The following is a 72,089-nucleotide window of genomic DNA, read 5'->3' as shown; positions in this document are numbered from 1 at the left end:
AGGAGTAGACCTGTGTGTTCTGGAGAACAGTCTGTGGTGCCAGAGAGACTCCTCTCTCCCTTGCTGAATTGAAGATTAGTTTGTTTTTGAGTGGTGATTGTTTGATCTAAAACCCAAAGGTTGGTCTGTGAAGAGTGATGTGTGGGGAGGTAGAAACTGGGAGAAGAAATGTTCTAAGAAGTTTTTATTTCTGTCTCTGTGTGTGTTTAAGAGTATTTCTGTCCCTGTTCTTATGTAATGTAATAAAGTTTTGGTGGGTTTTTTTGTTTTCAAGATTTAAGCCTGCTCTGCTCTGTTCCTGATCACATCCCACAGGAGTTGTTAGAGAAAAAACATATTCATGGGTGCATTAACATCTGGCCAGTGCCAACCCATGACAGATGTATATGTCTTTTCAGAAATTCTTAGTCATAACAAAACCATAAAATGCAGTGCTTGAGTAGAAAAGGATTGTCAGAGAAGTCTCTTTCCATTTAGAGCAGCAAAATTACTTTTGAGAAGAGAAGCAATTTATTCATAGCACTAACAGCACTATAAAATAAAAAGACTCTAAAACATTTTCATAGTGACGTAGATAATTTCAGAAGTATACCCAAAAAGTAGAAAACCATGACAATTTCTGAGAAGTGAATTTTCTTCCTCTGCCCAGCTTGTAATGACATCTGTCTTTCTCATCTTCAGTTCACTCTTCCAGCTTGGTCACAGATTAAAAAACATGCTTTCTGGCACTTCCTATCCATAGTGACACACTCTACCTCTTGACTGATTTTGTTGTTGTTTTTGGAACACATACACCTTATTTTCTTTAGCAATTATCTCTCTATATGTAGCATGCCAGAGCTTCTATTCTTAAAAAGTCCTGGACCACCTCTTCTTTTCAAGCATCTTTGCTATTTTTTTCTACATGCTGTCTGTCTTGGGTTATGTAACCAAAAAAAAGTGTATTCTATTTCATCTGTTGAAACCAGTTGGGGGATGGTTTATTTTTTCTTTATCTCTTGTAACTCCAGGGGGGAGGAGGGTGGATGCCTTCTGATAATAGACCATCTGTTAAAACCAGGTGGAGCAGTGTTTCTTATCTCTTTCACCACTGTCCACCCTCTGGGGGGGATATCTTCTGTTAATGGGCCATTAAGGCTCACCAGTGACATGACACATTACATCATTCCATTGTGAGATGCTCCACCCAGTGAGGGGAGAGCCAACTATTTCTACCAAGATAAAAACTGAGATATAGGAACACAAAGCAGCCTGTTTTCCACTGGATTCTCGGAGGGAGACCGGACCCATCTCGTCAGCACTGGACCCTTTTTCTACAGGATCATCTCTACTCCACAGAACATCTGTTACTCCAGGAAGACTTATCTGGACTGCTTCCAACACCCTGAATACAGGGTGTCAGGTCATATCTCTGACTCTGTCAGGGTTTTCTAGGACTTTTGTTTGTTTGCTTGTTGGTTTCTTTTGTCTTACTGCATTTGTATTTTTAATATTCCTAGTAAAGAACTGTTATTCCTATTCCCATATTTTAGCTTGAAAGCCCCTAATTTCAAAATTGTAATAATTTGAAGGGAGGGGCTTTACACTCTCCATTCCAAGGAGAGCTCCAACTTTCCCTGACAGATACCTGTCTTGCCAAACCAACACAGAATTTGACACCCAATATGGGGCACGAGGGCACTGAGAGAAAGGAATAACAGTTCTCAGTTGACTTAGGTTCTTGTGTACTAGATATAGAGGCCCCATAGGACACACTGTAATCATGTGGTCTAGCTTACCTTGGTTTGGGCGGCATGTGGTTGTGGCTGTGTTTCTGCCATTTGCAGGCCCTTATCTAAACATGGGCCCTATAACTAAGGCTACTGTGGCTGTTATCCAGTTTATTTTATGGGTTAATAAGGTGAGAATTCAGGGATTTTAAACTTCCTCTGGAAGGCAGGGACATGGATTCAGAGCTATCACACCCTAACTGTGTGTTTTTGGGATTACTTTAACAATGGTACCTACTGTGAAGAAATGACACTGGGGGAAATTTTTTCCCAACCCCTCACCCAGCTCTTTTGGTCTACCCCACCAGTTTTTGAAGGGTTTAAATCTTCTCTGAATGCTAATGATATCAAACAGTGGCTGGTATTGCTGGTATGCCTGTTCTGTTTAGCATTCAGAGATAAGGGGAGATTGACCTGGATAACCACCCTGATGCCTACCCTAGAGAATAAGGATACTGCCCCAGGGCCTGACCCTGCCCCACAGCCTGCCTCAGAAATAAACCACCCAGACTGAGTGAAGGAGATACGTGAGATGGGCCAGGTGCTGAGGGAGTACATTCTCCCTGTGGTAGCCTCATTAGCTCCAGCTGATGGGAAACCCTCCCCCTTCCCTGACAAAGGAGAGTCTGATGGTGCAGCAGTGGAACCCACAGACCTTACAACCATCCAGGTTCCAGCTGAACCACAGGGGCAGTCACAGCCAGCAGCAGTTGCCCCTGTGGAAACAAAGAAATGTAAGATGAAATCGGTGAACCCAGGTAATAAGGATAAGAAAAGAGGGCCCTCAGAACCTGCAGGGGAGCCACAGGTTGAGATCATCACTGAGTCCCTGTTGTATGAAAGTCTCTGTAATCTGCAAAAAGGTATTGTACAACAGGGATGTGAGGCTTATACAGCCTGGTTACTTTGGGTCTGTGTTGGAGTCCATGTTTCCATGGTCTCCTCCGTAGAGAGTGAGAAGTGCAGGAATTGAATTAAAACCTTTAGAAAAATTATAGTATATAAAGCCACATACACACAAAGCAGAAATTTAAGCCTCAGCTTTAAGCTTCACATGCCCTTAGTGCCTAGTTGTTAGTGTAAAAGTTCAGAGCTTCAGGCCTAGTGATATAGTTTAGACATAACAAAAATATAGTAGAGTACTGCTTATAATTTTTGGTATGAATTTTGCACAAATAAGATAAAATTTTTTACGTATGCTAAGATAGAGTTTTTATGCACAATAAGATAGAATTTTTACGCTAGCAAGATAGAGTTTTTTTGCACTAACAGATATGCTACATGTGTAGGTTTTTGATACTGCTTTTCGTAGTTTTTCGTAGTTTTAAGAACTTAGAGAATTGCACCTAGATTGGGTAGTGTGTAGATAAAGATATGAATATGCATTTGTAACTTATGGATAAAAAGCCTCTGGGTTGGAAGTTGAGAGATCCATTGATCAATCCAATCCATCGATCCAACCTCCACCTTCTGCAGCTTGAGGAAGGAGCCCTGCCAGGGAGCCGAAAGGGGATTCTAAAGGTACTATCTATTGTAGTCTTTGTTGCATGGGATCAGGGCCCTGGGGTCCCCTTTGTCTTTCCCCCTTGCAGTGCTTGCCCTGGAACTCTGTTTGGGGCTGCCAGGGACTCTGAGTGGGTTCGGGACCCCGGGACCCCTTCTTACCACTGCGATCCCTGCGGCCGGGAACCCTGTTGGGGATTCGTGATCTCAGGACCCCTTCCTGCCTCTGCGACCCTGTGGCCAGGAGCCCTTCTTGGGATTCGTGATCTCAAGACCCTTTCCTGTCACTGCGACCCCGCGGCCGGGAGCCCTGCTTGGGATTCGGGATCTCGGGACCCCCTTCCTGCCATGGTGACCCCGCAGCCAGGAACCCTGCTTGGGGTCAGGAGTTGGAGGTTGTTTTATACTAAGGCTGGAATGTTATGCTAAATTCCATGTTAAGACTACTGTTTATTCTGGTATTTTATTTCTAAGACTATACTCGTAACTGATTGTAAGATTGTAAGACCACTCATTTAGGACTCTCGCACTTTCAGATATACGCTTTCATGTAATAAACAACTTCGTATAAGACTTTAAAATGTTCTTGGACCTTTAAGACCTATTAACCTGTAGAAATGGCCTCGGCTGGTCTGGGACCTTATAGGTACAGGTGGGCAACTAGACAGAGGTAAGGCAAAGAATTTGTGACTCTTGACCCAGGACTCAGCTTGGAATCAGGTATTTGTAAGGGAGCCAGGGCCCCTTTCCCTTTGGGAGCGGCTTTTGATGAGTGTAAGGGAGAGGTTTGTCCACAGAGACAGAATGCAGGAACACCACCATAGAATGCGCTGGAAGACCCTTGAGGAATAGATCCAACAGCTGAGGGAAGCAGCAGTATTAGAAGTACTTTTTGAGAGGAGCAGACAGCATGATAATGACCCCAACAAGGCTAAGTGCACAGAGCAAATGTAGAATCTGGCAACTCTAAGACCATCTGAATACACCACATTCATTGCAACAATTAATGCTGAGGACAACCGAGAGACAGTGGGTTCTGTAGCCAACAAGCTTAGAAATTATGAGAGTATGATCAGTGGTCCAATGCAGGCTCATTTCTCTGCTGTGGTGTCCTGGTTTAGGGCAAATTTGGGAGGAAACCTCTGAATAGGGTTCCTCTCTCAGGGTTGCTGTTCCCTGAGATTCTCCTCGGGGTTGCTGTTCCCCAAGGTAATAAGGTTTTTGAGCTTTTCTTGCCCTAAAGGTTCCACACTGGAGCCAGAGAAGACAAGCGGAGTCTGCCAGTCTGTGTTTCCAAGGTTGTTTATTCTTTCATTATCTCTCAGTTCTTTCTCAGCTCTGCAAGGCATCCCTAGCAGAGCAGGACATGCGGCGGACTGACTGGATCAGAGGGTCCCGGACTTTATGTACGGTCCCCTTGACCCAACCACCATCCAAAACGTACTTTTTATTTACAAAATTTTGCCAATACTTGCTACCTATGTTAACATGTCATTTCTACTCTAAACCAGTCCTTGAAATCCAACTCAGCAAAAGATGGGGGACGAGAACAAGAACAAGGAGGATAGGGCCACTCCCCAATTCCTCCATCTTGCCTCTTCAAACCCATATACTAAAAATCCTAGATTCTACATTTACATTCTGTGATAAACTAACTACTACTTATTTTGAATTCTTTCAGCTTGTGATTCTTCATACAATGTGGGTATTCACTCCCATGGACAGGAATCAGAGGCAATGTCCTCCTGGGCTCTGTGTGAGGCTGGCTGACCCCCTTGTACAGATCCCAAATCCTCCTGTCCAGTCTCCAAACCCTCCAGGGGGGCCAGAGGGATGTCCTGGACTCTAACATCCCTCTGGAAAGCAAACCCAAAAGGCCTCTCCCCCCAGCCGGTTCGGGAAAAGAACTTCCTCGGAGAAAAGTGGAAAAAAAATATTTATTTAACAAAAAAATTGCCCACAAGCATAAAGAATGAATAATATGAAACAATAAAACCTCTCGCTGCTCTGAAGAGAGGTGGCAAACTTGAAAAAAGCCTTGCCGTGGGTGACTCAGCTTACTCAGTTTTTTATCAGTCCCGGTCCCTCTGGAGGTCCAGGCCTGGTGGGCTGCAGGTGCAAGCCCTCGGTGCTCCTCTGGGGTTTTCAGTCCAGAGCAGATTTAAAGAGTCCCAAGAAAAAGGAAAAAAAACCAGTCCAGGGAACTTTTCTGCCCTAGCTAGGTAAACTAACTAAAAAGCAAAAAAAGATCTCTGTCGCAGCTGCTGGTCTGTGCTTAAGATGAACACAGTCTGGAGAGGAATATGCAGGAGTGAGAGCTCTTTTCAAAACAAACTTGGTGCTTCTTCTTTCCCTGTTTTGCTCTCAGAGCCAGTCTGAAAGGCACAGAACTCAAGATACAGCACAGACAGAACAGACGATTGGGGATACAAGCATCATAAAGTCACCCTAGGATATGTGGTTAAGGAACTTTAAGAAGAGGTGAAGGAGATGAGGGAGGAGATGAAGAAGAACAGTTCCCATATGGCACCGGTGTGAGTTACAGGCCCCAAAGTCAGATCCCAACGTCCCCCAGCTAGAGAGAGAGAGTGCACCCCACGAGCTGACCTGTAGTTTTTTCTGCGTGACCATGGGGAAGACATGGGAGTGTGGCATGAGAAACCCACTTGTGTCCTGGCAGCATGGGTGCGTGAGCTCAAAGAGAGAAACACTCACCAAGGGAGTTCCACTAAAATGAAGGTAGCCTCAGCCTCCCATGACCAAGCTTCCAGGTATTACAGAAGTGAAGATACTGTTTCAGATCCCCTTGACGGAATCTCTGCTATGTAGGCACAGGAAGAGAATGAAAACCTGTGCTACAGGGACCCTGCCTCTGAAACCAGGGTCCCTATATGGAAGCTGGAACAGAGCAATGTACGATACAACCAATATGGTTACAACATACATTCTTCTCGTTATTCCCGAAATGGCTGGTTTTATACAGTGCAAAATAATTTACAGTTGCAGGTGCATTCTTATTGGCATTCAGCGTGAACAAGTATGTAAACTATCTCAGTTTAAGGCAGCTACCGTGTCTTCACTCTAATTGTCCTATACAGTCTATGCACACACCTTAACCTAATTTCTAACTGCGCCACAATACTTATCTACTTCTACATGGGCCCAAATCTGAGGCCTAGCAGGCCCAAATCTGAAGCCCAGTTTGGGATAGCTCAAATCTCATTCCACAGCACATCATGCCCACGATCTCTAAGAAATTCGGTTACATACCTCTAGCCAGGAAGAGGCACGGGAAAACAGAGTCTTTTGGACTGTGTGGGTTCTATGGCCTGGCACATCAGAGCCACAGAAATATAAAGTTTTGGTTGATACTGGTTCTCAGTGTACCCTAATGCCATCGGAACATGTGGGAACAGAACCTATTTTCATTGCCGGTGTGACGGGGGGATCACAAGAATTGACTCTGTTGGAAGCCGAGGTGAGCCTGACTAAGAAAGAGTGGCAGAAACATCCGATTGTGACTGGCCCAGAGGCTCCGAGTATTCTGGGCATAGACTATCTCAGGAATGGCTACTGCAAAGACCCTAAGGGACTCAGGTGGGCTTTTGGAATAGCTGCTGTGGAGGCAGAGGGCATTAAGAAATTGAACACCTTGCCTGGATTATCAGAGAACCCATCTGCAGTAGGACTCCTGAAGGTACAAGAGCAACGAGTACCTGTTGCCACCTCCATGGTGCATCGCCAGCAGTATTGGACAAATCGAGATGCTCTGATCCCCATCCACAAGATGATCCAAGAGCTGGAGAGCCAAGGGGTGGTCAGCAAAACCCACTCACCCTTCAACAGCCCTATTTGGCCTGTGTGCAAGTCAGATGGAGAATGGAGACTGACTGTAGACTATCGTGGCTTGAATGAAGTGACTCCACCACTGAGCGCTGCTGTGCCGGACATGCTGGAATTCCACTGCAGTGTCTCCCCTGACCAGCAAGAAGGAAACGCAAGCTTTCCTAAGTACCATAGGCTTTTGGAGAATGCACATTCCTGAGTACAGCCAGATTGTGAGCCCTCTCTACCTGGTTACCTGCAAGAAGAACAATTTCCACTGGTGCCCTGAACAGCAGCAAGCCTTTGCCCAGATCAAGCAGGAGATCGCTCATGCAGTAGCCCGTGGCCCAGTCAGGACAGGATCAGAGGTGAAGAACGTGCTTTACTCTGCAGCCGGGAACCACGGTCTGTCCTGGAGCCTTTGGCAGAAAGTGCCTGGTGAGACTCGAGGCCGACCACTGGGATTCTGGAGCCGAAGTTACAGAAGGTCTGAAGCCAACTACACTCCCACAGAGAAGGAAATCTTGGCTGCCTATGAAGGAGTTCAAGCCACCTCAGAGGTTATTAGCACAGAAGCAGAACTCCTCCTGGCACCCCGACTACCGGTGCTGGGGTGGATGTTCAAAAGAAAGGTTCCCTTCTACCCACCACACCACCGATGCCGCATGGAGCAAATGGACTGCCCTCATCACTCAGCGCACCCGTATTGAAAACCCAAATCGCCCTGAGATTTTGGAAGTAATTACTAACTGGCCAGAAGGTGAAAACTTTGATCTCACTGATGAACATCCAGTATAAACTTTGAAGCCAAATGGACTGTATTAAGTGATAGCATTTACACTTAGTATATTAAAGAGAAATATTTTCAACACGGGAAATGATAATATATAGGGTTAAAATGATTTTTACCTAAAATTGCAAGCGGGTAGCTGGGATGGTGGTGGATAGGGAGGTGTGCCTGGACCTGCTGGCCAGCCAGGCCCTGGGAACAGAATGTTAGCTCATAGTAACCAGCTTCATGCTATTGTTTTAACTGAATCAGGTGTGACTTAGGCTTGGGTAGAATTGTATTAATCAAATCAAATATAACTTGGGAGTAATCAATCAAAAGGGGGGAGAACAAGTGTGATTTTGTGGTAGTAACCAGACTGGTAGTTAAGAGGAGGTGTTATGTATAACGAGAAGATATAAAAACCACAAGAAACTTTGTAATCTTGGGCACAAGACCTGGGCTTTTGTGACCCCTGTGCCCCTGTGAGATAATAATAAAAAGCACTGACATATAATCTGCCTTGTGTGGTTATATGTTTTCCAAACGCTAACAGGAACACCAAGCATCCTGTTTTCACAGAATCACAGAATAATGAGGTTGGAAGAGACCTCTAAGATCATCAAGTCCAACCTATGCCTTAACACCTCAACTAGACTATAGCACTAAGTGCCATGTCCAGTCTTTTTTTAAACACATCCAGAGATGGTGACTCCACCACCTCCCTGGGAAGACAATTCCAGTGCTTTATTACTCTTTCAGTGAAAATTTTTTTCCTAATATCTAACCTGTACCTTCCCTGACGTAGCTTGAGACTGTGTCCCCTTGTTCTGTCAGTTGCTGCCCGGTGGAAGAGACCAACCCCCACCTGTATACAATCTCCCTTCAGGAAGTTGTAGAGAGCAATAAGGTCACCTCTAAGCCTCCTCTCCTCCAGGCTAAACAACCCCAGCTCCTTCAAACGTTCCTCATAGGGCTTGTGTTCCAAGCCCCTCACCAGCCTTGTTGCCCTCCTCTGGACACGCTCAAGCATCTCAATATCCTTCCTAAACTGAGGGGCCCAGAACTGGACACAGTACTCAAGATGTGGTCTCACCAGCGCCGAGTACAGGGGAAGAATGACCTCCCTGCTCCTGCTGGTCACACAATTTCTAATGCAGGCCAGGATGCCATTGGCCTTCTTGGCCACCAAGGCACATTGCTGGCTCATATCCAACTGGCTGTCGACCAGCACCCCCAGGTCCCTTTCCGCCTGAACACTGTCCAGCCACACTGTCCCCAGCCTGTAGTGCTGTAGGGGATTTTTGTGGCCGAAATGTAGAACTCGACACTTAGGCTTATTAAACTTCATGCTGTTGGACTCTGCCCATCCATCCAACTGATCTAAGTCTCTCTGCAGAGCCCTCCTCCCTTCCAATAGATCAACACAAGCTCCCAGCTTAGTGTCGTCTGCAAATTTACTAATGAAGGACTCAATGCCCTCATCCATTCTCAGGGTTGTTGATTCCCTGAGATTCTCCTTGGAGTTGCTGTTCCCCAAGGTACTAAGGGTTCCCCCAAGGTTGCTGTTCCCTGGGAGTTTCCTCTGGGTTGCTGTTCCCAGAGGTAATAAGGTTTTCAGTCTTCTCTTTGCCCTAAGTGTTTCACACCAGAGGTAGAGACGACAAGCTGAGTCCGCCAGTGCATATTTCCAAGGTTGTTTATTCTTCATTATCTCAGTTCTTTTTCAGCTCTGCCAGGCCTCCCTGGCAGGGTACCTTATCTTAGTTCTTTCTCAGCTCTGTGAGGCATCCCCAGCAGAGCAGGACACACGGCGGACTGGGGTGGATCAGAGAGCCCCGCACCTTATGTACAGTACCCCTGACCCAACCACCGTCCAAAACGTACTTTTATTTACAAAATTTTGCCAATACCTACTACCTATGCTAATATGTCATTTCTACTCTAAACCAATCCTTGAGATCCAACTCAGCAGAAAATGGGGGACGAGAGCAAGAACAAGGAGCACAGGGGCCACTCCCCAATTCCTCCATCTTGCCTCTTCAACCCCATATACTGAGAATCCTAGATTCTACATTTACATTCTATGATAAACTAACTACTACTTATTTTGAATTCTCTCAGCTTGTGATTCTTCATACAATGTGGGCATTCACTCCCATGGACAGGGATCAGAGGCAATGTCCTCCTGGGCTCTGTGTGAGGCTGGTTGACCCCCTTGTACAGATCCCAGACCCCCCTGTCTGGTCTCCAAACCCTCCAGGGGGGCCAGAGGGATGTCCTGGACTCCGACAATCCATGTCATCTATAAAAATATTAAATAGAACTTGTCCCAGTACAGACCCCTGAAGGACACCACTGGTGACTGGTCGCCAGCTGGATGCTGCACCATTCACCATCACTCTCTGGGCCCGGCCATGCAGCCAGTTCCTAATCCAGCAAAGAGTGCTCCTGTCCAAGCCGTGGGCTGCCAGCTTATCTAGGAGTATGCTATGGGAGAAAGTATCAAAGGCCTTGCTGAAGTCTAAATAGACAACATCCACAGCCTTTCCTGCATCTACCAGATGAGTTACCTGGTCATAGAAGGAGACCAGGTTGGTCAGACATGACCTACCCTTTGTAAACCCATGATGACTGGGTCTGATACCCTGGCCATCTTTTAAGTGCTGTGTGATAGCACTCAGTATGAACTGCTCCATTATCTTACCTGGTACTGAGGTCAGGCTAATTTGCCTGTAATTACCAGGATCCTCCTTCCTACCTTTTTTGTAAACAGGTGTCACATTGGCCAGTTTCCAATCACCTGGAACCTCACCAGTGAGCCACGACTCCTGATAAATGATGGAGAACGGCTTCGCAAGCTCATCTGCCAGCTCCTTCATCACCCTAGGGTGGATCCCATCTGGTCCCATCGATTTATAAATATCCAAGTGTCCCAGCAGCTCTCTGACTGCCTCCTCTTGGATAACAAGAGGACCATTCTGATCCCTGGCACCACCTACCAACCCCTGAGGACAGTTATCTTGAGGATAAGCTGTCCTACCAATAAAGACTGAGGCAAAGAAGGCATTAAGCATTTCCGCTTTTTCCTCATCTTTAGTTACTAAGTTGCCTGCCTCATCCAATAAGGAACCGAGGCTGGTTATACCCTTCCTTTTATCATTGATATATTTGTAAAAACTTTTTTTATTGTTTTTAACAGAAGTTGCCAAGTTAAGTTCAAACTGAGCTTTGGCCTCCCTGATTTTTTTTCTACATGCCCTAGCAGCTCCCTTATACTTCTTGAGAAATCAGACCCTCCTTAAAAAGATGATACATCTTTTTTTTATTTCTAAGTTCCTTCAAAACCTCATTGCTCATCCAGACTGGACGTTTGCCTCATCGACTCTTCTTTCGGCACACAGGGACAGTCTGTTCTTGTGCCCTCAAGATTTCTGTTTTGAAATACACCCATCTCTCCTGGACTCCTTTGTTTTCAAGGACTGTTTCCCAAGGAACTCTCTGAATAAGTCTCTTAAATAGGCCAAAGTCTGCCCTCCGGAAGTCCAGTGTAGAGATCTTATTGATATTTCTCCTTATTTCACCAATTATCGAGAATTCTATAATTTCATGATCACTGTACCCCAAGCGGCCTCCAACCTCCACATCACCCACCAGTCCATCTCTATTTGTGAACAATAGGTCTAACATAGTCCCTCCCCTGGTGGGCTTCCCCACCAGTTGTGACAAAAAGTTATCCTCCACACACTCTAAAAACTTTCTAGATTGCTGTTTTTCTGCTGTATTAAGTTCCCAGCAGATGTCTGGTAGGCTGAAGTCACCTACAAGAACAAGGGCTGATGATCCTGAAACATTGTTCAGTTGCTTATAGAATAAGTTGTCCACCTCTTCATCCTGGTTGGGTGGACGATAGCAGACTCCCAGGAGGATGTCAGCCTTGTTGGCCTTCCCCTTAATTTTTACCCATAGGGACTCTATTTCATCATCATTAGTTTCAATACCTATGACATCCAAAACTCCCCTAATATAAAGGGCCACCCCTCCACCTCTTCTCCCTTTTCTGTCTCTTCTGAAGAGCTTGTAGCCATCCAGTGCAGTGCTCCAACTATGTGAGTCATCCCACCACGTCTCTGTGATGGCAACAATATCATAGTTCTGCTGATGCACCATGGCCTCTAGCTCTGCCTGTTTGTTACCCATGCTGCGTGCATTGGTGTACATGCACCTCAGCTGGGCTACTGATTTCTCCCCTAACACAGTCTTATCATCCTTGGGCCTGCTTCCAGACAGCCCAGATGCATCCCCTTCCCCCTTCAAACCTAGTTTAAAGCCCTCTCAATAAAGTCTGCCAGTTCATGAGCTAAAAACCTCCTGCCCTTAACAGAGAGATGTATCCCATCTGATTCCAGTAGAGCAGGTGCCATAAAGGTTGCTCCATGATCAAAGAATCCAAAATTTTGCTGATAACACCAACCCTTGAGCCATTTGTTAAAGATGCGGGTTCTCCTATTCCTTTCATCATTTTTCTCTGCCACCAAAGGAACTGAGCAGAACACTACCTGTACACCTGTTCTAGCAACCACTTGACCCAGTGCCCTAAACTCCCTTTTAATCGCCTTGACACTCCTTTTTTCAATCTGATCACTGCCAGCCTGGAGTATCAGCAGTGGGTAATAATCAGAGGACCGAATCAGCCTAGGAAGTCTCTCAGTAATGTTTCGTACCTGGGCTCCAGGGAGGCAGCAGACCTCCCTGTGAGATGGGTCAGGTCAACATATGGGGCCTTCTGTCCCCCTCAGAAGGGAATCACCCACTATAATCACCCTTCTTTTTTTCTTGATGTTAGAGGTGATAATCCATTCTTTTGATAAGTCATAATTGGAAGTCTCGCTGGGCAGATAATTTTCTTCTAAATTATCTGTCTGGCTCTCTAGATCCAGGGCCTCATACTGATTCTGAAGTGGCACCTGGCTAGGGGATGCAGGGCAGGAGGGATTATTGTTATTCCCATCCTGAGCAGGGACCCATTCCCATTCCCCTTCATCTACCAGGTGCCCCTCTATTGCCTGAGAGTGAGAGGCATATGAGTCCTCTGACTCCTGGTGGGCCTCCTTTAAGGATGTAAGGGCTGAACTCCACCAGTCTATTTCCCTTTCACTATCCCTGATACTCCTTAATCTTTCAACTTCCTCCTTAAGCTCAGCCACTAGCGAAAGAAGGTCATTTACTTGTTCACACCGTAGGCAGGCCTTCTCCACAACACCCCCTGAAGCCACTGATAAGCTCAAACACTCCGGGCAGGAATGGGTCTGTACAGACACATCCTTTTTGGAGGGCTCTACTTGGTCACATACACCTGTACCAACCACAGATTTTGACCGGGTTAAGACCATTGTTTAGGAGAAGGCCCAAGATTAATCAACCAATATAAACACTACACCAAACTAGCAAGAACCTGCAGCCCTGCCTGCTTGCCCTGCCTGCGTGAACTGCTGCGCGAACTGCTGTGACCCTGTTTGCCTGCTCCTGTTTGCCTGCTCCGGGTCGCCGCGCTCCGGGTCGCCGCGCTCCGGGTCGCCGCGCTCCCTGGTGATCTCTTATATGAGTCAGACAGGAACAAAGGAGGCTCCAGCCCCCTGCTCCTGAATGGCTCGCTGTAAGAGTTGGTCTGAAAATCCCTCATCTGCCTCACGACTGTCAGAGGCTGAGACCCCCATGGACCCTGGGCTACAGCACAGGAGTTCTGGCCTGATTGAGGAGAGATCCAAGCTTCTCCCTGCAGCTGCACCTACTGGACCAAGACGCCCTCCTCAGAGATCTGTGCAGGAACAATGGACACTGTCACGGTTCCTGGCCGTGTTTGCAGAGGCCGTGTTTGCTTTGACTGACTGTGCTGTACCTGCTGCAGAGCCCAGACCTGCTTGCCCCAAACCTGCCTGATCTGAATGGTTGCACCTGATTCTCAGAGCAACAGGCCTCCTCACAGTGACTCTTGGGTGCTCCCCCCACGCTGGCCAGGTGCCCCCCACTTCTGCCTGCATTGGCCGGGTTCCCCCTGCTTCTGAAATTACTATAAAAGCTTCTCCCTGCAACTCACACTTTGAGGCCCTCCCCGGCGGATGACAGATCTATTGATGCGTGCCACGAGGACTGCGAAGGTGGTCTATTGGTACCAGCGTGACGAGGACTCACGTCTGTCAGTCGGTAGCTATACCATCCTTTACCCCCTTTTCTCTCGCTCTCTCTCTCTCTTTCTCTCTCTCCCCTTCTCTACTATCGCATAATTGTGTGTATCAATAAAGATACAATTGATTTCACTTGAATTAAGTTATCACTGCCTCTTTTTGCACTCTGAAATCAAAACGAACCATCACGACCATCCTTTGGCTTGTGACACTCGCAATGCAAGCCCCTCACCTGTTCAACGTTTTTATAACAAGTCAGACAGGAACAAAGGAGGCTCCACCCCCCTGCTCCTGAATGGCTCGCAACTTCCACTGTATTCTCGGAGGGAGACCGGACCCATCTCGTCAGCACTGGACCCTTTTTCTACAGGATCATCTCTACTCCACAGAACATCTGTTACTCCAGGAAGACTTATCTGGACTGCTTCCAACACCCTGAATACAGGGTGTCAGGTCATATCTCTGACTCTGTCAGGGTTTTCTAGGACTTTTGTTTGTTTGCTTGTTGGTTTCTTTTGTCTTACTGCATTTGTATTTTTAATATTCCTAGTAAAGAACTGTTATTCCTATTCCCATATTTTAGCTTGAAAGCCCCTAATTTCAAAATTGTAATAATTTGAAGGGAGGGGCTTTACACTCTCCATTCCAAGGAGAGCTCCAACTTTCCCTGACAGATACCTGTCTTGCCAATCCAAGACACTGCCTCACTAGCTGTGGCTTTTTCTCACTCAAGAGCTCATGACCTTTCCAGCTGCCTTCTCTGCTGAATCTGACCTGGCACATGCTCTGGCACCTCCTACAGCTCCTGGCCAAACTTCGCAGCTGGTTATCTTCCCCATCCCTATTTCTGACTCTCAGTGCCTCTGACATTTCAGCTTCTCTGTCCACTCCTTATTGCTCCTTGCTGCTCTTTTACTGCATATTCCAAATGGTTCTTTTCCACCAACAAACAGGAATTTCTGTTAAAAGCAGCCACTGGGCTTTGGATGTTTTGGATGTTCTTTCAAACAATGACTTTTATTAAATTCCTAATTTTTTCTCTTTTTTTTTTTTTTTTTTTTTTTTTTTGTCATCACATTTTGGAGGGTTTTTTTTTAATTGGTTAATCTAGATGGGAAAAACTAGTCACGGTACCAACAAGGGTGATTTTGCAGTACAAGACATTTTGCCTCAGCCACCAATTTTATCTCTTGTAATTTACCTTCTGCCTCAGAAAAATGCTCAGCCAGTAACTTCCATTCCATTTTCATTGTTTGCTCTTTAATATTCTCTGCATCATGAGTAGCATCTCTCAGGTTATTCATTTCTCTAGCTGCATCCTGGCCATAATCAGAAGCTATGTTCTTATCTGAACTTGATGCAGATAAGGACAGAAAGTGATCCCTCTTCTTAGGAACTCTTTTGTTTTCTGTTCTCCAGGGTATAGATGGGAGCAGCAGCATGTGCAGACATCCCCACCCATACAGTGGGAGACTACTGACAAGGAAATCCTACTGTAGATGTTATTTGCAGAGTCACATTTTGCTTCTGTCAACAAGCTGATGATTCTTGGAATGTACCAATTGCCATAAATCAGGTATCTGTCTAGTGTCCCTCAGTAAGTGATATAGGCCTGTATAGTCCAGCTGGCAGACACCAGGCTGAATCCTGGATGTAGGCTAGTTCTGTCAGCAGAAACTATATAGAAGGGATGGCAGGTGTGCTGCACCAGGGATACCCTTGATGGCAGTAACAAAAAGTCATTTTTTGTCTTCAGCCATATAGACAGTCCTTTGCAAAAACCTTGTTGCTCCAGCTGAATCAGAATGTTAAAGAAGTAGCCTTCTGTAGCTGTGAACCAGAATGTAGAAAAACTTTATATGGCTTCTTGAAGCCAGGATCAGATTTAAACTGGCCCAAATCCTGCTAAGGATAAAAGTAGTCTCCAGGATGGTCCAGGTAACTTAGCACTTTTTCTTCATCCTGCCACTTCCATGGAGAATGGGATAGGGAGAGAATTTTTTTTTGCCCTAGAGAGAAGGGGTTATCTTGCCTGCAACACAGAATTTTCAGCCTCAGTTCAAGGCATGTGGTGCACTTTGTGCCACATCCACTTATTGTCCCACTCGGTGTCTCCAGCCACTGATACAAAGCTCTTGCCATGGCAGAGAGGAGGAGGCTCCCCAGGCTCCCATTGAAATAATAGTTCAGTGAAGAGTAATAAAGACAAACATTCCATTTTCTTCTGATTTTTTTCTGGGTTTTTTATGGTGTGCTTGCTGTTTAGTGGTTTTATGAGCAGTCCTCAAAGAGTTGTAATACTCTTTTTTTCTAGTGTGGGTGGATCTATTTCCACATTGGTTTGAATGTTGCTTTTTAGTCACATGCTGTTCAGCTGTGCATGGAGTTTAAGCTCTGTGCAAATTGTTCAGATATACCAGAACAACTTGTTTGTTTAAAGTGAAATCCCTGAGAATGCTGCAAGGTGGAAATCTCTCTGGAATAAGGTATTTGTTTTGGATTTCTTATAGTGCTGGGGAAAACACCCCCAGCTCTTGTCAGCAAACACAAAATATGGAATGAACAGCCTGGGACTTTTATCTTTTAAACCCTAGCATCTCATGCTAAGTGTAAAGACACCTTGGACTCCAGATGAAGGGTAGAGTTGAGAAACAAAAATGAACAGAAGATAGAAGAGGAAAATGAACAATACAAACTCCTTGCCATTCAGTGTCAACTTTGTATTTCTACCAAGTAGATAGTACCCTAGGGGTACACAGAAGCTGTTTCCAGCACCTTGTACCTGGGCTGGTTCCAAACTAGCCTTGTTCTTGTGGGGCAGTTTGAGAGCAGATTCAGGTAATGTGACTTGGAAATTGCACTTTCAGAAGCCAGGAGATGCTGGGCACAGAGATGACATATACAAAATCTTAAGTCATTGGTACTGGGCTTCTTGAAATCAAAAGAGAAGGTACTGTAATAAAATTTAATGCAGAAGAACACTTGTTGTGGCCTTTAGTACAGTCAGGATTTAATTTCATCTGAAATGGTCATCTGTGCATTAGAGGAATAGTACTAGGATATCTGCACACAGAAACTGAGCTTGCTGTTTGTTGTTAGGATGCTGATATAGATCTTACAGTATAGAAGGCAAATCCATCTATTACAAAAATACCCCCTGTAGTTGCTCTTCTCTATCAATTCATCCCTTGTCATGTGACACTCATTTACATGCAGACCACGGAAATCCTAAGTGGGTTGTGCTGACTACAAAGGGTTAGAGCAGGCTGGAACAAGGTGAGGGAGGAGTGATGCAAGGTACATCATACCAGAGCAACAGTGTTGATGATTTCCAGGTTGTCTGTCAATAACCAGCTGCACCTTTCTCTTGGTGGGCATCCTGAAGTATCCTCAACCCTCCCTGGCACACATCTCCCAAGTTTTTGATGGTTAGACTGTGACTATTTGGCTTTTCCTTTCCAATGTTTCCACAGGTAAGAATGCATGTATTTAAAAAAAAAAAAAAAAATAAAAAAAAAAAAAGTAATTTTGCAGCTTTATAACACTGTCTATAAGAATATTCTAAATTACTGTATCTTCCCTCACAATTTCTTGTCTGTCAAGCTGCTATTCAGTTCCTCTAATGTCAGAGACTAAAAATTCCACAGAGTATGTTTAATCAATAATTCCATTCTTAAATCTTACTGGGTTTTTTCTGTGTGAACATCCATGTGTCTTTCATGTGGTTTTTAGAAGAATTAATTATATTATTTTTCCAAGTAGTCAAAAGAATTGAAGCCTTATGTATTCTCATTCTAAAGTCACAGAAGTAGAGCAGCTGATCTATAAAGCAATACCTGCCTTTTCCCCTCTTGGCTCTTTCTATTTGCTGTTACTGGCAGGTTTTCCAAATCAATTTTGAAAAGAAGATACGACAGAACCTATTAAAAGATAATATTAAATATCCCTCACTTCCGTTTTCATAGTCTTTCAGGGAGAAAAAAAAGGATAACTAAACTCCCTTGCTTGCAGCTAGACATGTTTTCCTTTTCCTGTGATTTCTGAAGAAAAGACAACACAGCCCTAATTTTTCACCTCTCTCAATAGACCTGAAAGTTTACAGTGGCATTGATTGCAAAGAGATAAAGTGAGAAAGAAAATTGTTATACTTCAGCAGCTGTCTCATTCTGGGTCTTCTCCTTGAGGAACTTAGTCTGTGTTGGCAAGAGGTTATGAGATCTTAATATTGGTACCTCGAAGATAACATGAGCTATGACAGATAGGTTAAATTAGACAGGATCAAGCTATCTAGGATCATACCAATAGACCAATAGATCAAAAGGGTAGATCAAATTTTATAAACAAGGACATATTACATTAGGAGTACTGGATTAGGTGGACTAGATATCTCTGAGAGAGCTACTTCTGAGTAATTTGAGGGATATTCAACAGTTCTTAAAAAGTTAACAAAAATAAATCCTTCTCTCTGAGTTGTTAAGGTGATTCAGCCATGACAAAGACTAATGAAATTCTGGAATATGCAAGGGGATGTGTTTTCAGTAAGGAGAGCTTGTTAATGAAATTGCAGAAAGCTCCAATGAAACCTCATTGAAAATATGGATATAAGTAATTTTAAAAAATAATTTGGTCTGGAAAAACAACAGAGAAAAATAAGCATGGAGAGGTGGGAAATTCTAAGTCTTGGTTATTAGAAGATAGAATTGCCTTTTGGTCACCATAGCAGGGGAAATAAATATAAACCTGATGAATAATGCATCGGGATCTTTTAAGAAAAAAAATATATATGACAGCAATACAGAGATTGTCTTAGGTCACCTGGGAGACACCTGGAGCCTAAGATTCTCAATACACTTGATAGATATAAAAAACAAAACAAAACAAAAAACCCCAAAAAAACCCCAAAAAACCCACCCCAACTTATTTTTCAATAGTCTCAGTTTTAAATCACCATATGCTGAAATACAATGAAAAGCTGCTGGAGGAGGGAATCAGGATTTGGCCCAGGTTAAACAGAAGACAATCAACACCTTGCATAGTTAGACACATTATCATGATCTAGCATGGATCATAGCTAGGTTATTTTCTTACATTTTGTCTGACTTTCATAGATTTTTTGATGGACATTTTCATCAATCATACTCTGCACAGAAAATTAGACCATCAATTTTAAATCCACGCTTAATACAGAAGTCAGAATGAAATGTATGTATACACAGAGGACTGAGAGACCATGCATCCAGTATTTAAAGTCTCTGGGGTGACACTGAAATGGCTGAATTCTCAGCATCTGAATACCGGATCTCAACAAAGCTTTAATTTTTTCCTAAAATAATTTAGGCACCTAAATAAAAGTTAGGAGTACAGTTAGGATGTTGTATTGAATCTGGGAAATGGTGTACTTATTTCCTTTATCCTCAGTGTAGCTGAGGGTGACACGGTACAAGGCTCTCACTGAGATCTTTTCCAGTTCCATCAAATGCTGGAAGAAACATTAAAAACTACTGTAGAAATATTTCCCATTAGTTCCTGTTTGAGGATAAAACTGGGGAAGGACAGACAGGGAAGGATGAAAGACAAAAATAACAATCACAGGGCTGGTACCTTTGCAAGCTGAATGTGAGGGATGCATGAAAGGATACTAGCAATGCCTGTAATCAAACTAAATACAAAAGGTCAGAGGAAAAGCCATCTGCTATTCTACAGATAAAAAGAGTTTCTTCTTTTATTCAGGTGTGTGTAATGGCAGTAATAATAATAATATGACACACATTATGCTGACACTAGACACAAGACAGGAAACCTGTGTGTAGTGGTGTGTTAATGAGTCCTTTATATAAGTTTTTCTAAGCTCTTTGTAAGATGGTTTGTTCCTTGTACCCCCCGTTTTGCCTTCCTGATAGTTGCCCCTGGAAATCCCCTAGTAACTGTTAGGTGTCAATCCTTTCCCCCCTCTGTTGTTACGGTTTTCGGACGGCACAGAAATAACAACATGACTCTCCATGATGGTAAAGATGAGAGCAAACTTTATTCTTCTAAATTCTACTTTTATAGAGTAGTTCGGTACAAAGAACATGATTGGTTATTCAGTGTCTACACCCTTTTGTAAACATTTCTTTCCAGTAAACATGTTGGAAAAACACCACCTGCGGATGGTTTCTCACTTCCCAAGGTTTGTTTGAATTCCTCCTTTAGATTTCTCAGGCTAACATGAGAAAGTTGCTCGTCTGCCTTTCACACAGACACTGGCAGAGCCTGAAGCCTAAGTTCAGACCAATGTCAGGCCCCCATCTCCCCCTTTCAGTTTTTGCTGAGGGCGGCGTCTGTGTCTGTGTCCTCTCCTGCAGGGCCCTTGCAAGAGAAAAAAAGACAAACATGACACCAGAAGTCCCATTAGTAATCAAACGATCACTAAATAGAACTTCCATTGGGCACCGACTTAAATAGTCAGGGAAGTTCTGTGGCATTTGGTGTTGACCCTTCACAACCATGTCCATGCACCAGCATCAAGCTTAGCTATTTACTAATTATAATAGAGGAAAACCAAAACATCATTAGTCTGCTCAAAAATGGCAGTCTAATTTGTCAAGATTCATTACGCTAGGAATCATCCTTTCAGATAACAAGGGGTTTGCCTGCCTTTTAGCAAAGGACAGTGGTCCTTGGGTCCTTGCATCACACCTGCATGAGCAAACTTGTTGCCATGAATTTTCCTGGTTTGCTGAGCGTTCATATTAAAGGAGAAACGTGCAGTTTCTCACGCTGGTGAATTGTAAACACAGGACCATGTTTTGTAAATATTGGCAATGTTATGAATACTTTCTCCAAGACAAGGGGAGGTTGAATGACAGCCTCCTGGACCAATGTGACAGGAGAGGTGGCGATACCCTTCTCCAATCCATGGTCACCTTGCCACAGATATATAATGGAAAAATAAACTAAGGGCAGGGTCTTCTGCCCTGCTGCTCTGTTGCACCCAGATCTGTGTCCCCAGTCTGTGTTCCTGGTTGGGCCTCCACGGTGATACAAACTGGTTTATTTTTCCAATTATTTGGACATCTTGGTTGACCCTTTTTTTTTTTTTTTTTTTAATGCAAAAATGCATGCGATGCTTGAAAGGGCAAAGACCCATTGCAGGATGTGCAGGACTGGACCATCGTTCACTCAATTGGCCCATGATACCTGTAGGATGTCACCTAGAAAGAGAGAATAGGAATAATAAAATTAATAAAAATATCAATAAAAAGATATCTGACTCCAAAAAAACTACATGATCCAAATGACCAGAAAGGCAAAAACCACAAAGTGAAATAACAGCCCTTAATAACTACAAAACATACACCGAAGGCACGTGAAATATTACCTAAAATACAACTACATCTATGTAGGAAACTTAAATGAAACAACATCTACTATAATATTAAAACACATGAAAGGGAAAAGTCCATTGAGACAAGATGTTGATCCTTGGCATCACTGGATGTCTTCTTGAAGTCTGAAGCAGGGGGTAACTCGAAGAAGATCGATGAAAACAGGACCATGCTGCTGACACAGGACTTTGTTGTCTCCATAACTTCCAACCACATGGTCATGTTTGCAGTCTATGTGACAGCCAGAGAGGCTATGCAATGTCCCTTTTTCAGTCCTCAAATGTGATGGGTAACACGACTGCTGAACCTGCTAATGATAAAACACAGGCACATCATCTCCTTAAGTTAACAAACTTGTCAGGCTCCACTGCCCTAAACTGATAATTTGTCAGACTCCATTGTCTAAATTCAACATCCAGGTTTCAGAATTATTCTTTCTTCAGGTTCATAACATAAATGTTACATTGCTGCATGGGTTTTTTTTGATAATAATTTTGATCAGCCCAGAAACTGCAAAAGCTGAAGTGCTTCTTTTCCAGTGACAACCTGTTCATCCTTCCCGGGCAGGAATTCCAGGTTCACCTCAAAGATCAATTCAGCTATTATATTTAAAGGTCAAATTGTTGAGTCAAATAACTCATATGTAATTTTTGATAAAACATCTGGGCAAACAGGCAATTCCCATCCAGAGAGAGCCAAGGCATGGCCAGTGCCCAGCTCTAACTGCAGAGGAATCCCTTACACCAATTTTAAAAACAAGCTTCTTAAAAATCTTATAATAAGAAACTAATATGGTAATTGACACCTCCTAAATTTCTCAGGGTAGAGATGCTCTGAGCTCAGCAGACTCTTGAGATGGTCTGTGACCAGGACTGGAACTGCATCCCAAACCGTCAGGACAGAGGAGGCATTCTTACAAACTCAGATAACCTCGTCTGGAAATCTGAAAATATTTAGAAAATCATGAATGCAAAACTAGCATAGACAGCTAGAAAACAAGGAAAAATTCTTGGGTGACACATGTCTGTTGGGGGTTAGATTTGGGTTTTTTTTCTTCTCACAGAATTTTTTCCCATAAGTTTCCAAGAAGCCTTGATGACTACTTAGTCAGAACAAAAGGAGTACTTGAGGGATATGGCAGCAGGAGGCTACACCTATTGTTTATGAGTCCCTGGGAGTGTCCCTCAGAGGGGAGAGATGATGAGCTTTGGGAAAGGCAAAAAGACAGATCTGGGGGAGGGGGAGGCACTCTTGCTCTCAGCGCCGAGGAGGACGGTCAGGCTGCCCTCTGCCTCTGTCTCGTCCTGGGAAATCTATCATCATCTGCTGTGTACCCAGGAATCCTGAGCTTGCTTTCTCCAGCCTCCCCCCACCGCCGCTGCTTCTTCAGAGCTTCGAGGTTCCCCTGCTACTCTGTAGCCCTGCCCTGCCCAGCCCTGCCAGGACACCCCTGCTGCTCCAGCTGCCAGGGCAGAGCTCCTCATCTCATCCACCTGCCCGGGACTTTCCTTCCTTCCAGTTCGGCCTCTCGGAGCCCTGCAGGGGCACCGAGATCAAACTGCTCTGGGCTTCTGTAAAAGAAGGCCCTCAAGGTTCTTGGTTCTGTTTATTATTGATGCTATAGTTGTTTGTTTGTCGTTTTGTCATATATACTAGTAAAGAACTGTTATTCCTACCCCCATACCTCTGTCTGAAAGCTCCTTTAATTTTTTTTAATTGGAATAATTTGGAGGGAGGAGATTTGAATTCTCCATCTCTAGGGAGGTCCTGCCCCTTCCTAGCAGATAGCTGTCTTTCAAACCAAGACAATGTCTTACAGGCAATTATAGACAAATCGCAAAGTACATGAGAAGAAGAAGCAGAAGCAGCAACCGGCTATAGAACTGTGATACCTTTATCATATCAGTGAATTCACATTATATAGTCAATATATCATCAACAAATATCTTTTGAACTGAGATAACACTTAAAACTCATAACTGATGGTTATACTATAGAATTAATACTAATACTTGTGTTATCTGCAAAAGGCAACAAAAGTTGCTTATTTGTTTTTTGTATTTCTTGTTATTTTTCTTCTAGTATGAACAGGCATTTAAGGCTCCAATTCTGTTCACTGGAGACACCTTGAGAAGAAATGTTTTGAAGGAGGGTGGGAGGGAAAAAACCCAAACAAAAATCAACTGTCCCTCTAAAAGGAAAAGCTTCTGCTCACCTCAAAGGCGGCGAAGCTATTTGGCCCTCCCTGAGTGGGGCTTTGGGGGCTCAAAGGCCCCAGGGCTGCCCTGCGGAGCTGGGGGAAATCCAAATAACTGTGGCTCCCATTTCTCAGTAAAAAAAAAAAAAACCCTATACCTTAAATTTCAAGCGAAGCAACTCCTACAGCATTATAAGCTGTCTAGAGGAATGGCAAGTGCCGCCTCATACCCTATTCGCAAACGCTGCTTGGTGCACAGGGAAGGAGTGGGGAACGAACCCTGCGGCTCATGGCGGGGGGAAGGGGGAAAAGGAGCAAGGAGACCGCTCCTCCGTTCCTATGACGGCTTGCGGAGCAAATTCACACGTGAAGGAAATGAAAGCAGCCGTGAAGTGTGTGCCGGTGGGGCAGGGACCACTGGCCCTGCTCTCATCGCCACTGCACACGGAGGGAGAAAGCCTCCACCGGGGGGGAAACGTGGAGGGGACAACGGAGCGGGGCTCAGCAGGGCTCAGCCCGCCGCTGCCGTGCCACTGCCTGTCCCAAGCGGAGAGGCGGCGGACCCCCTCACTGCCCTGGGGGGAAGGGGGGAACAAAGCGGCAAAGCAGCTCCAAGCACTGTGGGGGGAAGGTACCCGCGCGCCCCCCCCGACCCTTGCGCCTGCGGGGAGGGGGGAAAACCAAGTACGGAAAAGCGAGAGAGGGAGAGATTGCAGCCACTGCGGATGGTTCTCACTTCCCAAGGTTTGTTTGAATTCCTCCTTTAGATTTCTCAGGCTAACATGAGAAAGTTGCTCATCTGCCTTTCACACAGACACTGGCAGAGCCTGAAGCCTAAATTCAGACCAATGTCAGGCCCACACCCCTCCTCCCTGGAGCCTGCCTGTCATCTCAGAGCCCTGCCTCAGAGCTAGAAAGTTCTGTGAGGGGTTTCGAGTGAAAGGCTAGGTTTGGGGAAAAACCCCTCCTCTCCTTTGTGTGTGGTCCTCGTTTATGTCAGTCACCTTCCTAGCCTCTCCTGTGTTGAACACAACTGGTTGTGCCCTCCTCACCACCCTCTGCACCACCCCCCAATAAAGGGGGTCTGAAAAGGCAAAATCGGCTCAGTCTGAGCAAGTTCTTGGCAGGTTTGGAGGCTCCGCCTGACCCCTCAAATAAACCCCTTTGGACTTACTCGTCTAGCTCCTCCCTTTATTCTCCACTGTCATCTGCCCCTTGCGACCTGTGCCCTCAACGTTTCGTAAGTGCCAAGACCCACTGGATCTGCTTGGGTTGCACTGCTCGCCAGCCATACCTGCTGCTGCTTGCTGCGGTGCCTGAGCTAGCCTGGGCAGGGCGGGACCAAGTTCTGAAAGGCACCTGCAACAGTTGACCCCCACCACGGGGCCCCTCGAGACATCAGAGAACTCCCCGGAGAGGACCGGCGGACCGGGGCGCTCCAAGCCCCAGATCTGCGCTTCATCCCTGGACAGCAAGCTAAGTCTGTTGTAGCAGCCCCGTGCATGGGGGGGGGGGGGGGGGGTAGGCTCCCGATGGCCAAGGGGGCCAGCTTCTTCAGTGCCCGAAGAAGATCCCCTCAGGCAGAGATTTCCCCGAGACTGAGCTTTCCCCTTGTCACCGGAGTTTCAGTGAGCTCCTCCTGTTCCCTCCCAGGGACAGGAGCCTCTATTTTTCCCCAAACCAGGAGCTCGGTGGTCTCTGAATTAGAGCCACCAAAGCTGTGCAACCCCAGGGTTGTTAGTGTTGGCCCCCTCCCCGGCTTGTCCCGCTCCAGCGCTTTTAGTTCTTTTGGTGGTTTTTCGCGGTTTTAATTTGAGCAGTTGCTTTTGTGCTGAAAGGAACAGGGCATATGCCGTTATTAATATTAATATTCAGCTCTTTATTAAAGTGATCAGCTATTTATTAAAGTCATCAGCAGGATTGCAGAGTCTAACCAGAGTTTTTCACGCTGCTATGGTGATCCAACGGAGCAAGTACTGTTGCGGTTCTTCACTCAGGTGTCCCCAGTAGGTGGCGAGTCCTTGTCTCCACGGGAACAGCTAGACGCTCTCTCTGGTCAACCATCAGAAGGCAGAGCCGTGGGGGGGGTCTGTCACTGGAGTGCAGAGTCAGCTCTTTACCCTCAGGGAAACACCTCAAGGGTTTCCCCTTGTCTGTCCCAGTCACTTCAGCTGGCCGGCTCCCATTCCATTCAGACTCCTCATAGGTTATGGTGAATCTTCAAACCAGGCCAGGGGGTGCATCCACTCCTTCCTTGGCCAGGGAACCCTCTAATTCTCCTCTTTTGCATCTAGTTTTTCATCTTGGGGTGCAGTTTCTCAAAAAAAACCCTCCCAGGATTCACAGGGTTGGTTTTATTTGCATATACAAATGCATATGCATTTGTCCTGGTCGGGCAGAGGGTATCCCTGCTGAAAAGGTAGTTACAGCGAACAATGACAGGGCCATTTAGACAGGACCTGCTCTTGTTCACCTTTTAATGAGGTAGGAGAATGCCACCGGGCAGCTTTCCTTCATCTTCAAACTTACTGGGGTGTGGGGCTGCCTCTAGCCTAGCGAGGGTCAGCGGCTTTCTGGGGACAGCAACATCACCCCAGCTATGGGGTTCTCTGCAAAAAGGAAAAAACCCCATTTTTCTAAAAGGCAGGGTGACGGCCCAAATTGGCAGGAGGGGGGGTTGCATTCTGAGTGCTCAGAACTCTTTTAATATGCTAATGGTGCTCGAATTTTCCTCTGGGGGGATGGTGTGGCTGTCTCGGCTGTCTCTCTATGGGGCTAGGGCTGGGATAACCCAGCACCCTCCCAGGACCACAGCAGCAACCACAGGCAGTTTTTAATTCGTTCCTAACAGTGCCATGTAACACGTGCACGGTGGGGACAGGGCCGCATGCATGACTGGAGCAGGGCGCAGCTCGCGGTGTTACTGGGGCGCCCGTGCGGCAAGGCGACAGCCCCCACAGCTTTTCAGAAGGGCGCAGAAGCCCCGCTGGCTTTTCAGCGCGGCTCAGCAGCCCCGACAGCTTTTTGGCATGGCGCGGCAGCTTCGCGCTGGTCCGCGCAGTGTGGCTGCCTCACGCTGGTTCACGCGGCGCGGCACAAAAAGGGAGTTTTTTATGGTTTAATTGATGTTTTGCATGCTGCCCAAGTTAAGCCCCCTAAGGGCGATTTGAAAAGGTTTGTCTGCTGGCTGTTTCTCCATTTTCCCCAAACGTCCCCTGCTTCTATACACAGCGCGCAATTTTGGCATGCTGTGGAAGACAAAATCCTGAAATTAGAGGAGGCAGAGGGCAAATCACTTACCAAAATTGCTTATCTAGCCCTGCAGTTTAAAACTGCTGCTTTGAAAGGGAAAGGGACGGAGAAATCACCGAGTTGTGGGCGACCCCCCCAGTTTCCCCCTTTCCAGTCCCAAACCCTCTCCCCAAAGCAAAAGAATTCTAAAGGGAGCGACAGGCAGCCAGCCTGTCAGCTCAGGCTCCCCACAGGTTCCCCAACCCTCCGGCCAGAGCAGTCTTGGCCAGACTGCTCGGGACTTCTCAGGTTACCCTGGCCAGGCAACCTGAGAACCTTGCCCACCCCGACCTTTCCCAGTTAGAAAGCCCAGAGTTCGTTTTAGTGTTGCAGAAGCTGAGCCACCTCAAAATGGTGCCCACTCCCTCCGGACACAAAATGGCCATGACCTCGTGGCCAGATCATCTTCTGTGTCCTTCCCTTCTCCTTCCCATAATTGCTTTCACCCATCACACCCTTTTCTGTCCCCAAGTCCTCCCAGTTCCCACGATGTCTTTGCCCCACCTTCTCTGGAAACCCCGCCCACTCACCCTGCCCACCGACACGCCCTGAGGGTGTCGTCGACTGCTGCCCAAACCACGCCCCCTCCTGGAAGGTGGCCATCTTGGAGCTCCGGTTCCCACGCCCTTCCCACCGGTTCCCATGCCCCTCCCACTGGTTCCCACGCCCCTCCTCCCTGTTCCCATGATAGAAACCAGGAAGATGAGGGGCAGGAGCCTGAAACCCAGGATTCAGACCCAATTCCAACACTTGCCCCGGTAACATTTAAACGAGCCAGGAGAGGGCAAGCCGCTCATCCCAATTGGCACCCCTTTTCCCAATCTATAATCAAGGACCTCTGTAAAGCCCACAAAGAATATGGTAGGGAAAGTCCCTGCTTTAGGGGACTTCTTGCTGCTGATCTAGCACGTGTGGTGACAGTCCCAGCTGACATCAAACAGTTGTTCTCCTGCCTCATGACATCCACAGAGTATAAAATCTGGGAAGGGGCATGGAGGCAGCTGCTCAAGGACGCCCTCCCCAATCTGCTCTTGAACCCAGACACAGCAGTGGATGAACAGGGCTATGCCCTGACCCTAGAACATCTTTGTGGTGAAGGACAATGGGTCACCACCCCAGCACAGGCTGCCGCCATTCCTGTCCCAGCCCTTGAAATCCTGAAACAATTAGCAGGCAAGGCTTTTTTCAGTCTGCAGCCACATGGTCCCCTTCCACCATACACACAAATTCCACAAGGGCCACTGGAATCCTTTGTAGACTTTGTAGAGAGGCTCACATGAGCCATCAAAATTCAAGTTAAAACAGAACATGCCAGGGAGGGAATACTAGAGGAGATTGCCTTTATTAATGCAAATTATGTCTGCCGTGCCGCAATCCTCAGTCTTCTTCTAGACCCCCCTCGGATCTTGAGGAGTATGTTACAGGTCTGCCAAGTGAAGGTTCCTTTTATGACCCCTTCGCTAAGACAACATCTGAGACACATGCTCCAGAATCATCCCCTGAAGGCTGCAGCTGCTGTCGCCATCATCACAGATTCATCTTCTCAGCCTGCCAACAATCCATTGCCTTGCCGGACATCCTTTTGGAGTCCTCCAGACAAACCCTGTATGCTATGTGGACAGTCCGGACACTGGATGTCCGAGTGTCCACTCAAGAAGGAGTTTGAGGACTTTAAAAATAAAAAACAGGGGGGACAGGGGAAACCTGAGGGAGGGAAACCTGGGCTGAACACAAGGGTTAAAAAAAACTAGATGGGGAGTGCGAGTCCGCCCTGTGCCAGGACATAAATAGGGTGGACCAGGCAAGGAACAATGGGGAGGGGAAACAGTCAATTGACACAACAGTGCCTTCTCATGTAGAGTGAACCATGATACAGTTCAGTTCTATGGACAATCTACCGGACATGACAAAACCTTCTGAATGTGATCTAGCCAGACCAGTTCTAACAACAACCTCTTCCTCTGAACCTTACAGGTTGCAGTTGACAAAACCTTTGCTCCTGAATGATGATGATTGGCATCTTCTCGCTGCTAACCCTAGTGAGCTGGAGAACTGGCCTCAGATCGAAGGTGAATTCCTCATTGTCGGGGATTGCAGATACACTCCACAGGAGATTGAGGTTATCCTGATGTCATGGGTTAGCACTGGCCAGATGTTAATGCACCTATGAATATATGTTTTTTCCTCTAACAACTACTGTGGGATGTGATCAGGAACAGAGCAGAGCAGGCCTAAAACTTGAAAACAGAAAACAAAACTATTACATTACATAAGAACAGAAATAGAAAAGAAAAAAAAACAGAAATGAAAACTTCCCAGAACATTTCTTCTCCTCCCTCAATTTCCACCCCTTACACGTTACTCTCCATGGACTAAAACCTTGGGTTTTAAATCAAACAATCACTACTCAAAAAAACTAATCTTTAATTCAGCAAGAGAGAGAGGAGTCTCTCTTGTACTACAGACTGCTTCTCAGAAAACACAGGTCCACCCTTTATGTGTTTCCATGTCACTCATGGCACTACTTGGAGAAGTCTGCTGTGGTGACAATAATTTTTATGTCTAGCGCTCTCACTACTGTCTACGGGCTAAAGCTGCATATAGGGCTCTTTTTAAGGATGCTTGCATGCTGGGCTATCCTTATCTTTCCCCTGGGGCTGAGGGTTTCTTCTTTGAGGGCAGAGGGCGCTACTACACCTTCTTCCTCTCTTCTCTGTCTGCTCCACTGCAGCAAGTCGAGCCAGCTACATCTACTCAAATGCAGTTTATGTTCAAAAGAGACTCAAGTTCAGTCTATGGCTAACATTATGCAAGAAAAGTCTAGCCTAAAAGCTACTCCTCTTCATCTCTGCCCATCTGGGGTTCTTTTCATCTTCTATCATCTCAGTCTCAGGCTGTCTCTGTTCTGAAACTACTAGCCATGAGAATCAATGTCTGGGAAAAGTTTCCTTTAGCCTCAGAAAGAGTTAACAATTCTTGGCTCCAGGCAGGGCTGCAGGCTCAGGCACTCCCAGGCTCGGCAACTCCCACATGCAGCTGGGCACCTTCTCCTGGAGGGTGGGTGGGGGGGGGGGGTCGGGGGGGGGTGGGACGGAAAGCACCTCTACAGTTTTTCACCCTTCTGTCTTAGATGGAGCCATCTCTGCTCCAGTCCAGGTCAATCTCTTCCCCCCCCCCCCCCGGCGCTCCAGCTTACCTCAGCCCGGCCGCATGGTTCCCCTCCCCCGCTCAGCCTTGTAAGCTGAGCAGGGGAAGAGGTGAAGATGTTTCTCTGTTGAAACCAGAACCCAAAAGAGGCAGACCCTCTGAGAGTCCTTGCTTTTAATCCCTTGTGTTCTCAGAGGCGTGTCCAAACTTCCCAGTGGCTACTCTAAGTGCCAGCATAAAAGCTGACCACTGATTGGTTTGCCCACAACTTCCTGGAAAATTCACCTCCCCCTCAAACTGAGACACCTGGGAAAACTCAGAACTTATCCCGGAGGCCTCGTTCTGTGGCTGCATTGCTCCCACCCACCAACGTTCCTCCCAAGAGGTCAGATCATGGCATAGGCCATCCCTGCTGTGGACCCCACAGAAGAAGATGTCCCCTTGGTCTGCCCAGTCCAGAAGATCACCACCAAAAAACCAAAAAAAAGATGCAAATTTAGGGTGGGAGAGGAGACTCTGGACGTTGACGGTCTCCTGGATACCGGAGCAAAGGTGACGATGGTGCCTGCAAGGTATTGGCCATCACATTAGGCCTTGCAAAATGTGGCCGGACACGTACAGAGTGTAGGAGGCATCCAATTAGCTAAAGAATCAAAGTACGTGGTCCAAATTGAGGGGCCGAAAGCGCAATTGCAAGCCTCCGCCCTTTCGTTTTAGATTATAAGGCACCTTTGCTTGGACAAGACCTCATGGCCCAGTGGGGGGATCACAATTAACATCCCAGACCCCTCACAGGATTTTTGGGCTGCAGGCACTGAGAAGCGCCCTACCCAGAAGTTGAATTGGGGAACAGACACTCCAGTGTGGGTAGAGCAGTGGCCGCTCTCGAGAGAAAAATTAAAGGCACTTCATGAGCTTGTGGAAGAGCAGCTGAGAAAAGGTCACATCGAGGAGACCACGTCACCTTGGAATTCTCCCATTTTCGTCATCCATAAGGCTGACAAAAGCAAATGGCGGCTCCTTCACAACCTCAGGCAAATTAACAACATTATTGAAGATATGGGGTCACTCCAGCCAGGGATGCCTTCCTCAACCATGCTCCCGTAAGACTGGAAATTGGCAGTCATTGACATCAAGGATTGCTTTTTCCAAATTCCCCTATGTCATGGGTTGGCACTGGCCAGATGTTAATGCACCCATGAATATATGTTTTTTCTCTAACAACTCCTGTGGGATATGATCAGGAACAGAGCAGAGCAGGCTTAAATCTTGAAAACAAAAAAAAACCTCACTAAAACTTTATTAATTACATAAGAACAGGGACAGAAATACTCTTTAACACACACAGAGACAGAAATAAAAACTTCTTAGAACATTTCTTCTCTCAGTTTCTATATCCCCACCCATCACTTTTCACAGACCAACCTTTTGGTTTTAGATCAAACAATCACCACTCAAAAAAAACCTAATCTTCAATTCAGCAAGGGAGAGAGGAGTCTCTCTCGCACTACAAACTGTTCTTCAGAAAACAGGGGTCCACCCCTTATGTGTTTCCATGTCACCCATAGCACCGCCCGGAGAAGTCTGCTAAGGTGACACTCTCTTTTTCCTATGTCCAGCGCTCTCACCGCTGTCTCATAGGCCAAAACTACATACAGGGCTTTTTAAGGATGCTGCATGCCGAGCTCTCCCCTTTTTACCCAGGGGCCGGGGTTCCAGGAGCAGGTCTGCCCTGAGGGCAGAGGGCGCCACCTCACCCTCCCCCTCTTTTCTCTGCTCGCTCTAACTCTTCAAGTGCCAGTCACTGTAGCAAAAGCAAGGGCAGCTGCATCCACCCAAAAATGCAGTTTATGTTCAAAAGAGACTTAAGTTCAGTCCATGGCTGACATTATGCAAGAGAAGTCCAGCTCTAAAGGCTACTCCTCTCATTCTTCCATCGGGTTCCTTCCAATCATGCTTTATCATCTCGGTCCCAGGCCGCTTCTCTCTCCGAAACCACTAGTCATGAGAATCAATGTCTAAGAAAAGTTTCTTTCTGCCAAGCAAGGGTTAACAGTTTTTTCTCGGCAGGGTGCTGCAGGCTGAGGCACTTCCAGGCTCGGCAAATCCCACGTGGCTCGGCACCTTCTCCCGGAGTTGGGGGGGGGGGTGGAGGGGGGTGAGCACACACAGAAGGCACTTCCACAGTTTTCCACCCCTCCATCCTGGATGGGGCAGCTCAGTTCCAGTCCTGTCTCCCCTCTTCTCCCCCAGAGCCCCAGCTTACTTGAGTTCCACCGCGTGGTTGTCCTGAGCCTGGCCACGTGGCTTCCCCCTCCCCCACTCAGCCCAGAGCTGAGCAGGGGAGAGGAGATGTTTCCACTGCTGAAACCGGAACCCAAAAGAGGCCGAACCCCCTAGGCTCCTGCTTTTAACTCTTTGTGTCCTCAGAGGCGTGTCTAAACCTCCGAGTGACCAATCCAGGTGCCAGCAGAAAAGCTGATCACTGATTGGACTGCCTACATCCCCCTGGAAAAAATTCACCTCCCCCGCAACCACGACACCCTACATCCTGACGATGCCCCAAGGTTTGCGTTCTCTGTTCCCTATATCAACCGAGAGGCCCCAATAAGGCACTACCATTGGCAAGTTCTCCCACAAGAGATGAAGAACAGCCTGGTAATTTGCCAATGGTATGTCACTTACTTGCTGTCCCCAGTCCGCGCAGCCGCAGAGAAGGTCATTATCCATCATTACATGGATGATGTCCTCATTTGTGCCCACAACGATGACCTGCTAACCCACGTGCTTGACCTCACAATCAGTGCATTGGTTGTTGCAGGATTCGAGCTGCAGGAGGACAAGGTTCAACAGATGCTGCCTTGGAGGTACCTAGGGCTCAAGATCGGCGGTAGGTGGACCATTGTGCTGCAAAAAATGGCAATAAAGACCAAAATTAGTACCCTTTTGGATGTCCATCAACTGTGTGGGGCATTGAACTGGGTGCGGCCCTGGCTGGGTCTGACCACTGAAGACCCGGCCCCCCTTTTTGATTTATTGAAAGGGAGAGAGGAGCTAAGTTCTCCTAGGGCACTTACGCCAGAGGCACAGAAGGCCCTGGAAAAGGTCCAAGACACCATGTCTACCCCGCAGGCCAACCGGTGTGACCCAGACCTGCCTTTTAAGTTCATCGTTAAGGGTAGACTGCCACACCTCCATGGGGTGATTTTTCAATGGGACAGCACACATAAAGAGCCAAGAACATCCAAAAAGGACGGAGGAGGAGATCCTCTCTTAATCATAGAGTGGGTCTTCCTCAGCCACCAGAGGTCTAAAAGAATGACAAGGCCACAAGAGTTGGTGACTGAGATGATTCAGAAGGCAAGGACCCGAATCAAAGAACTGGCCGGATGTGACTTGGAATGGATTCACATTCCAATTAGTTTGCAATCAGGCCAAATTACAAAGCCCATGTTAGAACACCTGCTTCGAGAGAATGAAGCATTGCAATTCACTCTGGACTTTCACAGGCCAAATTTCAATTCATCGGCCTGCCCACAAAATTTTCACTTCGGAAGCCCAATTTACATTGGTGCTGTCAAGCATTCGGAGCAGGAAACCCTTAGAAGCCCTGACAGTGTTCACTGACGCATCTGGAAGATCCCACAAGTCAGTTTTGACTTGGAGGGATCCTCAGACTCAGTGGTGGGAGGCAGATATTGCTCAGGTGGAAGGATCACCTCAGGTCGCTGAGTTGGCCGCTGCCGTCAGAGCCTTCGAAAGGTTCCCTGAGCCATTCAGTTTGGTAACTGACTCCGCATATGTTGCAGGAGTCGTGTCCAGAGCGGAACAAGCCATCCTGCAAGAGGTGTCTAACGTGACACTTTTTGAGTTGCTCTCAAAACTTGTCAAGCTGGTCTCCTACCGAGAGCAACTGTTGTGTGTGATGCATACGAGGTCCCATACTGATTTGCCAGGGTTCATTGCTGAGGGAAACAGGAGGGCAGATGCTCTTGCTGCCCCCGCACCAATGGCCCCTCTGCTGAATATTTTTGAGCAGGCGAAACTCAGCCATCAACTTTTCCATCAAAATGCGCCTGGCTTGGTGCAACAATTCCGTATCTCCTATCAACAAGCCAGGGCCATCGTGGCCACATGTCCTTTGTGACAACAACACGCCCTTCCCACTTTACATGCAGGCGTAAACCCCAGAGGACTGAACAGCTGTGAGCTGTGGCAAATGGATGTTACCCACATTCCAATATTTGGTAGACAAAAATATTTTCATGTTTCTGTGGACACCTTTTCTGGTGTAGTCTTTGCCTCTGCCCACACAGGGAAAAAGCCTCAGATGCTATCAAGCATCTAATACAGGCTTTCTCCTTCATGGGCTTCCCAAAGGCCTTGAAAACCAACAACGGCCCTGCATACAGATCCGAGGAACTCCGCAGCTTCCTGCAACAATGGGGAGTGGAGCACAAAACAGGCATCCCCCATTCCCCGACGGGCCAAGCAGTGGTAGAAAGGACCCACTGCGAGATCAAGCAGGTCCTTGCTCAGCAACAACCAGTTTTAAAGGTGGAACCACCCTCGATCCAATTAGCCAGGGCATTATATACAATCAATTTCTTAAACTGCTCCTTTGAGGTTTTGAACCCACCAATCATACATCATTTTGGAGCAAACGGACAGCTGCAGATCAAGGAGGGGCCACCAGTTCTGGTAAAGGTCCCTGAGACTGGACAGACAGAAAGGCCTCATGAGTTGGTCACATGGGGATGGGGGTACACTTGTGTGTCCACCCCCACTGGCCTGAAATGGATCCCATCCAAGTGGGTGAGGCCCTACGCCCCGAAGGTCTCAGGGAAAAATGACAACATTCCTCAGGTCACGAAGGCAGCGTTACAGAGAAAGGGTAAAGACAAGAGCACGTGGGAAGAATTCCTCTTTCCCCCTAGTCCCTGTCCAGGTGATTAATTGTGTTTTATTCTAAGTCTTTTCCAGTTACACTGCATCGAGCCCAGACCCGAGCCTCAATCCAAAAGAGCACCATGTGGATACCACTGTTCCTGGTTGACTGCTTTGTCCCGCAAACTCGAGGGTGGATTGTGCCACAGCCGAAGGCCAATGTGTGGGCCACGCTTGCCAGAGCAATGGGCCAAGACCACATTTGTTTGGCCTCAGCATCAGCAGCCGAACCATTGTTGACCTGTCTTGTGGGGATCCCTTTTAAGCCTGAAGAATTCCCCCCTCCTCTGTTGAAAAATTATGGCTGACGTTAACAGACTGAAACCGCCCCATAGAGTCGCTCGGTCCTCCATTTCCCACAAAGTAGATATACCCATCCATAATCCCTTAGTTTTGTGGAGAGATTATGTTGGCACCATGCCTGAGTTGCCCGAAGCCCCTGTTGAGTTTGAGATCCTTGGTTCCTCCAGCTCCACGTGGTGTGTTCAGTTTATGTTTGATCCACCCAAAGGCCAGAAGAAGCTGTTCAGACCAGTTCTCCAGATAAAGGAAGTATATAAAGCCGGAATGTGGTGCGACAGGATCTCCCATGTAATGATGGCCTCTACTCTAAATTATAAGCCCCTGGCCCTCCCCAAAGGTAGTTTCCTTCTTTGTGGTGACTGAGTGTGGGCAGGCATCCCCCCTTGCCTGACAGGAGGTCCATGCACCCTTGGCCATTTGAGCTTGTTTACCCCAAATAAAACCCAAATTATGAATTGGAAAAAGAAAAATTCTACTGTTATTCTGGTCTCCGAAAAGATCCAAAAGAGAGATCTGGCTGATTTGGACCCAGACTGTGACTCGGAAATTGCTCATTGGTCTAGACCTAAAGGTGTCGCCATCACGGTCTTTTTGCCGTGGGTCTCGGCGACAAAAGCACTTGGAGAATTGGGCCATCTAGAGTGCTGGGTGGCTAAACAGGCAAACTTTACTTCCAACGCCCTGGCTGACCTCCTGGCAGATGAGGAGATTACAAGGCTGGTGACACTTCAAAACAGAGCTGTGATCGATTATCTCCTCCTCCTCCATGGCCATCACTGTGAGGAGTTTGAAGGACTCTGTTGTTTTAATCTAACCTCGAAGGCAGAAAACATCCGTAAGGCTATTAATCAGATGCGGGACCGGGTACACAAAATCAAGCAGGAAAAAAGATTGGTTCAGTGGACTTTTCAAAGGTTGGGGGCTCTCGGGTTGGGCAAGTTCTATTTTAAAAACTTGTTTGTTGGTTGTGTTTATCCTTGTTATTGTTTTAATTGCCATTGGAATTATTAAGAGGATGATCGGTAAGTTGATTTTGAGTGCTACCTCTCCCCCTTCTGTTAATCCAGTTACCGTTCCAAGTGCTCCGGAAGAGTATGAAATGTATGACATAGAGGATGCAGAGGAGCAGCCTCTCCCTCCTTACCCTCCTTATGAGGAATGGGTTGAATCATACCCACAATTCGAGTATACTCTACCACCCTTCTAATTCTCATCATTTTAAAAAGAAAAGGGGGAGATATAGTGGTGTGTTAATGAGTTCTTTATATTTTATAAGTTTTTCTAAGCTCTTTGTAAGATGGTTTGTTCCTTGTACCCCCCGTTTTGCCTTCCTGATAGTTGCCCCTGGAAATCTCCCAGTAACTGTTAGGTGTCAGTCCTTTCCCCCCTCCTCCCTGGAGCCTGCCTGTCATCTCAGAGCCCTGCCTCAGAGCTAGAAAGTTCTGTGAGGGGCTTTGAGTGACAGGCTAGGTTCGGGGAAAATTCCCTCCCCTCCCTTCCTTATGTGTGGTCCTCATTTGTGTCAGTCACCTTCCTAGCCTGTCCTGTATTGAACCCAACTGGTTGTACCCTCCTCACCACCCTCTGCACTGCCCCCCAATAAAGGGGGTCTGGAAAAGGCAAATTGGCTCAGTCTGAGCAGTCCTTGGCTGTGGGCCTGACAATGGTCTGAATTTAGGCTTCAGGCTCTTTCAGCGTCTGTGTGAAAGGCAAGTGAGAAACTTTGTCATGTTAGCCTGAGAAATCTAAAGGAGGAATTCAAACAAACCTTGGGAAGTGAGAAACCATCCGCAGGTGGTGTTTTTCCAACATGTTTACTGGCAAAAGAAATGTTTACAAAAGGGTGTAGACGCTGAATAACCAATCATGTTCTTTGTACTGAACTACTCTATAAAAGTAGAATTTAGAAGAATAAAGTTTGCTCTAATCTTTACCATCATGGAGAGTCATGTTGTTATTCCTGTGCCGTCCAAAATGCATAACAACACTTAGCAGCTGGGGAGGCTCCGCCTGACCCCTCAATAAATTCCCTTAGATTTACTCGACCGGCTCCTCCTTCATTCTCCACCATCGTCTGCCCCTCTCCACCTGTGCCTCGAACTCTCATCAGTGCCAAAAACCCACTGGATCAGCTTGGCTTGCGCTGCTCGCCAGCCATACCTGCTGCTTGCTGTGGTGCCTGAGCTAGCCTAGGCAGGTCGGAACTGCGTTCTGAAAGGCACTGCAACAGTTGTTTTTTTTTTCCTTTTGTGATCAAACCCAAAATAATGCTATTATTAACTTTTTATTTCTGGCCTTTGTTGCTTTTGATATGAAGATGTAGTATGCCCTGTTTAGCTTTAGAATGAAACTTTACAGTCACTTGTCATCTTTCTCCACATTTTTGCTGTTTTTTCACATGACAGGTCTTAAGACTGCCAGACTTACACTTGGGAGAGAGTGGTGAGTGAAAGCTGAAACTTCTTAGGGGTGGTTACCCCACGCCACCCAGCCTGGAAAGACACAGTGGTTCTTGTTGCAAGGTGGAAAGATGTGCATGCCAGTGAGACAGCCAAGTTGTAATGTAGGCTAGAAACCAATTCTTGCGCTGATATCTACTCACAAAAATTTACCCTCTCTCAAAGAATCCTCCATTTTAGTGTTTTACTACTTTGACACCACATTTGGTAAGTTCTTACGTATCCTTGTCCCATTGTCTTGCCTAAGGAACCTAAAACAAAACATCTGGAAAGAAAAGTAACTGCCCAGTGTCCTTCAATGAGCACAGAAGTACACTTTATTTTCTACTTCACGAGACACTGCATTGCTTTTGCATGCAGCAGAACCTCATTATTTTGTACCTCATCATTTATATATTGGGTAAGCCACACAAAAACCATGGAAAAGTTAAGTTCTTCCCACATCCAGTAAAACCGCTCAAGAGCAGACACTAAAGGGATGCTTTAATCATTGGTTTTGCAGAAAGTGAATAATTGATTTTGCAGAAAGAAAAATAATGGCTTTCACTTGTCTGCTAATATTTAAAACTAAATTGCCACCATTAATTAAAGCTAAGTCACAGATTCCACTGTATTTCAAGATACCTATACTCTTACATTCCTCAAGACTGCACTTTCTTTTCAGAGAAGCAAGTGTTATAATGCTGCAGAATAAATTTCTTCACCTTCCCTGGAGAAGTATGTAAACAGTGAAATGGAAAATGTTATATAAAAAGAAATTAATCACCCAGTAAGATTTTTTTTAATTCATCAGCATGAAATTATACTAATTTGGAATCTAATCAAGTCTGTGCTATGAGCAGAATTAAGGGTCAATACAGTATCTCCTTCAAGTTGGATACCTTTTGAGTGTTTTCTGTTTAAATAATTCATTCCATTCATAGGGTCCAAGGTCAGCATAAAACAACTTTTCTGAGTAATAACTAAGCAGAAACAAATCATATATTGCAGAAACAACATTTAATCAAAGATATAAACATTTATCCATATATTTAACTCAGGTTCTGAAGAACTGTTTTGTGTTCTCTTCCATTAATTCATTTGAAATTCAGAGCAGCCTTAGCCTAGACTAAAAATGCCAAATTGAAAATAAAACCAACATTACAGAAAGTAACAGATGGGAAAAGGACAGGTTTAAACACAAAGCTAAATGCCACTGCTGAAAATCAAGCACCACCAGAAAGAACAAAAAGCAATTTATTCAAAGGACCAAGTTCAGCAACTGAATGGCAAGAAACTCATAAATCTTTCAGTACATCAAAAATTAAAACATCTGCTTTACTATAATTATTACAAACATCCAGGTTTAGTGCCAGTCATTATTTTTATGTATAAGTCCATCTCTCTAATCAACACAGAAGCAGCCTTTCAGATGTGGTATCCACTCCAATGGTTTTGTGCAGTTTGAAATCTTAGAGAATTTTCACATACTTGAGTTTAGTTGTCAGTGAATATTCTGGCTGTTGCTTTTCATCCAACCTCTCTGTGGCTGTGCTTTCATATTAAAGGTTTAGTGTCAAATTAAGGTCAAATTTTTAGTCTTACAACAAAGCCACAGACAGAGGTGGGAAGAAGATACCTTATTTAGCATTTTTGGTGGGGTTTTTTTTTGTTTTTTTGTTTTTTTGTTGTTGTTTTTTTGTTTTTTTTAATGAATGGCTAAGCTGTCGTCATTCAGGACTAAAACAGGTCTTCCTGGAGAAAGAACCTCCCTGCTGCACGGTGTGCACCATCCCACTTACTCTGGGAAAGGGAACAGAAGGCTTTAGCTCAATGATCGGTTCCAGTGGTCTCTTGCCTGTCCTAGAAAACAGCAGAAACAAACACCTAGCACAGCTGGTAACTCCAAACACGGTTCTCTCCTCCACGGTAGAGCAGATCCCCCTTCACTGCAAGATTCAAGTTTAGGAAAGTGTAGCAGTATTAAAGAGGACTCGCACAAAAGCCATTAGTCTTGTGTTGTTTCTGTGTGCTTTACACTTTTCTGTCCTTATTCTGATATATATCAGATGGACATTTTGACTTATACTAATCGATTATGACATCATAAATTAAAATTTAAAATAAAGTGCAAAACATTAATTATAATCTTGCCTACAACTGGCTAAATAGGGGAACGTGAACTGGAAAAGCTGCATGGAGGAAATAAAAGGAAAACTGGTGATTCAGAGTGAACCTAATTTATCACAGGCATGTGTGCAATTGTTTGCAGTTCTAGGATTTAATTAAGACTCTTGTCCTCGGGAAAATAAATTGAAAAATATTCTTAAGCCTATCCTTTAGTAGACAGGAAAATAAATGTAAAAATAAATATCTTTAAATTTTTTAACATTCATCTTTTATGCATCATTTAGTAGGGCAAATAAGGCAATTTTCATTGAATTTTTATATACATAATAATTAAAAGAATTATGGTATTAACATTGTCATTAATTAACATTGTCAAATAAATTTGTTATGTAGTTAGCTACCACCAGCCAGCTTCCTATCTTATTGGAATTTCTTTGAACATATCAAAATTAAAATATATAACACAACGGGATGATAAACTTTCAAGGGCTTTTCTTAGTCTGCAATACATCAGGAAAAGTACCAGGAGACTTTCTCATCACCAAAGGTCATTCAATACTTTTTTCTCCAACCAAAGGACTATGAGACTATTTTGAAAAAAAGAGGTTTTTTGAGGTTTTTTATTTCAAAGATGGATATATTTAAAATTGTCCTTGTTTAAATCTATTAGCCTAAACCAAACTAAATACCTTCTCAGCTGTCTTAAAAATCTCAAGCCCCTCTTCACTGGCTTTCTTTCATCCACTGCATTAGATTTTATCTCTGTAGATGAAATCCTGTTCAATACACACACACATCCAAGTGCTCTCTTCAGTGTCAAGAATCCAGCTGTAACTCAGTCTGGGTGGTTTAATCCTTTCCACAGAACATTTATTACCAATGTATAAATCCTGCTTGTCCTCTTATCCTGCATGTGCTGACCATGCTCATCCCTCTCTTTCCAGTTTATTATTTCTCTAAAAAAAAGTTTTCCTTCACTTCTCTCCAAAGAAATGCTAATCTAATAAAACAATGAAAGTCTATAATAATCACTTTTATTAGAACCACTGTTGCTTATATGGTTACACATACTCTTTATAACTCTTTAGTCCACAAAGCCCCTAAGAGCCACTACTCAGACAGGAGCAATTGGTTGCATTTCTCATACTATGAGATAGTCTTGAGTACTGCTGATCCAGTCAACCATCAAAGGACCCAATTCCTGTTGGCATCAGCTACAACTTCTTGACCTTGCACAGTGGATTTATATCAAAGGATCATCTCTAAATTACTGCTTCATACTTTCTATGGCAGAAACTTGCTGAACATTTTGACATGGAAAACAGATGCTGGATCTCACTGAAAACAGTCATTGCCTTTAGGAACAATGCATTCATACATTCCTACACTCCAAATAATTGGTACGTCTGTCAGAAGTCTTCAGACATCAGTCTGAAGGCACATGCTACTTTGTGAATGTACATGAATTTTCCTTACTACTCTGCTCCAATTTACTTGTGTGGTACACAAGGTGCATGAACACTGGCTGCTCTCTACTTATCACAACATTAACAAGGCTCTTTCCAGACTTGATCCAAAGATTGGAGGCTGAGCAGCAATTCCATTACAATGAACCAATTTCTGTTCTTGGGTCTGCCACCACTGTTCCAGTTACAGCCAGTTGCATGAGGGCAAATGTGCAAACGTCATGTCTTGCCTGATGCTAATACTGGTTCCTGGAGGCAAAGGACCATATCAATTATCTATTTATTTTTGCAGATGGATAGTGTTCTAGTCTATCTTAGTATTCAAAGAAATTTTATTTTGCCTGCTTCACAGTTAACTCAGAAAATGTGTGCTGGTGATTTATTCTTGCATGTGACTGAATAACCTCATCCTTCATTTGAAAGAGGTTTTAGGCTGTTAATAGGGAATATATTTTCCATATAATCAAAAATAACATTATTTTTCTCTTTTATACTCAGGCTTCAGCTTACAGTGCATTGTGTTTCTTGACTGCAACTTCTGTATGTTGATCTTTGTGAGACTTCACAGATGAAACCTCTTGCTGTGAGATGAGTCACTGTTCAATTACCAAAGAACAGTTTTGCTACATAATATAAGCATTTCTTGTTGTATAGCTTTTTTATTCAGTGGTTAAAGTCTACATCAAATCACAATCCTCTGGTTTATATTTGTTCTTCTCGAATTCAGTGCACATTAGTAACCCTTTCAGTGACAAATATTTTTCATAGCCACAGACTCCTTGCTCACACTGGCTGAGATTCTGCTGTCTTTCCTTGTGAGAGCACTGTAGGCAGTGTAGCAGCATGCTGTGTGTAGCACCTGCTCAGCTTTCTAGAGGACCTTTGTTCTTTCAAGACTGAAACCAGGGTCTCTATATGGGGCTGGAACAAAGCAACGTACAATTGAACCAATGTGGTTATAACATACGTTCTCCTCTTTATTTGCAAAATGGCTGGTTTTATACAGTGTCAGATAGTTTACAGTTGCAGGTGCATTTCTATTGGCATTCAGCATGAGAAAGAATGCAAACAATCTTAGCTTAAGGCAGCTCCCATGTTTCTACCCTAACTGTCCTAGCTAAAGCATGCACACACCTTAACTTAAATTCTAACCGCGCCACAGGCTTATCTCCTACTACACAGGCCCAAATCTGAGGCCCAGTTTGGGATAGCTCAACCTTCATTCCATAACACATCCTGCTCCTGCTACAAATTCCCTCTTTTTTCCTTTTTGAGCTATCCAAACTGGCTCTGTGGCACAGCTGGCTACTTTTGCATACACTGTTACAAGCAAAGCACAATTTGATTCACCCAGAGAAACCCCATGACCCCAGCCATTAAAAGCAAAAAGACAAAAGCACAGGACTCGGTCCCTGCCATTCACCCATACATAGGTTCTAAATATAAAGTCCCAAAATCGTCTGCGGTGTCTTCTTCTTCACTGCATGGTGATGTATCATGACTGCAGGCTTCTCTGTTGTTGCTGGGATGGTTGATATTGCCTTCTGTCAACGCAGCTGCAATGATGTGTCCCTGTTGCTCTATCGCATCTTGCATGGCTGCTGTGAATGCTGCTGTCTTGTTGTCTTGTTCAGCTCTGGCAGCTTTTACTAGCATCTCATCGACTCCACAGCCTTGAGGAAGAGAAGCTAAAACAGTCCTGGTATGTGAGTTGGCATTCTCAAAGGCAAGGGAACGAAATAGATGTTCTTGCACTTCTGCAGGTAAATCTGGGGCATCTTTTAAAGCTGCAGATAAGTGATCGATGAAGTGACTGTACGGCTCAATGGCCCCTTACTTAATATTAGCATATGATGCAGGCTTTTTCCTACCTGGCACTAGTAGCAAAGCTTTGTGGGCCAATGCCTGAGACAGCTGATGGATTTCAATCGGAAATGTTAGTTGCACATTGGTCGTTGAGTAAGGACGCTGTCCTGTTAACATATCTGGCTGGAGTCCATAAAATGGGTCTCCTGCTGTTTGGTGCTTATTTGCCTCTTCGGTGGCTAGACATCTCCATTCTCTTTCAAAAATAAGAAATTGCGAGGGCGTCAATAGCAAGGTTGCAATGCTAGAACAGTCTGCTGGGCAAAGGAGATCGGCTGTAAAAATGTATGATGTTTTTTGCTGCTTCGGATCTGATTCCATGATTTATTACAGTTTGTTTGGCCGATTGTAAAACTTTCCATTCATGTGGTTGCCATCTAGCCTGGTTTTACTCTATTATGACTGGGCAGACAATGGAATTTGCAGCTTTAAAATCCCTGTCTAAAATCGTGTCTTTTAGAACACCAGCCCAGCGCTTTTGAATTGGGTCTGTTTGGGTGGCAGGCAGCGCCATCTGCTGGGCAGCAGGCGGCAGCGCCTGCTTAGATTGCAGAGAAGGGAAAGCTGGCAAATTATGTATTTTTTGTGGAGAAATCCTGGATGCTTCAATTGTTTGTTGCTCTAGTTGGCTCTGGTGATTAGAATGCTCGGCAAGTTTAGTTATTATTTGTTGTAATTCATCCGACCGCTGCATTTTTTCTGGTGGCCGGGGCGTGCAACGAACCTCGGGCTCAGAAACCTCTCCTTCTGAGTCAGATTCTGGCAGGGGGCACTGGGATGCCTGTGGGTGGGTGACGGGCTGCGCTGGTGCCAGCTGCGGGGGCGCAGGAGCGTCGGACCGGACCTGGTCCGAGTTTCCGGAAGCTGCAATGGAGGCCGCCATGTTTGTTTTGGTCACATGTGCCGGTGACATCAGCTTGTCTTCCAGTGAAGACAGAGCTGGCACTGCCCCGCTCTCGGCACCGCCCCGAACTCCGCCTCCTTGCTGCGTCACTTGCGCCCGCCCCGCTCCGCCTTTGGCCCTGCCTTTGGCCCCACCTTTGGCCCTGCCTGCCTCCTCATCTTTCACCACACCCCCTGAGCTTGGCGACTGGGGCGTTTTCTGTTTGCTCTCATTCTCTCCGGGAGCCGGTGAGAGCACTTCCGGTGATCAGCTCACGTGGCTTGTTGCTGTATCCATTACTTCACGCAAAGAGGAGCACACTGGAGCTGCATTCCCTCTTACGGGATGCATGGAATTTATACCGAAAAATCTTGCCACTTTAGATGGCTTTTTCAGCTCTTTTGGCTTGGAAAGAGACACCCCCAAACCGGAGGGAGGGGGAACTGCCCCTTCCAGAGCTTGGATGGCAGCTTGTGCTGCTCAGCGTTCAGCAGCGAACGTTTGCAAGGTATTTATCACTTTTTTCCAAATCACCCCTAACTCTTAAGCAAGCTTTGCTTCTTTTCCTTGCAAAACGACACAGTCCCATAATAATTCACCTATTTCCTTCCATTCTGCTTCACTAAAAAGAAGCGATGGCTGGTTTAACTTTCCTTTTTTCAGAGCCCATAGGGTTAACTGTTATATATCAGTTTCTTTTATCTTTTCACCCCTTTTAGAGGCAATTGTTGCTAAAAGCTGCACTGCTGCGTGAAGGTCCTTCTCCATACTTTTAATTCTTTTCTTTCACTCACGCCAGCGGCTTACCTCTTCCTTCCACTGCATGTCTCTGTTCCCCTCCAGGTGAAGCAGACGAACCACGCTTCCAGCCCCAGCTCTGTGAGCTCAACACTGCTCACGGCCGGTTCGGACTCGGTCCGAATTTTGCACACTGAGCAGACCCAATCGGCAGAGTCTTTCACCGCATCAAAGTGAAATTCATATTTATACAAAAAGTTTAAAAATCAAAAAAAATCCTCATTCAAGCGTAATAAAATCAAATAAAATTTTCATTAAAGCAAAAATAAAAAGTAGAAAAGGATCCCGGTTCCAGGCACCAGAATGAAACCAGGGTCTCTATATGGAGCTGGAACAAAGCAACGTACGATTGAACCAATGTGGTTATAACATACGTTCTCCTCTTTATTCACAAAATGGCTGGTTTTATACAGTGTCAGATAGTTTACAGTTGCAGGTGCATTTCTATTGGCATTCAGCATGAGAAAGAATGCAAACAATCTTAGCTTAAGGCAGCTCCCATGTTTCTACCCTAACTGTCCTAGCTAAAGCATGCACACACCTTAACTTAAATTCTAACTGCGCCACAGGCTTATCTGCTACTACACAGGCCCAAATCTGAGGCCCAGTTTGGGATAGCTCAACCTTCATTCCATAACACATCCTGCTCCTGCTACACAAGACTGTGCAGGTTTTCTTTCAAGGCTACATCTCATATCCCATACCCCTTGGGAAGCTGCTGCAGGGGCTCCCAGAAGTTTTTCCCTAGGTGGAGTCATTGCGGTCCACTTAGTTTCCTAGTGTGATATCTAAAAGGTATTCATTGCACTATCCATGACATTGAATGTGAGTCAGTTTAAAACAAGTTTTTTTAACGACCAAATTGGAATGTAGTCAGAATTTAAAGGAAGGGGGAAAAACCCCAAGCAACCCAAACTCATTCCCCTTCATTCCTTTACACCCTCCCCCAAAACCAAAACAAAAAACCCCAAATAACCAAATCCAAACAAGAACAACAAACATTTAAGAAGATGTGGAGGTACATGGTCCATCTGTGCCAGGGGTGGGTGGCAGGTGAAGATGGTGCAAAAATAAAAAGTGGTAGATGGCTTGGATGAGGGAGTCCATTTTCATTTATTGATTGAAAGTCCTTGCAGCTGATCAAGGTCTGTCCTTGAAAGTATTTCTGTGTCCAGTAAAATATGAGGAAAATATATCTGTCTGTGCTATTCTGGTTCCCATACTAACCTTCTAAAATGAGATTTTCAAAATAGCACACTTCTAAATGAGGATAAGACACAGCAGCATAAGGCTTCCTCTGTGACAGAGGGAGAAATGTAATACATAAGAATTTATGAGTGTAAATTGGCAGTTTAAAATAATATATAGCATAGATATTTGAATTTCTAGCACAGGAAAGGTTAAAACCCAAAATACCACCAACTTTTTCTAATAAATAGTTTTTATTTGCTACTCAGAGTGTCTTTTAGGAATTCTTCAGAACTGCCAGAGATAAACAGTTATCTCCATTGGCAAGTACCTTGCAAACATATATTCACTACAAACTGTGAAAATAGCTAATCCAAGTAACATCTACTTCCCATTTTTGTCAAGTACCCAGATTGGCAATTTTCATAAAGATCAAGGAGGCAGGCAATGTTTAAGATTGTTGTTTCTGTGTGTGAACATATTTTCCTATTTGGTCCCAACAGATTTCCTACAAATCTCAACCTTAAATCATTTCTGTTAATGATCCATAAGGTCAAACTCCCCTACCGATCTTAAATCTATGAAGCAACAAACCCAATCTGTCACAGTAAATCATAATACTTAGCTTCTGAAGAGATAATTCTAAAAAGAGAGATGTAAAATTCAGAATCACATTTACAGACCTTTCCTCCTCCTGCTTCTCCAACTGCACTGAGTGTGAAATGATTTAAGGTCAAATCCTCACCAGGCAAAGCAGTGTAGGCTCAGTGCAGCATGACACCACCATCCTTATTATCACAGAACTCACAGTGAAAAAATGAAAAATTTCAGTAAGCACAGCTTTATCAGAAAAAGAACTAATTCGAAGAACATTCACAGCTGAGTGGTGCTGCTATAAAGATGGTAACAATGCCTCAACAGAAAAAATGCCTCATTGGATCAGTTCATTGTCTCCCTTATCTGTTACTTTGAATATCTTATTTACTGTCAAATGTTATCATTTCTTTTCAGCCAACTAAAAATTAACTGAAGAGTAGTTCTTGTAACCAGTAAGTACACTTACAAATGAAAAGTTTAGCAATAAAACTCTCAAAAATATGAAAGTCATCATTATTCTGAGGGTTTACAAAGGAACCACTTCTGCTAAATGATTTTTACTGTACTCTTAGCTATAAGGGATTCACTGGGGTTTTTTTTTCCTTCTGTGAACTTTTTGCTCTCAATTCTTCTGCGCTTCATGGGATCTGTGTGGATGTGAAGAGCATGCACAGCCCCTGGCTGAGTGCTTTTGTACACTAGCAGTATGCATGAAGAAAGCAATCAACTATGCCCACCAGCTTCCCCAGACTCTGTTGCAGAAGTCATATTTTTTTTAATGTCAGCCAAAAATGGTATTTTGGGCAGAATAATAAATTCTTCAACTTTGTGACTTAGGACTGAAACATGCTTCATGAAGAGCTTGGTCCATGTTTGAGATTTATACTATTTTTTTTCCACTTCAATTTTCTGAAACATTGGTGTTTGAGAACAAAATTCAGGTCCCCTCCTGATCTGATATTAATTATTCATAATTGGTTGGAGTGCTCTAGAAGGAGCCTGGGCATTCTTGCATCTCTGTCTATGCCAAGAGCTGAGGAGAGGGGTTCTGGCTCTGACATTTCCTGGCAAAAGACAACAAACATCTGCCAGCTCCACCAGCAGTTTGAAATGTGCTGGAACATCTTGTCTGTATTCTTCCCCAGGCTGTTGGCTTGCCACCTCACACACAACATTGGGATACCCAGCTGCTGTGTCAGCTTGGGCCCCCGAGAGGACTGACACACACCCCCAAGCTTAGAACCTTCACTTACACTCTCCAAGAACCACGCTCTTGTTTTCAGACCTGTGGATTAGAATCTCTGACTTGTACAAGGAAATAAAAGAAGGCTGAGCTCAGACACTGCTAACTCAAGATAGCCAGTGGAGGTACCAGGATGTTTCAAAGGATCTGCTTCTTCAAATCCTCTCCTGTCTTACTATGATCCACACCTTTTGGTAAGAATGAGCAGCAGCAACATCCTCATTTCAATTGTTGCTCATTCAGGGGAATGACCTTGTTAACAATTTATTTTTGCAACAATATGTAAAATAATTGGAATAAAGAAGCAGTGTAATTGAAACAAAAAAGTGGAGTGATGCTTCCATGATTAAATAAGTCCATATCATTTGGAGTTAATCCATTCGCCCTGGAACACCTTTTCAAAGTTAATGGATGAATTTCCATGTCCAGAAGTTTATTTTTCTTTATATGATCAGTGGATTCTGGTGGTTTTATTTGATTGTTAGCTTTATAAGTGGGAATTCAGGGTATTTAAATAAAATATGATATTTTATCTAGGGGAAGAATATCTTTAACCTGAAACACTTTTCTACTCTTTCATTTTAAGGAGGGGTCAGAGAGTCGGGCTCATTTGAAGAATAATCCTGGACAAAAGAGGAATCCCAGAGATTTAATTCAGTCTTTCCTTAACTTCACTGGTAGCTGGACCAAGCCCTGTCCTAGTTGAGCCAAGGAAGCAGATCCCCCTTACATTCTTGTGCTTCCAACAAAAGCCTTAATTCAAGAGATCAGCATCAGAGAATCACAGCAGTGACTTGAGCACAGAGAAATCCTGGATGCAGCCAGATATATGTATAGACACAAAAGATATAAATTAGGGACTGCTGTGCAAAGCACCCACAGGGACTTGTTGTCCTGGTTTGAGGGGAAGTGAGTTTTTTCAAGAGGCTGTGGTCAAACCAATCAGTGGTCAGGTTTGAATGTTGGCACTTTTAGTGGCCACTGAGGGGTTGGACACGCCTCTGAGGACACAAAGGGTTAAAAGCGAGGCCTCCCAGAGGGACTTCCTCTTTTCTGGCTCCGCTTTCAGGAGAGGAGCACCTTTTCCCTCCTCCCCTACTGAGGCTGGGTGGGGGAGGGGGGCCATGTGGCAGGGCTGAGGTAGACCCAGGGCCCCGGAGGGGGGAGAAGAGAGAGAACGGGACTGGAGCTGGGCCAGCCCCATACAGGATGAAGGGGTGGAGAACTTTGGAGGTGCCTTCCGTCGTCCGTCCCCCCCCCGTTCCCCCCCACCACCCCGTCCCCCAAGGAGAGAGACTGCTGCTTCAGAGTTTTGAACATTGGCAGCAGCCAGCAGCGAAGAAAGACTGGGGGGAGGGGAAAGGAGAAGTTCCCGACTCTGTAAAGAGGTGCCTAGTCTGGGACCCTGCTGGGACCCAGGAACTGTTAACCCTTCCTTGGCAGAAGGAAACTTTTTCCCAGACATTGATTCTCATGGCTAGTGGCTTCAGAAGAGAAAGAGAAACAGCCTGGGACTGAGATGATAAAGCACTATTGAAAAGAACCCTAGATGGGCAGAGATTGAAGAAGAGTGGCTTTTGAGCTGGACTTTTCTTGCATAATCTTAGCCATAGACTGAACTTGAGTCTCTCTTGAACATAAACTGCATTTGGGTGGATGCAGCTGCCTCTGCTTTTGCTACAGTGACTGGCACTTTAAGAGTGGAGCGAGCAGAGAAGAGAGGGGGAGGGTGTGGTGACGCCCTCTGTCCTCAGGGAAGACGTGCTCTTGGAAACCTCAGCCCCAAGGGAAAGATGGAGAGAGCTCGGCATGCAAGCATCCTTAAAAGAGCCCTATATGCAGCTTTGGCCCATGAACAGTGGTGAGAGCACTGAACATGGAAAAGAGAGTGTCACCCTGGCGGACTTCTCCAGGTGGTGCCACGGGTGACACGGAAACCCATAAGGAGTGGACCTGTGTTTTCTGAGGGGCAGTCTGTGGTGCGAGAGAGACTCCTCTCTCCCTTGCTGAATTGAAGATTAGTTTTTTTGAGTGGTGATTGTTTGATTTAAAACCCAAGGTTTTGGTCTATGGAGGGTAACATGTAGGGGGTGGAAACTGGGGGAGGAGAAGAAATGTTCTGGGAAGTTTTCATTTCTGTTTTGTGTGTGTGTTTAGAGTTTTCCTTTCTATTTCTGTTCCTATGTAATGTAATAGTTCTGTTCTCTGTTTTCAAGTTTTAGGCCTGCTCTGCTCTCTTCTTGACCACATCTCACAGTAGTGTTAGCATAGGAAAACATAACAACACGAAGGTGATCATATGTGGTTCTTTATTCAAACGCGCGGGGACACAGGGGCGATGATACGCCTAAATCTTGTGCCCAAGAATACAGAGTCGATTTGTGATTTTTATAGTTTAAATTATACACATGTTAACTAACTTCCACCCTTAGATACGGATTATCTTATTCCTTAGTTACTATCTTAAATCATACTTACGCTTCTACCCTGATCTACACTTGATTTGTGTTGCCATGAATTTTCCTGGTTTGCTGAGCGTTCATATTAAAGGAGAAATGTGCAGTTTCTCACGCTGGTGAATTGTAAACACAGGACCATGTTTTGTAAATATTGGCAATGTTATGAATTTCTTTCTCCAAGAGAAGGGGAGGTTGAATGACAACCTCCTTGGCCAATGTGGTAGGAGAGGTGGGAATACCCTTCTCCAATCCATGGTCACCTTGCCACAGGTATATAATGGCAAAATAAACTAAGGGGCAGGCTTCTGCCCTGCTGCTCTGTTGCACCCAGATCTGTGTCCCCAGACTGTTTTCTGGCTAGGCCTGCACGGTGATAACTGGCACCCACGTGGTCAAGTTGCAAGCTAGTGAGACAAGGAAAAAAGAAGAAAGAAAAAGACTGTCTTCCACAAGCTGTAAGAAACCCACGATGTTCTCAGAGGAACGACTGATGATGGAACTGCTCCACTCCTTTTTGTTGTCCTGTGACGCTGACCTGACCAGGAAACACGTGAGAGAACTGTATAGCTGGGGAAAGAAACTCGGAATTTTTTATGGTGCTGAAAAAGCACTCTCAATCGACCCATGGAAAACCCTGGGGGAAAGCCTTTTTTCATCCGTTCTGAACAGAAATATGAGAGCTAGCGCTCTTTTAGGGGCATGGGGGAAAGTCTTTTTGCTTTTAAAAGAGACTGGGGAAGAATTTGAAGTTGATTCTGGGTTTTCGACACAGAGCAGAACTTCCCCTGCGAGCTCCGTCACTTCTGACGAGGATTGCTCTGATGCAGGGTTAGAGCTGATGCAGGAGATCCCAGCCCCCATGTCGGAGGTTGGGCACGCCCAGCGGGGTTTTTGGAAGGGCTGGGAAGCTTTTTTCGGTCCGCTCCCCGTGCGGCTGGGCGGGCTGGGAGCCAGGGTGCCAAGGGAGCGGAGCGCTCGGCATCGGGTCCCACGCCAAGTGCGGGGGATCGCCCGCGCCGCCCCGGGCCACCGTGCCGCCGCCCCGGGCCGCCGCTTTGCCGGCGCCGCCCCCCGCCCCTCGCGATCCCGGCCTCGCGCCGGGTCCCCGCCGCCCCCCGCGGGGGCTGCTGGGCCCCCCCCGCCGCTCGCAGCGGAGCCGCCGCCGCCCGGCCCCACCCCCTATTGCGCCGCGTGCACTCCAGCGGAGGAACCTGGCAGGGGCGGCCCCTGCGCCGCCCCGGCCCCCGGCCGCATTGGCCCCGGGGTTGCCCGCGCCGCCCGCCGGCGCTGCGGTTTCCGCCGCGCAGCCCTTCCCCCTCCCTCCTGCGCGACCCGCGGAGGGCGGGCCGCCGGCTCGATCAAGTCCCGCCCGCCCGGTCCCCGCCCCCTGCCGGCTGCTACGAGCGGGTCCTGTCCCGCCGTGCCCCACGCTGGGCAGCCCCCCCGCTCCGGGCAGCCCCCCCGCGCCAGGCAGCCCCCCCGCACTGCCGCCCGGCGCGGCCACGCGCCCCCTCCATTCAGAGGGGATGGGGCCGAGCGCTGACGCCGCAGAGCTGCCGCCGGCTCTGGCCCCGCCCACCGACCCATCGGTTGACAGAGCAGGAGCTGAAAGCTGTGGCCCGTCGGCCACGCCCCCCTGCCTAGCACGACGGACACCCCCCCGCACAGAGAGGAGTCTGAGCGTGTCACTGTCCCCCGCCCACCCCCCCTACGGGGCCGGGTTGGCTGTGGGAGATGATAACGGGGCAAAAGCGTTGTCTGATGTGCACACTTTTCCTGTCATGAAATCGGATGAGGTTTTTAGTCCTGTATCCCAGGTGAATCAGGCTGCTAAGCTAACAGAGCTCCTGCCTGCAGATGCAGCTTTGCCCAAGCCGTTCAGGGATCTGTGGGTTTGGTTCCACAGCATCATAGCCATGATGACCCATCGTGGGCAATCCCGTTTCCCTTATTAAGGGACGTGGCAAAAAATAATACAAGCTTCACTGAGGCAATTCAATGGATAATTGCCAAATTTGAGAATCTCATATTTCCTTATGAAATAAGAGGCTTTGCATCAGCGTTGTTCGAACCTGATCAGGTTTTTACCTTTCAGGATGTTTGGGAACTGCTAGCTGGAGAAATGGCTGTCAAAAATAGCCGCCTGCCTCGAGACCATCCCTTGTTTGGGGTCGGAGCTGAACTACTCACTGGGAGGAGCGAATATGCTTGTCCTGAGGTACAAACTGGTTTTCAACCCACTGTTCTGTATCTGTGCAGATACACAGGGATATCTGCATTGATAAAAACCAAGTTATCCTTTTCCCCAAAGCAAGGCTTCTCAGATATAAAACAGGAGCCAGGCAAAACTTTTCGTAAGTTCATATCGCGTATGATGCAATTTTTAGAGATGAGAGTCAAAGATATTACCTTAAGAATGATACTGCTGGAGCAATTGGCAAGAAGCCATGCTAATTCTGCTTGCCAGAGGCTCCTGGAAACCATTCCAGAGACTTCTAATATCCTGGAAATGATCCAGACCTGTGCAGTTCTGAACACCTGTGAGTCTATGGTGATTACCCCAACGGCTGCTTCACAGCCGGCTGATATGGGGCAGAATAATGAACATAAGACACAGGCAGATATTCAGGCTAGTGGGGAACAGGAAAAGGAGGCACAGAAAGTTACTCCCTTGTTTCTCTGTGCACAATGTGGGGATCCAGACCATACTGCAGAAACATGCAAAGCAGTGGGTCATGCCAAGCCCTTGCCAAGCCTGAAAAGTCAGAGGCAAAGAAGAAAAAGACGAAGACATCAGGGGGACGAAACAGTTTCCCAAGCTCTAGAACAAGAGCAAAATTCGCTGGCTGGTTTACAGCCATCATCTCAAGTGTAGGAAGTGTTGATGTTGCCACATAGCTATGGTCAGTTTTCCTTGGACCTTGCAGTGGGTTTCTACGTCCACATCCTATGTTGCATGCATTCTTTGAGAAAAAGTCAATTGCTCAATTTGTGTTTTCTAAGTTCTCTATCCTCAGGTTCTGTGATCCATGCTAAGAAGGCGGCCGCTGAAAGTCTGCTGAGCTGCCTCAGGTGCATTGGACTGATCCTGTTTGATCCTGATTTGTGCCACCCTAGTGCCACCCATCACAGAAGCCTCTTCGAGATCTGATTAACATGGACATGGACTGGCATCCTCTCTTTTCCTATATGGCCTCCATAGAGACTTTGGATCCTGTGGAGCTGCTGGACAAGGACAGACTGAAGCAGTGTGATGCTGAGAGCCAGCGGACTGTTAATCATGGACTCAGAGGAACTGTTTGCTATAGTTCAGTTTTATGTAATGTGGCCATTGTGACCTCTGTGGGGAAAGTGCATGTTGTTTGGGGTTGTGGTTTTGGGACAGAACTTTTGGGGTTCAGAATTTTGAATTGAGTGGTAAATTTTTCTTGGAATGCTCCTGCCTTTTGCACCATATATTCCCTTGTATCTTATAAGAATTTAAAAATATGAGGGTGTTGGTTAAATTATGTTAGACTATGCTCAAGATATTTTGAGCAGGTTATTGCAAGGGATTCAGGGTGAAACCCTGGGTAGCAAAGACAGAATCAGACCAACATGTAGCCCTCACACCGTCACCTAAATGAAGGTCGGTGAACTTAATACAGGTTTTTATTTTCTTTCTTTTTTCCTGTCATAGAATTGTTCATTTTTCTTTTTTTTTGTTTTCTTTTTTGTATACTTAAAAGGGTGAGATGTTGCCATGAATTTTCCTGGTTTGCTGAGCGTTCATATTAAAGGAGAAATGTGCAGTTTCTCACGCTGGTGAATTGTAAACACAGGACCATGTTTTGTAAATATTGGCAATGTTATGAATTCCTTCTCCAAGAGAAGGGGAGGTTGAATGACAGCCTCCTTGGCCAATGTGGTAGGAGAGGTGGGAATACCCTTCTCCAATCCATGGTCACCTTGCCACAGGTATATAATGGCAAAATAAACTAAGGGGCAGGCTTCTGCCCTGCTGCTCTGTTGCACCCAGATCTGTGTCCCCAGACTGTTTTCTGGCTAGGCCTGCACAGTGATAGATTTGGTTAAAACAATAGCATGGAGCTGGTTGCAGAAGCTGACGCTTGTTCCAAAGCCGAGCTGCATCAAGTTCGAGTTGTACGTTCTCTACTTTCCTCCCCCCACACATACCTCAACTTAACCCCGTGGTTAACTTACACAGAAATTGTATTTTTAACCCTCCACCATCATTCCCCCTTTTGAAAGTATTTTCACTCTAATATACTAAGTGTAAATGCTTTCACTTAATACAGTCTATTAGGCTTCAGAGTTTATACTGGATGTTCATCTTTAAATCTTCTGTTGTCATAGGCTTTGTCCGGGATGTTGTTGTGGATCGAAGGCGCTGGATATGGATTCTGTGCCAATGCCTTCATTATGGTCCTGTTCCAAGATGCCTTTTTCTGTATCTCTCTTCAGGATTCTGTAAACTGACCAAATTACTAAAAATATAATTTGTAAAATTATTAGATTTTCAAGGATAGACTTTATCCATGAACTCACATTCTATCTTAATCTTTCAAAGATTTTACTTAACTAGCTGGTAGCTAAATCTTTTTGTTCCTTTTGTGCCTCATGCTGTATTTGTTTTAACTGGCTCATGTCATGTTCTACATCTGCCTCTTCAGTGTCTGGTTCATTCTCTCTACTTGCCTACTTGACTGGGGTCTCCATGGTGTGTGGAGGTTCTAAGATATTCCTAATAACTTGCTTACCCCTTGTACCACCGTGGCTATGAAGTGTGGGCCACTGTCTGATGATATCTCTAGGGGCACCCCAAACCTGGGAATGATCTCCTGTAATAACCACTTAACTGTTTTCTTTGCTTGGTTTGTGCGACAGGGAAGGGCTTCTGGCCATCCAGAAAACGTGTCAACCCCTACTAACAGGTATTTGTATCCCCGAGTTCTTGGCAATTCTGCAAAATCTACTTGCCAATAGTCTCTTGGTTCTATTCTTATCTGAATTCTGCCTAACTGTGCCTATCGTCTAGCTATTGGGTTGTTTTTCAGGCAGATTTCACATTTAGACATTACTGACTTGGCCATTGTTTGCATCCGTACTGAGATTAGGTATTGTCTTAACTACTTTACTAACGCCTCTGCACCTCAGTGACACTCATTATGTTTTACCTGTAAAATTTCTCTCATTACCAAAGGAGGTACCACTATTTGCCCTTGTGCGGTTACATACCACCTTTCTGCGTTCTTCTGTGCCTTCAGCAGTTGTGCTAGTCTGTTATCTTCTATTGTATATTTTGGCTTAGGAGGCAAATTAAATTGAGAGATATTAAGTCTTGATGGTATCAATGCCATTGTTTTCTGCACCTCTAGCGCTACCTGACGGGCTGCCCAATCTGCTCTTCGATTTCCTTCACAAATTTTGTAGTTGCCTGATTGATGTGCTTTGCAGTGCATGATTGCTACTTGTTCAGGTTTTTGTACTGCATCTATCAGTTGTAGGACTGCATCTTGATGTTTAATATTTGTACCTTGGGAGGACAGCAGTCTTCTTTCTTTCTATAAAGCTCCGTGTACATGCACTACTCCGAAGGCATATTTGGAGTCAGTCCAAATATTCACTGTCTTCCCTTCACTCAGCTCGAGTGCTCTGGTTAATGCGATTAGTTCTGCCCTTTGTGCAGACGTGTTAGGTGGTAGTGCTTTTGCCTCTATTACTACATCAATTGTAGTTACCGCATATCCCGCGTGTCTGGCTCCGTTCTCTATGAAGCTGCTTCTATCTGTAAAGAGTTCCCACTCTGGTTGCTCCAGGGGGACATCCTTCAGATCTGTTCTTCCTGAATAAGTGTGCTCGATTACTTTTAAACAGTCATGCTCTAATGGACCTTCCTCAGCTGTGGCACTTAAAAATAGAGCTGGATTGAAGAGGTTAGTTGTTTTTAGTGCAACGTCATCTTGCTCAGTCAGGGTTACTTGAAATTTCATCATCCGGCTTGGAGAGAGCCAATGGCCTCCCTTTTGTTCCAGGACTGTAGTTACCATGTGTGGCACATAGACATCTATGTGTCTTCTCATCGTGAGCTTCTTGGCTACCTGTATCAGCAGCACGGTAGCTGCCACTGCCCGCAGACATGGAGGCTATCCAGCACTTACGTTGTCGAGTTGTTTGGAAAAGTAACCCACCGGCCTTTTCCAGCTTCCCAGTTGTTGGGTCAGGACTCCCAGTGCCAGTCTCTGCCTTTCATGCACGTACAGCTGAAAGTCTTTAGACAGATCAGGTAACCCCAAAGCAGGAGCAGTTGTCAATGCTTCCTTTAACTTCTGGAAGGCCTCTTTCTGTGCTTTGCCCTAGGTGAACGTCTGCGTCTTCTAAGCCTCGTACAAGGGTTTTGCAATCAGTCCATAGTCCATGATCCACAGAAGACACTACCCTGTCATTCCGAGGGAGATCCGCAGCTCGTGTAGATTCTGGGGCTCTGGAATAGCACAGATAGCTTGAATACGATTAGTACCCAGTTTTCTCTGCCCTTGTGAGATTTCACATCCCAGGTAAATCACAGTCTGCTGGGCAATTTGTGCTTTTTCTCTGGATACCTTATACCTTCCCATTCCTAATGAATTTAAGATCTCAATGGTTACCTTTATGCAGGTCATTTTTTCTTCTGTTGCAATCAAAATGTCATCTACATACTGGAGTAATAGATATTGGTCTCTCGGTACTTGCCCTTCTCTGGTCCAGATTTCCAGTTCTTTTCCTAGTTGACTCCCAAACAAAGTGGGCGAGCCCTTGTACCCTATCGGTAATCGAGTCCAGGTGAGCTGAGTTTTCCTTCCACTTTCTGGATGTTCTCACTCAAAGGCAAATAGTTTCCTACTTTCTTGGTCAAGGGGTATGCAGAAGAAAGCATCTTTTAAGTCAATTACAGTAAACCATTTATATATCCCTTTTACGGATGCTAACAATGTATAGGGATTGGCAACCACTGGATGAATGTCTTTTGTTATTTCATTTATGCCTCTTAAATCTTGTACAAGTCTATACTTACCATTGGGTTTTTTTACTGGGAAGATTGGGGTGTTGTATTCTGATTTACATTCCTCTAGAATTCGATATTTTAAAAATTTATCAATGGTCTTTGCTATTCCCTGTCGTGCTTCTGGTTTTATAGGGTATTGTTTGATTCGTACAGCCTTTGCTCCTTCTTTTAACTCTACATGTACCGGTTGTGCCAATTTAGATTTTCCAGGTACATCTGTTTCCCAGACAGAGGGAATTACTACATCTTCTACTTCTTTAGGAATATTAGAAATTGGTTTTTCTTTTATCATCAAAATCTTTCTTGTCTTAGACTCCGGTATTTTCATTACGAGTTCACCATTCTCAAAAGTAATTATTGCCTCCAGTGCTGCTAGTAGATCGTGTCCTAAGAGCGGAGTTGGGCAGTCTGGCATGTATAAGAATTCATGGGTCAAGATCTTATCCTCAAAGCTCAATTCTAGGGGTTGCAAGAATGGGTGTACTTCCTCCTTCCCTGTGGCTCCAATGACTGCTGCTGACTTGTTTCCGATTTGCCCCTCAAGATAATTTAGCACAGAATGTGTGGCCCCCGTGTCAATGAGAAAATCTACGTCTTTTCCTTCTAAATGCAGAGTCACCATGGGCTCTCTTGATCTTGGCTGTCTCGCATGTAAAACCATGACCCTGGCTACACCATCCAGCTGATGCTCACAACTTTGATTAAACATACTGTCTAACTGAGGCTGACCATTCTGGCTAAACCGGTTTGGACACTCCCTTTTCCAGTGTCCCTCCATCCGACAACATGCACACTGATTCAGACCTAGTCTACCATGATCAGAACCTCTGCCAAAGCCACCTCTATTAACGCCACGACCTCCTCTACCACGTCCCCGCCCCTGTTTCTGTAAAACTGCCAAAAGGCTTTGCCCCTGTTTCTTGGCAATTTCTCTGTCCCTGTTATTATAAACTTTCCAGGCAACCTCTAGGAGTTTATCCAAGTTTCTTAACTCTTCACCTTCCATTTTCTGTAGCTTTTTCCTAATATCTTCCTGTGCCTGACCCAGAAAAATAAAGGCAAGCTGAGTTCTTCCTTGCTCACTGTCTACTTGAAGATCAGTATATCTTCTAGCTGCTTCTTTAAGTCTTTCTAGAAAGGCAGTGGGAGATTCTTTCTTTTCCTGTCGAATTTCATACAACTTAGACCAGTGCATACTCTTAGGTATTGCCTGTTGAACACCAACTGAAATCCACTCCTGATATCTCTTTAGCCTTAACATATCTACTCCAGAGGGGTCATTAGCATCCCACTCTGGGTCTGCAGTGGGAAAATTATAATCCAGTGTCCCTGTCACCAGACTATTTTGTATATCTTCTCTAGCTCTTTCTCTCGCTGTTCGAAGAACTATATCTCTCTCTGTCTCATCCATTAGAGTGTCTAATATCACATGAATATCTTCCCAATCAGGGTTCTGAGTTTTCATTATCATCTTAACCACGCGAGCTGCCTTATCTGGGTTTTCTCTATATGTTCCAGCTGATTGTTTCCATATAACTAAATCAGCCGGTGAAAAGGGTACCTTTACAAAGACAGGTCCATTAGTTCTTACCCCTTGCCTTAGTGGTGCAATAATTGTTCTCTTTTGTTTGCCTGATTTTAATATACCCTTTCCTGCCTTAGGTCACTCCGGGGCCAGTTTTCCTTGTGTTCGGTGAGCTACTGGGGCATCTAGCTCATCTACTTCACTGTCACTACTTTCCATTCTATCTGCCTTCTTCGCATTCCCCCTTTGCTTCCGCCTCACAATCACATCCTGGACAGGTGAATCTGGCAGGGGAGGGTACAGGGGGGCAGATGGGACAGGAGCTGGTGAAGGAGGTATAGGTGGGAGTGGAGGGTACCCTTGAACCGGTGTCGGAGGAGGGATAAATTTTTCAGCTGGCGTCGGCGGTGGGGCAGGATAGCTTTGAGCAGGTATATGTGGAGAAGGGGGGGTTCTCTGAGCAGGTGGAGCAGGGGCAGGCACCCGAGCAGGCGGAGGAGTGGCAGGCACAGGCAGAGGAGGATAATTACCTTCAGCAGACAAAGGTGGGGGTGAAACATATTGTGCTGGCGTGAGTGAGGGGGGTGTAAGAGAATCAGGTGGGGTCAGGGTGAGCGGGGTAGAACTCGGTGTTGAGGGAGCTGTGGTGGGGGCAGGGGCTATAGGTTCTACTGATAAATTTACATCTAATTCATCTCTTCTTTCCCCTAAAATTTCACTTAAAACTACATGTTCTATACAATGCTTATTTTGGACGCAAGCCAGACACTTATTATTCTCAAGCTTCATTGCTTCTATTTTGTCAAGCCACAAAACCAGTTTCTCGAGCAAGCATAGAAATAAATCAAGATATGGAATTTGTTCCACCATTCCATCTTGTGTACAAAGCGATCTAAGTTGCATAATAACCTTTAGATTTAAAGACCCGTTTTTCGGCCACCTCTGGTTTTCGGGCAAAGCATATTTTGGCCAGTGAACATTACAATACTGAATCAATTTATCTTTTCGTAATTCCTGACCGAAGTTCCCCTCTTTCCAATGTGCCAACAAACAACCCAAAGGAGAAGAACTTGGTACAGAGGCATTATTGCTGCCTAAAACCTCTTTTAACCCTTTTAGTTTCTCCATATTACAGATACATAAAAACCACAGATGCCGAACCTGCAACGCTTTTGCGATGTCTGATGGACGGCTGCCTAGGCAATACCACCAGGAATTCCTTTTGCCTAACCAAGCGTAGCTTTCGCTGCATCTTAACGGCAGGCCCCCAGACCAGAAAATAAAGAACCTTACCTTTCACCAGGGGTCGTTGTGAGCGGCGAGGGTTGCGGCGCTGATGAGCTCCCCGAGAAATCACCCAGTGCCGGCTGGAGCATGATCAGGTCGCGGGGTCCTGGCTGCACCCACAAGGTCCCGTCCTGGGTCGCCAAAAATGTTAGCGTAGGAAAACATATAACTACACGAAGGTGATCATATGCGGTTCTTTATTCAAACGCACGGGGACACAGGGGCGATGATACGCCTAAATCTTGTGCCCAAGAATACAGAGTCGATTTGTGATTTTTATAGTTTAAATTATACACATGTTAACTAACCTCCACCCCTAGATACTGATTATCCTATTCCTTAGTTACTATCTTAAATCATACCTATGCTTCTACCCTGATCTACACTTGATTTGGTTAAAACAATAGCATGGAGCTGGTTGCAGAAGCTGACGCTTGTTCCAAAGCCGAGCTGCGTCAAGTTCGAGTTGTACGTTCTCTACTTTCCTCCCCCCACACATACCTCAACTTAACCCTGTGGTTAACTTATACAGAAATTATATTTTTAACCCTCCACCATCAGTAGCTCATTAGGAAAAACATAGACTCATGGGTGCATTAACATCTAGCCAGTGCTAACCCATGACAGATAATAAAGCAGTGTATACTGAGAGCTATTGTGCAGCACTGATGAAATAGACAGAGTATCAGACCCAGCCAGCATGAGTTTAAGAGAAGTAAGTTGTGTTCGACCCCACTAGCCTCCTTTTATGACTAGGTGACACCTGGTAGATACAAGAAAAGTTGTATATGTTGTCTATTTAGACTTCAGCAAAGCCTTTGACACTGTTTCCCACAGCATACTCCTGAGAGAGCTGGCAGCCCACAGCTTATACAAGAACACTCTTTGCTAAGTTAAGAACTGGCTAGATACCCAGGCCCAGAGAGTAGTAATGAATAGTGCTGCATACAGCAGGCAACCAGCCACCAGTGGTGTCCCTCAGAAGTCTGTGCTGAAGCCGGTTCCAGTTAATATATTTATTGATGACATAGATGAGAGTATTGAGTCCTTCATTAGTAAATTTACAGACGACACTAAGCTGAGAACATGTGTCCATCTGTTAGAGAGTAAGAAAACTCTGCAGAGAAACCTAAAATGATTAGATAGATAAGCAAAATCCAATAAGATAATGTTTAATAAGTCCAAATCCCAGGTGTTGCATTTTTAGCCACAATAACCCCCTGCAACATTACAAGCTGAAGGTAGTGTGGCTGGACAGTACCCAAGCAGAAAGAGACCTGAAAGTGCTATTTGATAACCACCTAAATATGAGCCAGCAGTATCGTGGGCTGTATCAAGAAGAGTGTGGCCAGCAGGAGCAGAAAGGTCATCCTTTCCTTGCGCATAGCATTGGTGAGGCCACACCTTGAGTATTGTGCCCAATTCTGAGCCCCTCAGTTTAAGAAAGACATTAAGATGCTTGAGCGTGTCAAAAGAAAGCAACAAAGCTAGTGAGAAGCTTAGAACACTAGCCCTATAAATACTAGCTGGAAGACCTGGAAGTTGTTTGGCCTAGAGAAAAAGAGATTCAGAAGTAACCTTATCACTCTACAACTCCCTGAAAGGTAGTTACGGTAAGGTGAGAGTTAGTCTTGTTCTTCAAGCAGCAACTGATAGAACAAGAAGACACAGTCTTAAGCGGTGCCAAAAAAATTTTCTGCCTAGAGAAGTAGTAGAGTCACCATCCCTAGATGTGTGTAAGAAGGGACTGGATGTAGCACTTAGTGACATCGTTTCGTTAGACTTGATCCTAGAGGTCTCTTCCAGCCTAGTGATTCTGTAATTCTGTAATTCTGAAACTTTAAAGAAAAAATTATGAAAGTCCCTTCCAGGTGCTGCTCACCACACATACTGCAGTGTGAACTCCAGAAACAAGTCAGACCCATGTTACCAGAATTAAAGGACCAGTACCGCCACCTGATGCCGGACCAGACCCAACAGGACCACCTGACACCTCTTCTATGTAGACAGCAATTGAGAGACCAGGAGACCTAAAATTAACTGTCAAGAAAAGGCCGAAGCAGCATCTACTAAGAGAATGCTCAGTAGGAGACTGTAAATTGATGCGGGCTTCAGCCCGATCAAAGAAATAGAGGAGGGATTTGTTATGAACAAATTTCCCGGTCGGGAGGGGCTGGGCTTTCCCTGTCCTAGCCCCTTAAGCGAGATAGTCGCTCCATCCCCCCAGAGGAAAACACAGAGCACCCATTAGCATATTAAAAGAGCTCTGAGCTCAGAATGCAACCCCACCCTCCTCCTAATTTGTGCCGTCTCTCTGCCTTTTAGAAAAATGGGGGTTTTTCCTTTTTGCAGAGAACCCCATAGCTGGGGTGAGGCTGTTGTCCCGCGAAGGCTGCTGACCTCCTCCCGGCTAGAGGTAACCCCCACACCCCAGCAAGTCTGAGGAAGGAGGAGGGAAGCAGCCCCGAAGGAAAGCCGCCCTAGGGCATTCCCTTACCTCATTAAAATGTGAAAAGAAGCAGCTCCTGTCTTGATTGCCCGGTCATTGTTCACTGTAACTACCTTTTTTTCAGCAGGGATACCCTCTGCTGTGACCAGGACAAATGCATATGCATTTGTATATGCAAATAAAACCCACCCTGTGAATCCTGGAAGGGTTTTTTAGACAAACTGCACCCCAAGACAAGAAGCTAGATTCATCAGAGGAGAATTAGTGCTCTGGCCGAGCAAGAAGTAGATGCACCCCCTGGCCTGGTTTGAAGATTCACCATGACCTATGAGGAGTTTGGATAGAATGGGAACTGGCTAGCTGAAGTGACTGAGACAGACAATGGGAAACTCTCAAGGTTTTTCCCTGAGGGTTAAAGAGCTGACGTCTGCTATGCTAGACTTCAGAGACCGACCCCTCACCGCTCTGCCATCTGATGGTTGACCAGAGAGAGTGTATAGCTGTTCCTGTGGAGATAAGGACTCGGCACCTACTGCGGGCAGCTGAGTGAAGAACTGCAACAGCACCTGCTCCTTCAGATGGCTGCAGCAGCGTGGAAAACTCCGATCGGACTCTGCAATCCTGCTGATGACTTTAATAAAGAGCTGATCACTTTAATAAAGAGCTGAATATTAGTAAAGGCATATGCCCTGTTCTTTTCATAGGGAGTGTCTGAATGGTCTCTGCTGAAATAGGTGGTAGAGATGCTTCAGTCCTGCAGTTCAGGTTTTTCTTCCTTGTCCAAAGGAAGGTAGAGGAATTCAGCTGAATTCCCTGGCAGGTACAGACACTTCCCAATGGGATCTTCCACATGGACACACCCTTTGTTTGCTTTCTTCATGCCAGTTAGCTTTAATCGCAAAATGAGCAGGGTCTATTTCAAGTAAATCCAGAAAGGAAACCAGGATGAAACTGAAGAAGAGGAATTGCCATGAGAAGGAGACTCAAAGTCTTACTGCATGGGAGGGTTTCAAAATAGTAAGGTGAAAGGTGTGACATTTCTGCAGTGTAATTTCCTCATACTGGGGCACTGAGGAGCATCCTCTCTCCCTCCCTTCCAAACCACTCACTCAGTCTCAAGCCCAGAAACCCTAGTGAACAATCCCAAAAGGCATTATAGAGCAGACGGGTCAGTGGAATCCACCCAGGTAATGCTTCGCCACTACCTTGCAACAGTTGTGAGCCTTACTGTTTCCAAAGCACTTAATTCAACACATCCTGAATGAAACCATTCAAATTATTCAAAAGCAACCTGCAACCCAACATTTTCTGCTTTCAAATCCAAGGGGTTGCATTTCTATTACTGTCAAACTTCCATAGTGCAATGTAAGGTATACTTACCATAATTTTTCATCTGAAAGGGGGAAGAAATCATGTACTTTAGTGGAAAAACATCTCTACTGGAGATGGCAGAACTAAAAGTATATATTATGCATCAAACACTGGCACATCCTCTTGGGTGACTTTTGTATAATAGCTTTTGTCTTTTAGTACGCAAATTTATGTGGGAAAATCACTTTGAAATATTAAATATAAACCCGAAAACACTGAGAAAGTCTTTGGACTGTTAATTATTGTGGAATAATTTAATGATAAACCCCATGCTTTATTTTTGAGTTGGGCTGAGATGCAGTAAGAAAGCTGTGAGAGGTAAGAATGCAGCCTTTGTTTAGTAATACAGATGAGCCAAAGTACAAAAACTTAAGAGGTGTAAGCCAGTTTCCATTACACTGAAATTCCTGTATTAGAAGGAACCTTATTTTATGCACTAGACATTACTATTTCCATCCTGCTCTCACAGCTAACACAGTAGGGAAAAGGCAGGAAAGGCAGAGAATTGGAAGGGTATGTTCTTGCCTATATGAGGAACAGACCTGATTTAACAAGCAGACAAAATGAATTTTTTAACTGACTGAAGTTAAACCAATGCTGACTGCATACATACTCACTTTTGTGTATAATTTATATTTTACCAAACCTCTCTCAATTACTCAAGCTTTACTTTCAGATCATCTGGGACTGCTGAAGCATAGTTTCATGAATTCATAACATGTTATGAATAACATGTTATCAGAATTTCCACCTTGCTATTGTCCCACAAAGTATGAGCTGAAGAAGTTCAGAAGTATCCCAATTTGAACCTGCTAATCATATTGTGCAGGAAGGGAGATGGAGAGGTGATAACTGGGAGTCAGAAGAAAGTACACTGTGTTCAACATGGTTTTCCTTCACAGCAGAAGACACCTTTTTGTGGGATGGGCAATGCAAATGACAGTCAAATAAACTTAATCCAGGCATGACTGCTGCACAAATCAAGGATTTAACAGCCCTGGAACAAAAACACCTAGCCCTGCTTCATCCCTGCAAGGATTGCACCACCACGAGAAGGAGTGAGCAGGCAGACTCCCCTTTCCTCATCTTCAAATTTATTACTGCACTAAGAGCTGCAATTTACTACCAGTCAGTGCTTTCAACTGAAGGATTAATTAGTAAAAGATATTGAAAAATGTAATAACAAAGTCTGTCATTAACCAGACAAAGTGCTGCAAGTTTGGTGGATCACCACCAAAGGTCAGCATTTATGACCAGTCACTGTGTAACAGTCCCAATTATTACTTTTCTTTATTGCCCAGCAGGGAAAACTGTTCCCCGGTACCAGACAGTGCTGACTTCCCAGCAGTGCAGAGCAGGTTACCCAGCCTCACTCACTGCACAGGACAGACACAGCTGACAGAACAGCAGTCCAGTTGATTTTCAAATAAAGGATGAGAGAAGGAAAAGAGAGATGGACCAAATAGGAGGTAATTTCCATCTTGAAACAAAGATCATCTCATCTCATAATTAAATGTTACATTGCAATTAGATTAATTCTATTTTGCGGGAAATAAATTGATTCTTCACTGTATTATCTATACAGGAAATGGTATCAGGCACAGACAAAGCTATTAGTTTGGTATTACTCAAAACATTTTCTAATCTGTGCCATACAGCTAAGCCTCTGAGAAATAACTGTCAAGTTTCTACTCTTTAACCTTAAAAAAAAAATCTCATTCAAGAAGTCAGTTCTTGTTTATAACACGTTTTTATACCACTTAGTGTTAAAAGCACACATATTAAACACCTGTTATTCTGTCAGTGATTTTAAATCAGGAAGATTTTTAATCTGGAAATCCAACAGCATGTGTCCAAGTGCTTTACCCTGTAAGAAAAAACCCAAACATTTTATTTTACTATCTAAATATACCATCTTTTTAAAATAAGGGTGGTTTTTTTTTTTAATGGTTTCATATGAGTGTTTTTCTTATAATCAGTGTGAGAATTACATCTAAGTTTATTGAGTTTTCAAGCATCAAAATCTGAATAGATTGAATGGTTTCTTCTATTTATTTGGTACCTAGTGCTAAAATCAATTTATTTGGAGTTCAATTCTATCTATTCATACATAGCATTACCTTACTTTGTGAGCAGTCGTTATTTGCACATGAGCATTTCTGAGCCTATGAGCACAGCTGTGTGACCCACAGCATTGTTCAGGATCTCACCTTCAGGTTTAGATGTTTAAAATATTTAATACTCAGATATTTTTACTTAACTATTTTTTACTTGCAAAAAAATTTCTTACTTTCAGATTCACATAACATCATCAACACGAAAGACCTCATATCCATCTGTTTTTCATGTTTATATTATTTATCAGTATTTTAACTATAGAAGGCATAGGCTAAATGAGGAGTTGTCCTAGAGTGCATGGTTCCTGTATATACTTGGAAACAATCAGAATTGTCTAGTAAGTCTGCATTTTTCAAAATGTGACAGCCTTCCTGATAAACTAATTTTGCTGGTGCATCAAAAACTGGTAGTCTTCAAATCAGTTATGCTCTTTATGACGTGCTATCTTATTAGTGCACCTCTTTTTCACCAAATATTCTAAATCCACTTTCTACTTTCCTATGTTTGTTTTCAAACCTTACAAAATTAAACAGACAATATCTATTAACAGGAAATTAAAAGGAACTAGAGTCAAACCTCAAACCTCACAGTTCCAGCCCAAAAGCTGGTTATAAAGAGACCCATAAAAGATGACTACATTAAAATTATTGCTTTGATACATGCCTGTGGGTCACTTCTTAGGGATGCTATATCACCACCACCAAGGGAATTCTTCAGAACAAAATTTAATCCATGGATTCCTAGCAACTCGTATCTATAAAATAAAAACTGCACATTATTTCTCAGGAGATTTTGGAAGAAACACGTGTGAAGAACATCAAGCAAAAAACAGCATGCAAAATTTTCATGCTTTTGATCATATATCCCACAGCGGAGTCAAGTCTAAAAGGTAACAAGATTAGGACAAGGCCTTACCTGCCTTCTTGTTCCTTCCTCTTACTCCACATTAACAGCCCTTAATAGTTTTAAAGTTGGATCGTAAGGTAATCATTCTCCTCTATTCAAAACTCAACTCATCCGTTCTGTTGCCCTTTCTCAAAAACTAGTTGACAGGCAACATTATCAGGCTTAAAGGCAAATCCACTGGGAAGGCAGGAAAGTAGATTAATCCACCAGTGCTATATCAGACAACATGAATAGGAAGAATAAAGCAATTCTACAATAACTTATCTGCCTAATTTACTAAATTTAATACCATAATCAACTATATAGCACAACCAGATGACTCCACAAAATTTTCTAAAAATCTAAATAAAAATTTCCAATCACCACATACCATGAAAGTCAGAGATCTACCACAGCAAAGCACTACACTATAAATTTTGCTCTGAAAAGCTGGCAAAGATTTCCAGGCAGCAAAGTATTTCACAACTGGAGGATGTCTCCTCAAGAACTAGACTGATGGAATATAAATTCCTAATATCTCATCTCTCAAAAGAAGTGTCATGAAAATCAATCAGGAAAAACAAATCAGGAGAGAAACTGAAGAGCATATAAAAGCAGAAACAAATAAGTGGTAGATTTTCATTTCACATTCTGCAGTAATTTTGGCAGAGGAAATATGTAATACAAGCAACAGGTCTTAATTGGGAACACTATAACATGGCACATTCATTTTATTTACTTTGAGAAAATATTTACAGTGGGATAATCTAGCTAAACTGAGGATTAAAAAATAATATATGAAGGCCAGTTTCACTATTTTAACGCCTGTCTGAAGCATCTGAGCATCCAAAATATTTCAACACAGAAAATAAATTTGCACAATAAAAGGGAGAAAAACCACTATAACCATTATAATAGTCTTAAGCAGCACCAATACACTGACCAAAATGCTGGCAGGCATTTACTCAGCATAATTAAACAATTTAAGCTTCATTAACTGAGATCTAAAGGGAAAAAAATTATCTAATTGTACAATTTGATTGAATGTTTAAGAGCTGCTTTTAAAAAACACAGAAAACAAATAAACCCTTCAAAAAATACTCTATCTGTGACAGAAACCAGTAAGACAAGGAATAGTCACTGTTCTAGCCAAATTCCTGTAGAGGTTTCACGTTCGCTGAACTTTGCTTGTTAAATTTAGTGTAGTGGTTTAAATATTTTCTTATTGTGAAAATAAGATTATGAGAAAAAGGCAAAACAGGCTCAACTTAAAAGAGAAAAAAATAGATTTATTAACACACACCAAAGGAAAGAGGGAAAGAAAAAAAATAAAATGAAACCTTCCAAAGCACCCCCCCAATGGTTCACTTTCTCACATACAACATAAGGAGACAAAACTTGTAATTTTCAGTCAGCTTCACCATTCAAAAATAATCTTTCATCAGTTCCTTTAGGAAAGGAGTCTCTCTTAGAAACTTCTATGGCATTTCTCCACTAACAACATAAAAGTTGTCTTGTGGGTCTCATCTCTTACAAACACAGCCGCCCAGAAAACCTGCCTTTGTGAGGTCCTTCCCAATAGCAGCTTTCCCAACACTGCATATGGGCCATATCTGCTTATTAGGAGTACTGTTTAAGGATGCCTCTTCTAGTATAAAACAAAGATTCTCTTCTATTTCCGAAATCATCTTAAAAACTAAAAATCTCCTTTTCCTTAGGAGCAAAGAGCTTCATATCACTTTTAACTAGAGCTTTACATGCCCCCAACAGCATTCATATGTTACAAGAAAAAAAATAGTCCATTATCTATAGTTTACTAGAGACGTCCAGCCAAATTAGGCCACTCCTCTTCCTTTGTTCCAAATAGTATTTTCACTCAGTCTTCACCGACTTCAAGTTTCATGCTATGTCTATAGTTCCATTACTTTGTTCTCACTTCGGGAAAGGCTGGTGCTCTGGGAGTTCCATGTGCTGCCAGGAAAGAGTTAAAACTTGCCCAGGCCTGTGGTGATCATGTGGTCTCTCCGGGCGGCAGCTGCAAAGATCTCAAAGCCATGCCGGTAGAGGAGGCTGGTGGATGCTTTCTTTTAACCCCTCGATCTGATCCAAGGTAGCTGAGCTCAGGGTTGCCATCAGAGTCTGCAAGCTCCCCTTCCTCGCTGCCAGCTGCTACCGGGCCCGGCCATGGCCTGGCCCCCTCTGCCGCGGCCTCCAGCACGCGTCCAGCCCTGCCGAGTCAGAGCCTCCCGTCTCCCCCACCGGAAGCCGGGGAGAAAAGGGGCTCAGCCATCTGCACCGCTCCCCGCGGCAGCGGCTCCCGGAGACCCGGCCGGGCCCAGCCCAGCTGCCCAATGCGGAGCGGGCCTAAGCCGGGCCCCGCTGCTGCCCACGATGTTACCTGGTGGCTCACCGGGAGAAAAGAGAGGGAGGGCTTAACCAAAGCCTCAGTTTTATATGGGTATTACCAAAAGTCGCATTCTGTTTTCTCAGTGGTCAAACCACCTGCCAATAGTCAAGAACTGGCCCTTGATAGGTCCTTGGCTTTTATAAAGAAATCCAAGGTCCTAACAGGGCAATAGTCCATATTCTCCTTTAACTAAAACACAAACTGTGTTAACCCATAACAATTCCTATGCTTGTGCACAACGGGGTGCCTGCTTAACTACCTCCTTTAAAGTGCTGTCCATAATATTTAGAGAAATTTGGTTTCCTGGTGAATTTCCCATTAAAATGTATAGAAATAATAATAATATAAAATTATTTATTGCATTTAAATCAAGGAAAAGACAGGATTCTTTTCATCACAGGAAAGCAGGAACCAAGTCCATAGGCTTAAATAAGTGTTTGCATATGAGATATACTGTAGAAAAATACTTATTTTTCCCCTCTAATAAATGTATGTACAAAAAAAAATACCATCTAGAAGCATCAGCATCCACATTTCTTGTTCTTCAGATCTTGGTGAAAACATTGCATAGGAAGAAACCGGCTGTCATTTTTTAATATTGCTGAGCATTGAAATGTTCTCAAAACATTACATATACCACATTTCAGAAGATGAAAATAGCAAAGTCTCATAGGATAGTTTTACTATCCTTCTTAAATGACTAACCTGGTACCACTGCACAAAAAGTTTCTTATTCTGTATCTTAAGATCCTCAGATCTGTTAAGAATGTATTCTAGCTGTGGAAAGCAAACACCTGTGAAACATGATATTGGAAATTAGAGGATATTAATCATAGAAATTAGAAAAATTTCATTAAAAGAGTAGGCATTCGGATGATGTATTGCTGCCCTTAGAAGTAGAAAAACAGAAGTATGTAGGAATGCAAGGATACTTGATGAGAAGGAGAATGCTTACCCAAAGCAGGAGACAAGAATGCAAGTTAACCAAAGATACTAAGATAACAGGCGCCTTGCACCCCCAGGGACAGATAAAACTGACCTTACAGCTTGAACTATGACCAGAGCACCAGTGAGCATGCGCAAGGCGGCAGGGTCAAAAGTGCACGTCGAGAGGAGTCAAGAGGGAGACTTCTTCCTTCATCCCTGGGACCCGAGGAGACCACCAGAGACAACTGCGCAGATGCACAAGACTGATGAGCTAATTAGCATACGAAGCGGAGAGGGGGGGAGCCAAAGGATGAATATGCATGAGGGTATTGTGAAACTCAGTACATATGTAACATTCCAGAGGATAAAACAAAACGTAAAGTGAGCGAAAGGGCGCGTGCCTTTGAGAATTATCTCGCATCGCGCTCAGTGCATAATAAACCACATACCTACTTTAAAACTCGCTCTGCCTCCGTGTTATAAATGCCAGGACAATTTATTACCAAATTCAATCATTTGGTTTATTAAAAATTCAAATCACAAAATTTGGAATCAAATTACAGAATTTTAAGCACTAAAAAAAACCCCACAAACAGCGACACTTACTTGACAGAGTTTCTCCCGGGAAAAAGAGAGCCAAGGGTGACCCATAGACACAGACCCTGGCAGTCTGAGTCTCTAGCTGGGTACACAAATTTGCCATGTTCGAGGCTTGGTTTTTATACTCTTTATTCTGCCTCTGGCAATATTTCCCCATATTTCCCTTTGTTTCTTGGTTAGCTATTCAAACCCAAATTCGTCTCCCATCGGATTGAAAAGAGCTCCCCTCCCAAGTCCATGTGTTAATGTTCAGTTTCTATGGATCCTTATAGTTGATGAATGTTCGAGATATGGGTGATATTGCTTGATGGTCTGTGAAGGTGGCTCCCGAGGTGTGAGTTGCTGATACTGGCTCATCTCAACAGGTCCCCTCCCAATACTTGAGAAAGCTGCAAAGTCTTTTGTTCCCTTCTGAATGGAGAAACCTCCTAAAACATAGACTTTTACCTGATATAAATTTATACAGCTTTATAATTTTCCAATTTATCATAAGAACATGTGAAAAACGTGAGATGATTAATTCATGTTCTTATGGTAAATTGGAAAATTATAAAGCTGTATAAATTTATATCAGGTAAAAGTCTATGTTTCAGGAGGTTTCTGCAGCAGATGGTGAAACTGACCACCCTGAAAATCAGGTGTCTCCATTCAGAAGGGAACAAAAGACTTTGCAGCCTTCTCAAGTATTGGGAGGGGACCTGTTGAGATGAGCCGGTATCAGCAACTCACACCTCTACGGCTCAGAGCAGGAACTCTCACCGATCAAATGCTACGTGCCAACAGGATCATCACACACTTCTACGACAGTTAAATTACTCAAAGCAAGGACTAACTCTGGACATTAGCATTTGAATGTGCCAGGGGACCCTTTCGGGATTTAGTATAAACAAAGTTCATGGCCGGTGCTTAGTGAAACAATGGGAGAAAGGTTGTCGAGGGGGAAGTTAAGGGTATTTAAGTTAAGCCTTTAGATGGGCAAAGGGTGAACCCAGCTAGAGACACCGACTGCCAGGTTCCGTGTCTCTGGGGTCACCCTTGGCTCAACTTTTCCCGGGAGAAATTCTGTCAAGTAAGTGTCGCTGTTTGTGGGGTTTCGTATTGTTT

The sequence above is a fragment of the Prinia subflava genome (assembly GCF_021018805.1).
Source record: "Prinia subflava isolate CZ2003 ecotype Zambia chromosome W unlocalized genomic scaffold, Cam_Psub_1.2 scaffold_31_NEW, whole genome shotgun sequence".
Taxonomy (NCBI): Eukaryota; Metazoa; Chordata; class Aves; order Passeriformes; family Cisticolidae; genus Prinia; species Prinia subflava.
This window is presented reverse-complemented; position numbering follows the sequence as displayed.